The 72,089-nt window shown below is 38.9% G+C and overlaps 1 protein-coding gene and 1 pseudogene across 1 annotated transcript; one reads left to right on the forward strand and one right to left on the reverse strand.

Moving 5' to 3' along the window:
* Nucleotides 1–3,604: 3,604 nt before the first annotated feature.
* Nucleotides 3,605–47,272, forward strand: LOC125924268 (cytochrome P450 1A1-like; annotated as a pseudogene).
* A 10,987-nt stretch (nucleotides 47,273–58,259) lies between these two features.
* LOC125924277 (ATP synthase F(0) complex subunit C2, mitochondrial-like) lies at nucleotides 58,260–58,756 on the reverse strand. Its single transcript, XM_049632708.1, has one exon. The coding sequence runs from the start codon at nucleotides 58,746–58,748 to the stop codon at nucleotides 58,260–58,262; it is 489 nt and encodes a 162-aa protein (XP_049488665.1). The 5' UTR covers nucleotides 58,749–58,756.
* Nucleotides 58,757–72,089: the final 13,333 nt, after the last annotated feature.

Here is a 72,089-nt window from a genome sequence, read left to right on the forward strand (position 1 = left end):
CATTCTCCCTGTCCTGCCCTGCTTTTTTCCAAGATTAATTTCTATCCTACCCTCTTACCGGAACCCATTGTTCCAGATGTGGCCCCTCTCCCATCACTCACTGAACTTTCCAGGCTTCCGAGGCCCAAGTCTGCCTGCAGAGGCCTTCCCATCCCTCCCTCCCTCCAGCTCTCAAACGCCCTAATCCAGCTCTGGACCCCTCTCCACACAGGTCCACTCCTCACTCTCTCTTCCTGGAATGTTCTCCCCCAGCCTTTCCCGAGGCCTGGTGTTGCTGCTGTGACCAGAGTGTTCCTGTTTCCTAGGATACACCGGGTTTTCCTCAAAACCTTCTCTGTCTTTTGATTCCTCTGCCAGATTCCTCACACTGATGGGCAAGATTTCTGGGCATAGGTGAGCCTTCGAAACTACACTGTAATTTGGCTGAATGGATTTGTTGATCTCCTTAGCGGGTTGTTTTCCCCTAAAAGAGGTCCTCAACCTAGAATGTCTTTTAGTCATCTTGAAGAGCTTTTTGGAATGCATCCACCCCAAGATGCATGGGACGTGGACATTGCTAGGGTTTAACAGCTCCTGAGGGAGGGCTCTTCTCTAAGGAGGTAGAGTTCACCTTGAACATTTGATGGTGCAGTAGCCCAGCTTTCGGAGGCTTCACACCCCCTGTCCTCGTCCCTAGTTCACCCCAAAACAATAGGAACAGAATGTGCCTTCAGAGCTTTCCAAGAAAGTTGCAGGGAAAGTTGGCAATGTGTCTGGGCTTGGTAAACTGCTAAAGAGGACTTGATAAAAGAAACTAGAAGGGCCCAAGCTGACAAAGAATTCAGGGTGATCACGGAACAGTTACTTACATTTTTCAATGAACTGTTAACTGCCCTGGAAACCGGCAACATAACATTGCTGGGCAGTTAACCCCGTGCATCACACCTGAACTTCTGCTCCCTCTTCCCTTCTAGCTTTGATTGCTGAAGGTTGGAGCTGGCCTTGGAAGCCTTCCAGTCCAAAGGGACCATTTTACAGATGAGAAAACTGAGGGCAAGAGAGATCATAATTTAACATGAGATTCACAGATCCATAAGGGAAGAAAGAGTGAAGAAACAGTCATCTTTCTGAGGGTCCAACGTTCTTCCAGGCACACCCACTTCTCACCATTTAGGAGTCTGCTTTGGAAATGCTGCTGAAAATTGTCAAGGTAAGAAATTGCATTCGTAAAAAAACCAAGTGCTAGAGGTAATCAGTGATTCACTGTTAAACTAAAAAAAAAAAAATGGGGAATAAATGGGAAAAGTGACTCTACCTCTCCAAGCCTCTATGTAGCAGGATGATACATTACCTCCCAGAGGTACGAATTGGAAAAGACAGTGCACATTTAGTACTTAGTTCCGGACCTGTCACAGGGAAAAGGACAATAAATGGCTGTAGAAACAGGAGAGGTTTTGCAAAGTCAGCCCGTTGCAAAGCAGAAACACAATGAAGATCTCACTGCATTCTTTCTGAATGGAGACAAAAGGGGAGTTTTGCAAATTGTAGCTGTTGCATTGATTAGGGACTCGGTTTTCTCTTCTCAGTTTAAACGCGTATTTGGGTTCTTGTTACCTCACCTCCACCCCCATTAAAAAAGAAGCTGGTCTTGTGACTCCTGGATGGCTCAGTCAGTTAAGCATAGGATTCTTGATTTCAGCTCAGGTCACGATCTCACAGTTTGTGAGTTCGAGCCCCACGCTGGGCTCCACACTGACAGCATGGAGCCTGCTTGAGAGTCTGTCTCTCCCTTTCTCTGCCCCTGCCCTGCTCATGCTCTCTCTCTCTCTCAAAATAAATACATAAAACTTATTAAAAAAATTAAAAAAAAATAAGTTGAAGCACTCCTGGGTTGCTCAATCGGTTGAGAGTCTGTCTTCAGCTCAGGTCATGATCTCCCAATCCGTGAGTTTGAGCCCCGTGTTGGACTCTGTGCTGACAGCTCAGATCCTGGAGCCTGCTTCAGATTCTTTGGCTCCCTCTCTCTCTGCCCCTCCCCCCACTCACGCTCTGTCTCTCTCACTCTCAAAAAGTGGATAAATGTTAAAAAAAAAAATTTTTTTTTTAAAAAGAAGAAATCAAGTGCTGGCTTATTCAAAAATCAAAGAGAAATGGATATTAACACTGGTCAGTGAGTATACTGCCCATCGGTGTTATTTGTCTCAGTAATTTGAGAAGCATGAACAGTTTCACTGCTTTCTTTCCAGGGAAAGGGGGTTTGTATTCTCTAATTACCATAAAATGCAATAGCTAATTAGCCATTAAAAATATTCTGCATGTTGGGACGCCTGAGTGGCTCAGTCGGTTAAGCATCCAACTTCGGCTCAGGTCATGATTTGGTGGTTTGTGGGTTCGAGCCCCGCTTCCGGTGCTGTGCTGACAGCTCAGAGCCTGGAGCCTGCTTCAGCTTCTGTGTTTCCCTCTCTTCTGCCCTTCCCCTCCTCACACTCAGCGCCTCTCTCTGTCTCTCTCTCAAAAATAAATAAACATTAAAACAATATTCTGCATGTGTATGAAACTTTTCTTTTGTTAGGACTCTCTTGGTGGCAAATAACAGAAATCAATCCTAGCTGTTTAAGCAGGAAAGAATTGGACCCAAGGACAAGATCTTATGAAGGTACTAGAGGCAGGCAGTGGGTGCAAGGTCATGAGGACAATTGTGTTTTTAATTTTTCAGACCTGCTTTCACCAGTTTCTCAAAGCCTCCCAGTGGGTGAAAGGTCCCCAAATCTTATCTTTAGACTTGAAGTTTATAGATCTAGCTGCCCAAAGAGAGGGTGATCATTCACAGTCTCAGTTCTAAATTCCTAAGGAAAGTTCATCTTGGGTCGGTGGCCCATCCTTGGATCAATCACCCTTGTCTACGTGGCAGGTCACGGAGCAGAAAGATAGCTTCAGAAAAGCACCTTTACAAGCAGGCTGGGAAGTCCAAGGATGGGCTATCTAACAACCAATTAGATATTCACTACATGGCTTATAATTCACCAAGTACGTTTTAATAATAATTTAATTTGGTTCTCAAATGATGACAGATCGCTCTTTATGAAATTCTCGGTATCACTTTCCACTTCATCATTTTATTTTTGTTGATCTAATGAAATTTGGTTTTATATTTTTAGTGCCTGACCTGGAGTGGGAGAGGTTCAGTAAATGGTTGTTCAAAGAAAGTATGACTAATTCCGCGGGATACTTAGATGAGAAAACTGAGACAGCCTTAGGTTAAGTGACAAGACAAAGGTCCCCCAGTCAATGAGTCAGCTTCTGTAGTCTCCATCCCATTCCCAATGACCGCACTGCCTTGTACATTGAATCGTCCTCTTCTTCTATCGTGTCAGTGACTGACATGGAAAGGTTCAGGCTGGTGGTGAGAAGAGGGACAAAGACGAAGCACATTTTACAAGAATTTGATTTTGCTCTCTTAGTGCATCAGTTAAGAATGTCTTTCAATGAACTGCAAAGAGTCTGTACTCTTCCTTTAAATGTTTCAAGAAAGAAAGACTACTTAGTCTCTGCTTAGGATAGAAAAACTAAGGTTTATGCTCTTAACTCTTTAGTGCTTTCTTTCTGAAAATGATATCCAAGTGACATGGCGATCACTCCTGGGGAGGTGGCTACTTGTACCATAACTTTGGCAATGGTTTTGTTTTTGTAAGAGCGCCAGGGAGCAGGGGGAGAAAGCAGGTGTCTCCTCCTGGATCATGGTCCTTTCCCATCATAGGGAATCTTCTGCAGCATGGAAACTGTCCTTACTTTACATTCATGGAAATGAGAAAGAAATATGGAGATGTCTTTCTCATCAAACTTGGCCTGGTGCCTGTCCTGGTAGTGAATGGGATGAAAATGGTGAGGCAAGCACTACCTCAAGGATGGACCGTGTTTTGCAGACCAACCCATCATGCATGCATGTTCTTTGCTGGCAGAAAGACAGAGTCTTTCATTTTCAAGTATGGAGAGAGTTGGAGGCTTTATTAGAAAGTTGCCCTTAATGCTTTCTGAACTTTTACTAAAACAGAAAAAAAAAAAAAAAGTCCTCCACTGTCTTTGCTTACCCGAGGATCAGGTCATCAAGAAGTTTCTGAGCTGGTAAAAGTCTTTGAAGAATTGACTTCCAAGAATGGCAGCTTTGCCCCCAGAAGTGTTATCACATGTGCGGGGGCCAATGTTCTCCGTGCCCTTTGCTTTGGCAGGAGATGTGACAGCAGTGATGTGATGAGGAGTTTCTCAGAATAGATAAAATGATCACTTACTCAAGATCTGCAGTGAAGTTAATCCTGTTGATTTCGTACGTTTCCATTACCTTCCACTATGAATTATAAATGCACCTCAGGAGGTTTATCAGGCCCTGAATCAGTCTATTGTACCACATGATCATCTTATTACATGTGATAATGTAAGGATTTAAATTCATGCCAGGATGAGGGTTTTGGTGAAAAGTAAATGATAATGGTGAGATACACTGAGTACCCAGAAAGTTGTATGTATTCTTCCTTGGTTCTTCCACTATAATTTTTCTAAAGTGAACCTTACCCAAACTAGGAGTAAATTTGAGGTTTGGTCAGTGAGATCATAGGGGAGTATTACTTGGTTCTCATGTAGGGACCCTAAGAAGAGCTCTGAATTCTTTGAGAACTCAGAAAATTTTCCCAGTTGGGTGTATAAGACAGAGACTTGAATTGTGAATCTATAATTGGCTGATAAATGATGACCAACAATGGAGATGAATTCCTTGGAGAAATGAACGAATGATTTAGTTTCTCCCATTTTACATCTGAAACTATGAGGTCTCAGATATAAAGTTATCAGCATACTATTTCAGAAGGTGATTTAAATAGTCACAAAGATTATTCAACAGGAAGCTTCCAATTTACTCCTAAACCCTACTTGAGTTCCCTGACTATATGCAAACAAATTTTGAGATTGTAATACAGGCAGAAGTGGATCTTTCTTATGAGCCAGTGAAATCTTTGTTGGCCCAATCTGATGGTCCACACAAGAGTAAGACATCTCTTAAAATACGTATGTATTAGAAAGAATCCTAGTTCTCAGGGTCCGATTTGCTAAGATGAGGGCATCAGGGGAAAAAAAAAACATAAAAAGGCAGATAATTGAGTAAATGAAGAAGTGTGAAGAATAAAGTCCCCTCCAGTTAAAAGAAGAGACAGAAAAAAGAAATAACCAGAAAACAATCTGTTTCAAGGTACCAGCCGGAATTCTAGATCAGGTACAGTAAGTAAATGAATTTCTTAAGTTCATACATTTTTCTCTTATTCCCTAATAGGCTTCAGCCCCATGTCTTTCTGTATGGTGATAACAGTTAACTCCTTACAATAAATAGATTTGAAAATCTCTTATTATAATTCATTGTCTAGCAATTTCTCTGAAGTAAGTTAACTTCTAATTTTTATGTGTGCTTCCAAACGTAGTACTTTTTAAAAAACTTTTTAAATGTTTTTATTTATTTTTGAGTGAGAGAGAGAGAGAGACAGACCACGAGCGGGGGAGGAGCAGAGAGAGAGGGAGACACAGAATCCGAAGCAGGCTCCAGGCTCTGAGCTGTCAGCACAGAGCTCGACGCGGGGCTCGAACTCACACACTGCGAGATCATGACCTGAGCCGAAGTCGGATGCTTAACCGACTGAGCCACCCAGGTGCCCCTGTTTTGTTTTTTGTAATGACTGAAATACGCTTCCAGGAGAAAATGGAGTTTGGTAACTTTTCTATTTTATACTCTCAAGATTGAGCGCTACCATTGACCACCAAAATTGGTTGCAGGTTTAAAATGATGTACTTATATTCCTTATATTCCTAAGCTAATTAGGTTCATTCAAGCTCTGTGGTGCTATCACCCTTCATGGGTGATGTGGAATGTAGTTGGAGATAAATAATCATGCTAAGGTTTGACCCCTCAGGACGACATCCAAGCCATTGCCGATGCCCTGGTTAACGCATGCCACAATGACTATGCTACCACCGAAACAGCCATCTTAACTGATGCTGAAATCATAAGCACTGTGAATGAGCTCTTTGGAGCTGGTAGGTAGGAGTATTTGTCAATATGGAAGGCAAATAAAGATTAATTGCGATTTTTTTGTCAACCGCTGTTCACGGTTCAGAGCCCTTTTTCGACACTGGCCATTTCATATAGCTGATCTCACTGTGTAAACCATTTGGTATTATGCCTTTTTCCCAAGTCATTCAGAAAACTACGTGTTCTGCTCAGAGTAGAGACTTGAGTTAACATAATCCCCAGTTCTAGTGCATTATATTGTTCAGGCAAAGCCTGGCTGTGTTTTCTGGTTGGTTATTTCATTTCCTCACCTCCCACTTCCAGGACTTTCCCCAACCCACTGGCATTTAATCTTAATCTGTGTAAAACGTTGTTTTTGTTTGTTTTACGCATTGTTTTATTTTTTGTAACGTTTATTCATTTTTGAGAGACAGATAGAGAGTGCAAGTGGGGGAGGGGCAGAGAGAGACACACACAAAGAGAATCTGAACCAGGCTCCAGGCTCTGAGCTGTCAGACAAAGCCGGACGCGGGGCTTGAACTCGAAGTAGGGGCCAGCGGACTGAGCCACCCAGGTGCCCTGTTTTATGCATTCTTGTAGAATAGGCTTTCTATTGCCATGTATTACCATCTATTCTTATATTATCGTGACCTTTAATTTATATAAGTGCCCTTTTATTTACATCTCAATCTATTTCTAACTTTTTCATGAAGCCCTATATTTCTGAGAGCCAATTATGATTGCCAGGTGTATTTCTCATGTGTTGTTTCTAATGGTTACATAATATTCCGTGGCATGCACCCCCCACATTTTATCCATCTGCTGTTTTGGGGATGGATACCTGCCTTGTTTGCAAATTTCAGCCTGCACAGATAATGCTGATGTTGAATATCTTGCTAATGCTAAAATGACCATCTTTATACATCAGTTTTTGCCTCCTTTTGAATGATAGCCTTATGCTAAGAAGCAAACTTTCTGGCTCATCTAATAAAATGAGTCTTGAGTTTTTTATACAGAGTACCAAAATCCTTTTCAGAAGGATTGTACTAGTCTACACTGTCACCATACTGCTATCATTCCTAAATTTCATAGTTTTTAAAATCATTCTTACCTATCAAATTTCTTATAAGTTCTATTAGGTATTAGACTGCAGGAAGCAAATTCTCTTAACATTACGACAAAGAATACTAAAGATGTTTTAGCCGTTTGATTAAAAAAATTTTTAATGTTTATTTTTGAGAGGGGGGAGAGGGGCAGAGAGAGAGGGAGACACAGAATCTGAAGCAGGCTTCAGGCTCCGAACTGTCAGCACAGAGCCCGATGAGGGGCTCGAACCCACAAACTGTGAGATCATGACCTGAGCCAAAGGGGGATACTTAACCAACTGAGCCACTCAGGCGCCCCTTAGCAGTTTAATTTTAGATGTAATATTCTTCAAATTCATTTCTTCCTTTCTTCTTTCTATCATACTTACTGGCAGTTTGGTTTATTTTTTCCTAGGGTCTACACAATTATGTTCCTGAATATTCTTTGCAAATAGAAGCATTTGTTTTGATATGCATTATTTTTCATCATGCAAAGAGACTAGCTCGTCTTCCCCATACATACATATATATATATATATATATATATATATATATATATATATAATTTTGATCATGATTTAAATTTGATGGATATATATGTATATACATATATATTTGATGGCTATATATATATATATATATATATATACATGTAATCATGCTGTGTTTAGCATTTCTTCCGCTATCTGATGTTAAATATTAATGTTAGCATTTGTGAGTCATAGCAATGCCTTCAATATATTAAATGCTCAATATGTTGCACAGGTACAAGAAAAAGAATAAGTTACTAACTTGACAACAGGTGGAAGATGTATCAATCGATGAAAGAATGAAGATTTATAAAGAAGTCATATTATTATTACAGTAAGAAAAAGACATTAAACATTGTGAGTTGTGGGAGGCAGCTTAGGGGTGGGCTGTTTGAATTTATGGGATGTGTTGCAATGTTGTATTTTGCTTTCCTGTAGTACTAAGTGGATGCTGCTATGAATGGTTACTTCATCCCCAGGAAAACTTGCACCTTTGTCACGTAAATCGTGACGAATAAGTCGCCAAAATTATTTCTTGGGATAAGATTCTTTTGGTTGTGCCTTTCCTAGGTATTAGTCTGGGGACAATGTACATTCTTTCTAATGACACTTCATTCCTTCTGTTTCTCTTGAAAGAAACTGGAAAGAAACTCAGTTTTTTCTCCTCCATCCTAATGGGAAAGATGGAATCTTAATATAAATTCATTCAGGGCAATCTGATTTCAAAACTGGGCTCACTAGGTGAGGTGGGAACCAAAGATGTCATGGGTTCATCCTCTGCATGGATATGACCAGATGATATTTCAAAATGCAGCCTAAATCCCCTCCCCGCCCCAGAACATAGGTCATTATATGCAGGGATTTTTCTCCTCTCAGTTTTTGCTTGCTTTTTGTCTACCCCAGTACCAGGATCGATTCCTGGCACATAGTAGGCACTCAATAAATAGTTGTTAATAAAATGCAGTTGGAGGCTCACCCACATCAACTATTAATGGGCAGGCTGAGCTGAAGGTGCCTCACACAGTGTGAGAATGATGATGGGGTGCATGGACCCCTACTGTGTGCTGGGCACCGAATTGCAAAGTACCTCCTCTGAGTCTCAACAATAACTTTCAACCAAGCTAAACAAATTGCTTCCGATCATGTGTTCAGCAGATAGCAGAAGCAGGACTCACGTCCAACTGCTTAACTCTTGTTTAATGGACGTCAGATGCTCCATTTGGCCTGGGTTTGATGTTTCCAGTAAACTAGTAGAGATTGCCTTCTTATGCATTCAGCGGGCTATCTACACAGTGCCCTGTACAGCTTCTCCTTCTTCATGCAAGATCTCATCTCGCTAAGGTCTCATGCTCAGAGCTGTTAGAGAGGCAGGTGATTTTATCCTGTGTACCTAACTGCATCTTCACAATCTCTGTAACCAGCAAAACAGCAGAATATACATTGCATGGACTGTCCTAATGCAAAACTTATCAGTGAGATTGACACATCCATTCTGCAGACCCAGTGATCATACCGAGTAAAACTAAGGATTTTACAAGTCGGTATAAGAAGACATACAGTCAGTATAAATTTAATGGCATTTATTCTCAGCACAACCTCAAGTATCCCAAGGGTTCTAGTATCCAAGCATTTATGACTATATTGAATATTAAGTAATGTTCAAACAAACTGAGTTAACACACAGGTGCTAATAAAGAAATACTGTTTGCACGGAGGCACTTGTTTAAGCTAAATAAGTATGTAACTTAAGACTTAATATTAAGGGGAAAGTATTCATGTTTAAAGTAAAACAGAGGTCACAAACTCAAGCACCTACTGAGCAGTGGAAAACGCCCCAAATGAGAGATTTGCACTGGTTGAGGCATGGGGAAGAGGCCATCTGTTCTGTCTAATCCAGCCAGTAAATCGTTCCTATATTGCCTGCCCCTTTCATTACAAAACAGAACATGGAAATGCAGATTTTCATGTGGAATCTTCTGATTTTTTAAATGTTAGCAATAATGAATTGCATTTAAAGGATTATCAGAGCAAAAAGAAATTTATTGGAGGACTGAGTACGATTTGTAGGTCTCCAGATCTGTGGCCTCTGGTGCAAAGAGAAAACAATTGTTTTTCTCCTAGACAGAGGGGTGATGTCTATGCAAAAAGAGGCCCATTACTTTGTAAAGTCAGGTGGGTCCCTCATCTATGGCTTAGGATGTATTGGGAAACATGCTAAAATTAGTTGTCATAGACAAGCCAAATATGGTGCCTGGTAAGAAAAGGTCGAGGGAGGAGGGAGAACCGTATACACAACAGTCTGGGAGCTTTGGGGGACCCCCTCACTCAGGGATGCTTGGGAGACCTGACTCCCCTCTGTGATGATGTACGAAGCCCACATCCTACACACGTTTGCACCCCAGTGAGAGAAATGGCTCACGGTCTCATCACTCTGGCTCATTTTTCTGAAAGCAAAGGAGATTGAGTGATAATTACTTTTTATTTATACCACAATTTTGGAATATTCTTGTGAGAATTTTGTGGAAGCCTTGACATAAAATTTTTAAAAATTGAAGTGAATGTTCAAATATTTTATTCACTAAGGACTCAAAAGTCATTTCAGTGAAAATTAAGCATAATTATACTAAATCTTCATGACAACTAAACTTGTCAATATACTAAAAGAAAAAAAAGACATTTATATCCATAATAATTCTATATTATATAATAATTATATATGTATAATTATGTATCTCCATAATTAGATACAAATTACACATGCATATATTATGTACATATACATAGTGTGTATATAGAGAGAGATTATATAGAGAGATTATATACATTATATAAATTATATATAGATAAATTACATACATACATATAGGTTATATATATACATACACACACACACACACACACACATATATATATAATCTATAAAGGATGTGCCAAAACAAAACATTTCATGCAAAACAAAATTATTGTGGAGAAGTTGGCAGCAAAGGTAAAAGTGATAAAATGACTTCCTTTAAAATTTTTTTTTAATGTTTGTTTATTTTTGAGAGAGACAGAGACAGAGTGCAAGTCGGGGAGGGGCACCGAGAGAGGGAGACACAGAATCCGAAACAGGCTCCAGGCTCTGAGCTGTCAGCACAGAGCCCGATCCGGGACTCGAACCCACAAACCGTGAGATCATGACCTGAGCCAAAGTCAGATGCTTAACCGACTGAGCCACCCAGGTGCCCCTAAAATGACTGCCTTTTAAAATTTTACTTTTGTCTATTTTATACAGAACTATTTGGGGTGATCCCAACTTATTTAGACCTCAAAGATTTCTAAAAACAAAAACAAAAACAAAGAATGACAGTCTTAAGGACAAAATGTTGATATTTGGAACAGGACTCTTGAGGCGTCTCAGAGAAAGTATTGCAGGAAATATTCATTTTTATTCATCATTGCAATTTTATTCATCATTCATGCAATTCATCATTGCAGGAGATATTCATTTTTACCACTAAAGTTCTGCAGTGGCTTGAGCTGAAGAAATACCCTGGAGCTGAACTTGACTGGTCACCCAGGTGCGACTTAGCCATGAAGCCAAAACGTACCAACTCTAAACAGAATCTCATTTGGTTTGTGTTCTTAGGTTCTGAGACCGGGTGAAAGATTTCTTGGTGAACTCAGAAAAATTAATGGGGTTCATATTCATTTGACAAACAACTGAAAGATCCTCTCCAGCTAAACCATATGATTAGTTCCTGTTTTTGTCTATTATCCTAATGTAGGAAGTGGTTTTGTAAAGTGTGTGGCACAGCCTTGGTTCTAATAGAAGAGGTTTGTTTCATAAGAATAGGCTAAGAAAATAAGGAAGTGTATGTGATTCAGGGGTTCTTAAGCCCATGTCTCATGCGGTGTCCCACATGTCACCGAGTCACTGAGCAGGAAGGAAGGAAAAGATGAGTGGTGGGTTGAACGAATCTATCTTCTTTTATACCACAGCTTCCAACAGAGAAGTACACTTATATATGTTTTAAATATAAGGTTCGAGTACAGAGGTTCCTCAAAAAGGTAAAAATAGAACTGCCCTATGATCCAGCAATTGCCCTACTAACTATTTACCCAAAGGATACAAAAATACAGGTTCGCAGACGTACATGCGCCCCAATGTTCATAGCAGCATTATCAACAATAGCCAAGCTATGGAGAGAGCCCCAACGTCCACTGATTGATGACTGGATAAAGATGTGGTATATAAACTCAATGGATTATTACTCAGTCATCAAAAAGAATGAAATCGTGCCATTCGCAATGACATGGATGGAGCTAGAGTGTATTATGCTAAGCGAAATAAGTCAGTCAGAGAAAGAAAAATATCATCTGATATTCACATGTGGAATTTAAGAAACAAAACAGATGAACAAAAGGGAGAGGGAAAAAAGCCCTGAGAGACTCTTAAAGATAGAGAACAAACTGAGGGTTGCTGGAGGGGGGGGGGGGGGGGGTTAAATGGGTGGTGGGCATTAAGGAGGGCACTTGTTGTGATGAGCGCTGGGTGCTGTGTGTAAGTGATGATTCACTGAATTCTACTCCTGAAGCCAATATAGGACTATATTTTAGCTAACTAGAATTTAAATGGAAACTTGAAAAATAAATAAATAAATGCAGGGTTCAGAATAAGAACAAGGTTCTGGTATTAAATATATTTCTTTTCAGTGGTCTAGGAAATAGATGCTGAAGAGGTCCAGAGAAGGGAGCTAGAGTCACCTAGAACAGCAAAGAACATTTCATAGTGGTAGCAAATGAGCTGTACTCTCTTTAGAAAGGTAGTTGAGGCACTTGGGAGACTCAGTCAGTTAAGCGTCCAACTTTGGCTCAGGTCATGATCTTCCGGTTTCTGAGTTCGAGCCCCACGTCGGGCTCTGTGCTGACAGCTCGGAGCCCGGAGCCTGCTTTGGATTCTGTGTCTCCCTCTGTCTGCCCCTCCCCCTCTGACACTCGGTCTGTCTCTCTCTCTCTCTCAAAGATAAACAAAAATTTTAAAAATTAAAAAAAAAACGGTAGAGAAAAGGGCATGAGGGCAGATTTCTTCAAAATCTGTTTTTATATTGGCTCTTATGCTTTCTGTATTAAGAACTTAACCTCCGGGCAAATTGGTGTTTTCATAATGTTACCAATTTCTTTTCACACATGCTAAATACACATGTGTATTCGTTTGCCAGATAACAAAATACCATAGCCTGGGTGGCCTCCACAACAGAAGTTTATTTTCTCACAGTTCTGGAAGCTCGAAGTTCAAGATCAAGGTGTTGGTAGGGTTGGTTTCTTCAAAGGCCTCTCTTTCTCCTTGGTTTATAGATAGATAGCTGCCATCTCATTGTTTTCTCACACGGCTGTTTCTCTGTGTGCACACATTCCTGGTGTCTCTCTTTTTTCTTAATAGGACACCGGTCATATTAGATTATAGCTTCCTCCTAAGAGCGTCATTTTAACCGAACTATATCTTTAAGGACGTTATCTTCAAATACACTTCCATTCTGAGATGTGGGGAGTTGAGACTTCAACCTATGAATCAGGTGGGTGGGGGGGACACAACATGTTATGAGAAGAAAAAAAAAAGGATAGCAATTAAAAAAATATTTTTTCAGTGTAGTATCCAGCTCTAAGTATGTGTCCCTTGAATTGAATTCGTTAGTGAGTTAAGGCATATAAGGAACAGAAAACAGATAGTTTGAAAGACCATGTATTTCAGATTGAAGCTTTAAGGAGAGTTGTATTATAAAGGACTTGGAATCAAAGCTGAGAGATAAGAGCATATCTGAGGTCTAATGGAGACGGGGAGGGCCATGGGGAGGGGTGACTCTAGATAATGACCTCTCAGACCAGGACGTAGCAATGGAAGCCCAGAAGTAAACGAATTCAGAGACATTGAGAATTAGTGTCAGGACGGGGGCTTTCTTTCCAAATATACATAAATTCAGCATTATCCTTGGAAATAAACAAATCGGATTGCTTGTCCTATCTTGTAAAAGCTTTTGAAACTATTTATATTATCCCCATGACAGCGTGTCAAACCGAAACTATTCTTACATTTTTTTCTGTTAAAAAACTGTCAAATCTTCCTTATACTCAACAGTAATGGGTCTGACTACAACACTACAGGAATCTGTTTATCTGGCATTTTCATTAAAGAATTGTGTTTTTCTAACCTCATGTCTTTGCTGGTTTTTCTAAGCAGTAAGCAAATACGATTCTATAGGATTCTATACTTTTAACCGTTGTATTGTAAAAGGTTAATTCACTTTTACTGTGCTCCTAAGATGTAAGTAAATACTATTAATACTGTTACACTAAGGTATAATTAATACTATTAAGCTTTTTGTATAATTCAGAAGTTTACATTTTATGTATTTTTAGAAATATACATAAAACGAGAAGAAAGTTTAAAAGCAAGATAAGAACAACTTTTCTTGGTCATTTAATGTAAGGTAAATGAGTTACTTTTAATTATATGTATTTATCTAGAGGTAATAATACTTTTTATGTAATACAATCAGAAGTGACACAGTGTACCAAAATATTATATGAAATAACTTATATTAACATAAATATCTTAAATAATTATCTGGAAACTACACATAGAATTCTTTATGACCATAGAGCAGTTGATAGTATAGGGATGTATTCATCCAAGATGAGTGAGGCCCCAACAGTCATTATACAAGGTAAAAAGGCAGAATTATAAGAATTATATATCCTGCTACACAAAAATATATATAGATAACTTTGTGCCTTTCTTGTAGCCCCTTGGGGCTGTTTGTAACATTACGAAAATGAAGATCAGCCTGGAAACATTATCCACTGCATAATGCAAGGGAGCATAGAATGTGTCTAGTTCCAAGTGGTTTTCAAAGGAGAAATCTTGCACCAAAATTTATAAAGCTATTTATATGTTCCCGCATTACAATTCTTTAATTTTGTCCCCGTTAAGCCCATAATCAAGGTGTAATAGTAATCCACAAAACAAGTTAAGAAATCAGAACCATTTTGAGAGGCAGAGGGTATTTTACTATCTACATAATTCTTTTTTTATTATTTTTAATGTTTATTTATTTTTGAGAGAGAGAGAGAGAGAGAGACAGAGAGTGAGTGGGGGAGGAGCAGAGAGAGAAGGAGACACAGAATCAGAAGCAGGCTCCAGGCTCCGAGCTGTCAGCACAGAGCCGGATGCGGGACTCGAACCCACGAACCGTGAGATCATGACCTGAGCCAAAGTCGGACGCTTAACTGACTGAATCACCCAGGCGCCCCTACTATCTGCATAATTCTTAATTGGGCTGTGAAATCTACAGGTGCTTCTGGGCCTCCAGCTATGTGGATACATGACTTGGTATTTCAAATTCACACAGGACTTCCCCCACAAAACCCAAGATTCCTACCTACGACAAACATAAAAGCACCATACTATATACACCTTAAATCAGAAATGGCTAACGGGAGTTGTTTAATGGCCTAACAGGCCATGAAACAAATTTTCTGTAGGGAGTACACCATTGACTTTCTCTTAAGATAAGAATAAAAATGCAGGATGCAGGCAATTGATTTTCTATCGTATACATTTTTAACACTGAGAGAGCCAAAATAAATAAAAATCATAAAACTTTATAGGTCTTCTTCTTTGCTTCAAGCTGTTTATAGAGAGTAGTTTACCTCAATTCAATATGACTATCTAAAGCCCCACCACACATACATATACAACATCCCATGACCTTTATCCTTTACCCCTGTGGACGAAAGCATGTTGAACAAATGAATTTTCCAGGTAGGTGAGATGACCAAGTTCCAAAAGGTGTCTTTTAATGAATCTTAATAAAAGTCTTTCTGGGTTTCTGATGTCTTAAAATGCATTTACTAAACAGACTTTATGTTTTCCAGACTTTATAGTGACATTTATTTCTATAAGGTACTTACTGCCCCGGGCTGAAATCATTTTATGCTCTCTTGGTCATATTTCCACCCTTGCCCCAATACCCGGTTTTACTCATCATCTAAAACATTTTTTTTCTTAGGTTTATTTTTTTTTTTGAGAGAGAGAGAGAGAGAGAGAGAGAGGGAGACAGAGCGTGAGTGGAAGGGGGGGCGGGAAGAGAGAGGGAGACTCTGAGCTGTCAGCACAGAGCCCGACGTAGGGCCTGAACTCAGGAATGGTGAGATCATGACGTAGGCTGAAGTCGGAGGCTTAACCAATTGATCCACCCAGGTGCCCCTATTCATCATTTTAATGCCAATCTCCCCAGCAAGTTCCACAAAACAAGTCTGCTTGGCTCCCCATTGTATCCACAGTGTCCAGCTCTATTTTAGGCACTTAGTAGACAATCAGTACATGGTTTGCTCGATGAATGGCCCTTGCTAAAGTTCCTTTCAGTGAAAGGAAATGTCTGATATTTTCTACTATGGATATTATTTCTGGCTCCTCTGCTCATAGTTTCACTTCCACCCATAGCCTACGTCTCCTCCGTCTGGAAATCTGTTTTCAACCTTGTCGCACTTGTTTAAGCTCTAAGATGCAGGTCTCATCAATTAAGTCCTTTTTTCCTTACATTTCTATGGCCATAGACTCCAGCTGGAAATTAGCCCCCTATCTCTTTCCCCAGAACCAGTGTCAAAGTATGTCCTACACATTTAGGAAACTCTCCAAGCGTAACAACTCAACTCTGTTCCAAAAAGTCACTGTGTTTCTTTCACTCTAACCTCTTTGTCTTGTCAATGCACATGGGTATCAGCAGCTATGTCACTGACTTACCAGAAACATAGGTTTTCTAATGGCGTCTGTCACATCTCCTGCACACTCTGATGGAGAGAAGCTGTCACTACTTTCTCCCTGGCATGTTTACACCCAAGGATGAGTGTTGGGATTTACCTAATTTTCAATGGCACACCTGAGAGTTACTGGTATTTTTAAAGCTTCCTTGAAGGTTTGGGGATATTGGAAAGGCCTACCCTCCCCCCACCCAAGATCATGTCCTGTCACCTGTTGCCTGAGCCCAGTCTGTGCCCAGGATCTCATCCTGAACCAATTTCCTGTTCTCTTTGCTTACCATGGACAGGTGCCATTCCATTCTCCCTTACCCCCACCCCCTTTAGACTGCTCACTCCAGCTTTTGCACACTCTGAGGCTAGTATAAAAGAAGCAAACTGGCCTTCTCCCGATCCTAGAGAGAGGGGGTCAAACTTCTGAAGCTTGCCCCAGGCATAATTTCTGAATCTACACGTCCTACCCTAGGACTAACCCCTGCCAGGGATGACTAAAGTGACATGTTTATTTCATTCAGGGCCAGTCTTAGGTGCCACAGAAGAAAGCTGGTCATATGATCTCAAGAGATAGTCACATCGCTGCTCTCCAAAACCTGAGGTATTTATTCTCATTTTTGCTACCATGTTTTGCCAAAATTAGTGAAACGAGCATTCATCTGGATTGTTTCTACTTCTCTCAAGCTACTGCTGTTTCACTGCCAAGGCAAATGTTCTAACAGTCTTTGAACATTTGTATTGGGCAATGTAGTAGTCATTTTTAAATTATCAATGTAACACAAACCATGGAATAGGCATTGACGGTATCTTTGTGCAGAAAAGGAGGCTCAGAGAGATGAAGTCATATATTTAAGGTCGTTCTGCTGGTAAGAATTTAATCCAAGATGAAAATCTATACCAAACTCAATTCAAAGCTTGCATAGTTTCCATGGTGGTAGTAGTTTCAAGAGAACACTCCTTAATTCACGTGAAATCTTGGCAGCTCTTAATATATAAAATTATGTTTCTAGTTGAAAAAGGATCACGAGCTTAGAACTTGGCCTCTTTGTCTCCCATCGTACCCCTCTTAGTGCCAGAAATCTAGGGGCGATATATATCAGCAGGATGGATCTAGGGAAATTGTTTAAGTACGTTTGAAATAATTGAAATACATTCCAAAGTTACATCGTTCAGAAAATCCATTTCAGGGAGATCAAAGTCCTAAATGAAAACAAAACAAGCCACACGTTGAAGTGTTTAGAAGAAAGTATTTTTATAAAAATAAGAAAAACATTCTTAAACCAGGTACAGAAAATGCAATCCATAAGAAAATGGTTACTTCATTTACTACATTGAAATTTAGAATTTCTGCTCCACAAAAGGCTCAATAAACAAAAAGCAAAAACAAAACAAACAAACAAACAAAACAAACAAGCCACAGAGTGGGAAATAATATCGGCAACACATATAACAGACAGGCGAGTTGTATCCAGAATCAAAAAGAATGTATTCAAATCAATATGAAAAAGATCATCAGTACCCCCCCACCCCCCAAAAATGAGCAAAGCAAATGAGTAGGAGGAAAAGAAAAATGGAAAAGGAAAAGCCAAGAAGCATGAGAAATCAAGAATCTCCGTAATAATCGGTAAAGTGCACATTAAAGGGCTCTAAACTACCATTTCTCGCTTAGTAGACAGGTCACAATTTACAAGCCTGACAGTATAAAACAGTGGAACTTGGAGAAATGAGGCCTTGCATTCCTTCTTGTGTGGGGGGTGAGGGTACAACCAATATGAAATTTGGAAGTTTTTAATAGACTTGAAGTTGCACTTACTCGGTATTCAGCAATTTCATTAGAGCAACGGTCACGCACACCCACGTACTGTCCACCCCAGCTTGCTTTCTTCTGCTACTGAAAAACTGGAAACAACTTAATGCTTATTTAATGAGATGCTTGACAAATGTACTTAGGTTGTCGTCATATAATAGAAACAATAGTATAAACCTGCATACTCGTGTTCCGTGAATCGGGCGTGGGGATAATGAACACAAAATTCGGTACCTTGTGGATTGTGTGTGTACGTTTTTATTGATTGTGCTGTTTGTTGTTATATGGGGAGAGTAAGATGTGATGTAGATCGAATGCTAAGAAAAATCAGATTTTTTTTTTTCCTATTTCAGCTTAGGCTCATGCTCTGGGTAGAGTATCACATTTATTTGAGATTTTAAATTCTACTTCTGTGAACTCGTGTAGAGAGTGAAGAAAGGTTTAAAGATGGCAGATATGTATCATAAAATTCATGGATTTGCTCTAGAGAGTGGGAGACTTTTCAGACTCTCCGACTAGACAAATGAACTTTGAGTTACAACACGAGATTATAGAAGTTTGGCATTAATTAAATTTAAAAAAATCTGGCAACTGAGAATAAGGAAATAAACAAAACACTGTCCATATAAAACCTTACAAGTCAAGGATCATTCCACTGATGGATTAAGAAGCTCTCCATACCTACAGCACACTTTGGTTTGTTTTTAATGAGTGTTTTCAGGTGCCTATTCTAAGCCAGGCACTTTAGACGCCAGGCATGAAACAGATGACTAAAATACATTCCCGACTTCCCAAAACTCTTTAAGGTAGAGTCAAGTATTGATAATCATGTAGATATGTGTGCACAAGCACACAGTTACATATACATATTTCAATTGTTCTAAGACCGGTCATAAAAATTCAAGCTTCCAATTCTCCCTTCTCATGCAAATAGGTTGGGTGTGTGTTTAAAAATTCCTTTGCAATTTCCTTTTTGTAAAAAGTCCATGACAAGATGAATGTTCTTTTCCGATCAAATGCATTTGTACAGTTCGGTCGATTTACCTCTTTGCACAGCTGGTCACTCTCCTAAGGAGTCTTTACTCTTTCGTACCTCTGCACTAACTTGACCTATTTTCTACTATATTTTCTAGCATCCCAGACTTTGTGGTCCTCACTGGGTCTCAGGGTGTCTCTAAGCGTTCTGCCTCCATTTTGACCTTCATCTGTCTGTTTAGAGTTGCCAAGAAGTTTTGCCATCTCAGAAGAGGTGAGACCAGGCGGTTTAGAATCCAGTACCTCGGGAAGAGAGTTTTGACACCTTTGGAAGGCAGAACTTTGGCTATCATCTTAGCAGTGCTTAGCTTAGTGTCTGGAATATAGTCATTTAGCATGTACTCAGATGAATCGTTCCCAAAGTATTTATTGGCTATCCACTTCATTGGGCCTTCATGGGCTATGGGAAAGTATTGTGTGAGAAGGCTTTCCAAAATTAAAATTGCTCTGGGCAGTGAAGTGATTTATAAGGTGATCTCTCTTTAGTTAACAATAATCTTACTCTACATATTTCAGAAAACTGAGAAATGGAGCCTAGTATATGAAAACTGTTCTTTGGAGCAGGAACAGTAATTGTCTTTAATTTTGAATTAAGAATTGTTTTTCTCAAGCTATTGGGCAAGATGGTGTGAGTCCAATTACTGTACACCTGGGAAGCTCCTGTTTGTGTTTCTGGTTAAAAATGTTTATAGGGCCCGCTGGGTGGCTCAGTCGGTTAAGTGTCCGACTTTGGCTCAGGTCATGATCTCGCGGTCTGTGAGTTCAAGCCCTGCCTCGGGCTCTGTGCTGACAGCTCAGAGCCTGGAACCTGCTTCGGATTCTGTGTCTCCCTCTCTCTCTGCCCCCCACCCCCACCCCCCGCTCATGCTCTGTCTCTCTCTGTCTCTCACTAATAAATAAACACTAAAAAAATTTTTAAAAATGTTATAAACTAGTCCTTCCATTTAAAGAAAGTGCACTCGCTCTGTTCTCTTCCTCCCCGTTTTCTGCTCTATACTACAAACACGAGTTTGCTGGGAAACTTTTTACTAAACTATAACATACATACAGAAAAGCACACTAAGGATAAACTTAAGGTTTGATTAGTGTTTAAAAACTGACCACCACCAGCATCTCAGAGCCCTCCATCATTTCATGCCTCCTCTTACAGGTTCCGATCTCTGTACCCCAATGGTAACCATTATCCCAGCCTCAAACGGGATTGTTTGGTTTGTCTGTTTTTTACTTATAAATAGGGGAATCAAACAGCATGTACTTTTTTGGGCTTGACTTCTTTGTAACACCCTGTGCTTTCAAGACTTACCCAAATAGTGCATAGTTTTATTCTACTCACTCTTATTGTTATAGTGTTCCATTAGGTGAATACACCATACTTGACGAATTTTTTTCTGCTAATAGGAGCCACTTGGGTAGTTTTTAGTTTGACTTTATTATGACCAGTGCTGCTATGAACATTTTAGTGTACATTTTTTGGTGAACATATGTATACCTTTCTGTTCGCCACACAGACATAGAACTGGAATTGCTGAGTCATAAAACCTTCATGTGTTTGCCTCTGGAACTTCCAACCAGGTTTTCGGCTTGATTGTTGTCAATCTGTAGCTCTGCCAGCAAGGTGAAAGAGTTCTCTGATTTTTCCACATCCTCTTCAACAATTGCTGTTTTCTGTATTTTTGTTTTAGCCACAGTGATGGCAAACATACCCTAATTAAAGAGGCAGATGGTCAGAACCATCCCTGGTCTGTTACCTTAAATGAACTTGATTTTGGCAATGTGAGCTGGTCCATTCTCTCTTAATGAAATGAATCTAGGGCAGATTGAGTGCATTCATCCACTGAAGTCCTTCAAAAGTGAATGATCTTCCAACCCTCTGCTACCTCCCCTCAAATACAAATGATCTGGGGTCACCGTTACCATGGCCTCCTGAGAAAGTAGTTTTTGCCAACACTACCTTTTTCTAGTTTCCTTGGAAAGAGATGTTACAGGATTTATGCCACTAATCAAAAAAATCTCTGCCTTCAAAATATATCTCAGCTATTGCAATGTCTGCGTTTTGTTCATAATTCCAGGATAGTGTGGAACCAGTTATTTGTACCTGTCGATCTTGCGGAATAAGTCTTTTATATTTTTCGGACTGCTACTTTTCACCTCAAAAGTTGGGACCGAAAAACCAAATGTTCTCTCTATTGATTCACATTTCTAAAATTCCTTCTTGGTCAAAAGTATAAGTCTGTTGTCCTTCCAAACTTTTTTCTTTCAGAAAGGAAAAGAAAATCAAGGAGAGAACGTTTTCAGATCCTACTAATTATTTTTCATGGCCTCTGTGCTTCTTTTGCTCTATTTCACCCCATATATTTTCCAACTAATACCATTCTGTTTAGCATGCACTTATTTTCAAGTAAAGACTTGGATTAGTTTTCATATTTTTTCTGAAAGTACCATTTCATTAGAAAGGTATTCTTTTGGTGATAGAAGCTTAAGTCTTAACTCAGAAATTCTTCCAATAATTTGTTTGAGAAAGTTTGAAATTTCTCTTTCTGTCGCATAGACAATGAGGGGACCCTATGAATTCCACAGTGAATTTTAAATGCAATGTTCCTTCAGTAACTAGTCTCTGAAGACAATAGAAACTTTTCTACACATGATTTTTAAATAGATCTTTGAATCCTCTCTTCATTTTGTTTATGGTATCTCTTACCATAAAAATATGTCATTTTTAAATAGCCAAATATATCTAACATTTCCTTTATGATTTTTGAGATTCCTGTCATACTTAGGAAAGCCTAAATTCCCCACCTCAAATTTATACAAATAGCCTCCTACAGATCCTCCCAATATTAAAAAAAAAAAAAAAAAAAAAAAAAAAAAAAAAAAGGGCTCTAGTTCTGTTTCTTTCTGGATAATCAATCACATGAGCACCATTTATTAGATTAGCCACTCCTTTCTAAGTTAGATAAAACCACATATATATTCATCTTTCTGAGGATGCTCAACCATATGTGACTAATATATTTATGTATTTCTCTGCCAGTATCATACACTGTTGACTTCAGCGACTTTATAGGTATCCTAGTATCCAGAAGTCTTCCACTTTGCTTTCTTAAATTTTTTTTAACGTTTATTTATTTTTGGGACAGAGAGAGACAGAGAATGAATGGGGGAGGGTCAGAGAGAGAGGGAGACACAGAATCCGAAACAGGCTCCAGGCCCTGAGCACATCAGCGCAGAGCCCAACAGGGAGCTCGAACTCACGGACTCACGGACTGCGAGATCATGACCTGGGCCAAAGTCAGATGCTTCACCGACTGAGCCAGCCAGGCGCCCCCACTTTGCTTTCTTAATTGTTCTTATTCAATATTCATAAATTTGTTGACTACTTTTACAGATCTATTCTTCTACATACATCCCAGAAGTATTCCATGTGATTCCATAGAAAATCTCATTGAGATTCTAATTTGAACTACATAGCATTTATCTATTAATTTCGGAAGTACTGACATTTCTATAGCTCATTGTTATTCAGGTTATTTTATGTATCTCATTTGGATTTCACAATTTAGGTTTTATGTCTTATACTATTCTTGCCATATTTAGGTCTAAGAATGCCATTGTTTTGTCTCCATTGTAAATGGGTATATTTTTTTCCACTTTAGTTTCAAACATTATTGTTAAGACAGAGAAAAAGCTATTGATTTTCATAAAGTGTCCAATTAGAGTCAATCTCAGGAGTCTTTCAGGAGCTACTGGGAAGTGGTCCTCACTTTCCCTCCTGAGCAAGAGATTTTGACAAAACATCTTGTCTTAAGAAACCTGAAAATCAACTCATCATGTGGGCAAACAGAATGTAGAGATGGAGGCATAGTAGATCGTAGGTCTATTATTTGATTTTCTGGAACAAGCAATATCTGAAGCCATTATCCTTGGTCCTTTTCAATTACTCAACCCAATAAACTTCCCCTATTTCCATTTGGTTTTAGCAGGGTTAAGTGGGTCTTATTTACCTTTGCTTATCAAATACAGTGGATACGGAAATTTGAACTTGACCTCTTCCAGAAAACTCTGATGTTGGAATCTTCAGGAAAATGCCAAGCTACACTCTACTGCTACCATGAGAAAAATAACTTAATGGAGTAGAGTCGAACAAAACACAGTTGCTGAAATCTCATTCAAGATGTGTAGGATAAAACCAAAATTGCTTCATTAGAAAGTTGAGTTTTAAGAGATAGAGATACAGTCAAAGGTATGAAGGGCTGCCAAATACAAAACTGTAAAAATAAAGCGAATCGGTTGTATGGAAGGATGATGAAGGGCACTTATATTCTAGTACCTGTGTGATATAAATTTGTATATTAATATTTTGTAATTAATGGAGAGGTGAGAAATTCACTTGACCATAACTACTTCATTCAAGGCAATTTAATTAATTTAAAAAACCAAACACTAATTATAATATGAATAGCATAATTAAGTTCTTTCATTCAAAGAAAATACAGCTTGAACCCACAATGATGTTATGGAGTTTCTTTTACATCCGTCTTGTTTATCCAGCTGACTGGTTTCTTCATTACTGGCCTTCTGACAAATCATTGTACAACTCTGATTTTGTTTGTTGTTTCAGCTTTAAAGGCACATTCAGACCAACCAACGGCTTTCAAATATTTGATCACATTTGAGATTAAATTTTGCTTTGTTTCCTGTTAGAAACGGGTTGAGACTCCAATAGGATTGAAACTGACCATTTATGACTCAGGGTTTCAAAACATAATTTCTGTATCATTTGCTAATTTACCTCTGTGTTATTTCATTTCACTCCACACATTGATTTGAGTGTGATTATGACCCACGCATGGCAGGAGCATCACAGGAAAAAAAAAATCTAGACAAAGATCTTGCTTTCAAGAGTTTCAACTTAGATTTCAAAAAAGAAAGAACAAATCAATAAATATGCAAATAAAATAAATACGTAGATAAGCCATATAAAGTATGTCAAGTAGTGGTGAGCCCTGCAAAGTAATGCAGGGGAAGGAGGATAGAGAAAGGGTGGGGATGCCCTTTCACGTGACAGAGAGGGAAGTCCCCTCTTATGAGGTGACTTTTATGCAGAGGGTTGTAGGGAATTAGGGACTCAATGGATATCTTGGGGATGCACATTCCAGACAAGTAAAGAAACCCTGAGTCAAGAATATGCTCAGATGTATAAAGGAGTAGTGAGAATGCCTGGAGGGAGGGAACAGTGTGAGGATGCCCGAGAGACAGAAGACAGGTGCTAAGGGCTCGATCACGTGGGACACATTTGTTTTTAAAACATTGTTCTGTTTCTGCATGATAAGAGACTGTAGAAGGTGAAGTGTAAAGGGCTATTACATACTTGTGGTGTCTTTCTTCATTGGATCGGGAGCCCCCAAATGTGGGGCGACCATCTGGTGAAAGCCAGTAGCACAGTCAGTGAATTCACCTGAGGCAGGACAAAAGAAATAAAAGCTTATTGAACACATCCCAAGGGAGCGGGAGGGTGGCTGGGCAGTGTAGCAAAGGAGAGACTGTGACAAGAGGCACTGAATGGGAGCTGCATTTAAAGGGGGAAGGTGCGGAGGTATGGCGAGGTATGGAATTTTCCCTTTCTTGGTAATTGTGCCTGGTGGTAAATAGCCCATTGGTCAGTTAGGGTCTGTGGATATTTTGAGGTGGGGCACCTGATGGAGCCGTCTGTATTCAGACGCTCCTGGGTCTGTATTCAGACCCAGGGGGTCGCCGTGGACTCTTCTGCCTTGATCAAGTTTCCATCGCTCAAGCCTGTTGTCTAAAAGCAGACTCTCCAATACTTGCCAGATAGTAAGATGAAAAGTGACATTGAATTTTTGCTGTGTGGAGGTCATTAATTAGATGATTAGATTAGATTAGATTAGATTAGCATAGGCAAAATAAATTTTATGTTTTGACAGAAAATTATGCAATTACCATAGCATGCTCTTCTGGGTTTTCAGATTCTAGGGCAAAACCAGTGAAGTGGCTATTATAACACAGCATAGTTCCTGCGTGGATCAGGGAACTCCAAGTAGAAAGAGGTCAAACTGAATATATTTTGAAAATAGGTGCAGAGAATTCGCTGGATGTGAAACAGAGGGCTCTTATCACTCAGTGTTTCATCAGAAAAGATATGGCACATTAAAGTAAGATCATTAGAAGTGTGTTTAATAAAGGAATTATTTACAAAGGTGTCAGCAGGGTGTAGGCGGACCCAAGGGATAGGTGCGAGCGAATAAAGGAAAGACATGGTTAATCAGTCTTGGAAGTTCAAAGTCCGGTATAAAAACCTATGTTAAGTGGAATTGTAACAAACCAAACAACCGTAAGGACAACACCCGGCCCAGAGCTGCCCCATACCAATATAGAGAAGGGAATCAATGCTTTCACCTAATGCTATTCCCTCCCTTCTATTTTCAGCAAAGGCTCCCCATTGATTGAAACCAATCATGGCAAAACACAGCACAAGACATTGAGCATCTTTTCATGTGCCCATTGGCCATCTGGATGCCTTCTTTAGAAAAGTGTCTATTCATGTTTTCTGCCCATTTCTTCACTGGATTATTTGTTTTTCGGGTGTGGAGTTTGGTGAGTTCTTTATAGATTTTGGATACTAACTCTTTGTCTGATAGGTCATTTGCAAATATCTTTTCCCATTCCGTTGGTTGCCTTTTAGTTTTGTTCATTGTTTACTTTGCAATGCGGAAGCTTTTTATCTTCATAAGGTCCCAATAGTTCATTTTTGCTTTTAATTCCCTTGCCTTTGGGATGTGTCAAGTAAGAAATTGCTGCAGCTGAGGTCAGAGAGGTTTTTTCCTGCTTTCTCCTCTAGGGTTTTGATGGTTTCCTGTTATGTTTTCACTCTTATGTGGATCCTGAGAAACTTAACAGAAGACCATGGGGGAGGGGAAGGAAAAAAAAAAAGTTAGAGAGGGAGAGAGCCAAAGCCATAAGAGACTCCTAAAACCTGAGAATAAACTAAGGGTTGATGGGGGGTGGAGGGGAGGGTGGGTGATGGGCATTGAGGAGGGCACCTGTTGGGATGAGCACTGGGTGTTGTATGGAAACCAACTTGACACACACACACACACACACACACACACAGAGCAAGAGAGAACCTTGATTTAGTTCCTACAGGTCAGCTTTCATTGTCATGAATCAGGGTGTTGAAGGGTGGAGAATGAGCCTGGCGGGCACATGGGAGACACGTGAATGACTGCATACTTGGCTAGAGGGCCTAGAACTGCATGATGATGGTGTGTGTGTGTGTGTGTGTGTGTGTGTGTGTGTTTTGAAAAGGGGTTAGATTAAAAGAAATCAAAGTTCAGTTTCAGTTAACACAGTTTTATTTGGCAATTTGACAGTAGATGTGAATTTTTAAAAATGTATGTCAGGAGTACCCAGGAGTAGATGGGACTGAAGGTATAATATTAGGAATTTTAAGCATATAGTTGGTTTATAAACCCTTGGAACTGGATGAAGTCACCTAGGCAATGAGTATTGATGGAGAAGAGCTTATAAAAGCAAAGGTGACAGCAAAGAAATTTTTTTTCAAAAAGGAGGGACTCATTAGTTATGTCAAAAGCTGTTCACAGTTGAAGTGGGATGATTACTGAACAGTGATATTAAATTTTTCCATGTAGAAGTCATTAATGACCTTGATAAGATTAGTGTAGAAAAAAAATGTGTTTCAATGGAACACTGTGCATTTTATGGCAACATTTCTGGGTGATCAGACCCTAGCTCAGTTCATTCTTTGGGCTATTTTTGTAACTTTCTGTAACCATAGGTAAGTGATAAGGAAATTCTGGCCAGTCTGATAGGGTTCAGTTGACATTTTCTGTCTGGTTTGCTGGGGACTTAATTGGCTGTGGAAAAACCACAGTTTGGTCTCCATTATGCAATTCATTTCAACATTACTTTACTCCATACAAATTTGTGGTGAACTGGTTATAACACCTGCCTGGTTCTCTCCTATTATACGAATAAAAGAAATTCTTTCGTGCATGTTCCTTTTATATCTGTGTGAGAGTCATAAGTTTACCTTCTTCTGAAAATTATCTTGAAACATTAGTTTTGCTGTAGCAATGTGGACCAAAGAAAATGAAAAACAGGGTCAAGATAGTTGGTTTGATATTTAACAAAATCTTCTTTGGTAAAGCACATTGACAATTTTCAACAGAATACACCAATCAGCTTTTTGATGTATGGTAGGAATATAGATACTTAAATAATAAGAAAGCAATCTAGAAGAGGGGTGAATGAGTACTCGGTGTGCCTTGGGACAGGAAACAAAGCAGGGCACCAGAGGTGAATAGGAGGTAGGACCCTGAGGGGGACTGAGGACTCCCCCCAATAATGCTGGGATCCTTCAAAGGGCCAAATCTCAGGGGGAATCTTGCCTTCCCTTAAAAACGGAGATAGTGAAAGTACTTGCCTATTTTGGCTCTAGCTCTAGTTGAGGCAGAATAAAAGAAGAAACGTTACTGGGTGGCTCAGTCAGTTAAGCCTCCGACCTCAGCTCAAGTCATGATCTCACAGTTCATGAGTTCAAACCCCGCTTGGGGCTCTCCGCTGTCAGCATAGAACCTGGTTCAGATCCTCTTGTCCCCCCCTCTCTCTGCCCATCTGCCACTCATTCTCTGTCTCTCAAGATAAATAAATAAACTTAAAAAAAGAAGAAGAAACATTACTCACTGAGAATTCCTCACCACAAGCTAGCACGCATCATGGATATTTGAGGAACTCAAATAAGGCAGATTTGGAGAGAACCTAGTGAGCTAAAGGAGTCAGCCGTGTGACCGAAGACAGATTCCTGTCTGGGTTCTTGCCTGTCACCTCCTTGCTACCCTAACACAAAACATTGCAAAGGATGACTCCTCGATTTCACTGGATAACTCAGCTGTAAGGACGTCTCTCAATTCACCCTGGCTAACAAAAGCCCAGATATGATTGATTTGCTACAGTGCACACAGACAGGTAACAAGGATATTACAACCTACAGATTCTGTCCTTCAGTTCACAAGATTTGGTTTGTTACATAATAATGGTATTTACTTGAATTTTTACTTTGCCATTTGATCCTCAAATTAATCTTTACCCAGGCAAGCACAAACTAGTACCTCAGTTATATTATTTCCCAACTTCTACAAGAGCGCCCTTCCCTCGTAACCTGAAACACCCGATAAAGGAGGGCAAGGTCCGTCACTGACACACCATCCAATTGTGGGTGAGTGATGGGAGTGCCCTAAGCCTCCATCAGTGGCCTGGACTTTATCATCTTATTACAATCATTATTTCATTACTTCATTCCCAAAATCTGAAACCAGAAGGAGGAAGGAAACTTAAATTACAAATGTTGCCACTCATTTATTTAGAAATCACATCATTCTACATATTCGGATGCTTCATGTTCTTTTGCAATCTTCCTAAACCCTTTATACTAGCTGCATCCTTTAGGGAGTTAACGAGATGAAATCCTCTCTTGCCTCTCATGGGCAGGTGAGAATAGGGTGCAAAGATCTTGCCAGGTATAATAAGCAAATGAATGTTGCTTTGATAAGAAACCAATGGAGATATGTTTACTTTTTATAAATGCCTTGTCAAATTATTCATATATGTTTAAATTAAAGATATTGTTGTCCTGAAAATGACAAGTAACCATTCCTCAGCAAGCCGGGAGCATCATGGGTCAGAGACAGATGACACTTTAATGAGCAGGTGTTTGTTGGAGAAGAACCCGGGTCAGGGATGAAATGGCTATTAGTTTATCAGAAACCAAACTTTATTAGTTTCTTGGAAATGTATGACTGTGTTCATTGGTTGACAAATTTTAAAGTTGTTTTTTGTTTGTTTTTTACCTGTCAGGGTATTCTTACTTAACATCATGTTATGGGCATGTGGGAGGCTCAGTCAATTAAACCACTGGCTCTTTCTTGATTTTGGCCCAGGTCATGGTTTCACGGCTTGTGAGTTCGAGCCCCATGTTGGGCTCTGCTCTGACGGTGGAGAGCCTGCTTGCAATTCTCTTTCGCCCTCTTTCTCTGCTGCTCCCTCTCTCCAAATAAATAAACTTAAAAAAATAAAAAATAATAAAATAAAATCTCCTCAAACTGACATTTTATTGTTTTCATTCTCTATTTCAGTCCGAGAAATAAGTTGAGACATAAGCGTTTTTAGCCTCCTTCGCATTGCATTTATTATGTGCAACCGGGAATCTCTAAAGTTGCATTGACTTTGTATTTACAAAGTGGCCACGGGGAAAAAAAAAAACACCGGAGAGGAAGAATACTGAATAGAAAGATTACCAGGCATATTGCATTCTAGCATTTCCTCACAACAGCACTCACCCCATTTCAAACAGTGCCCTTTTTCACGAAATGGTTGAAAATATAATCTAGTTTAAAGCTAGCATCACTAACAAGTACTCAATGCTCGACCCCCGGTATTTGATCAGTCCTGGGTTTTTTTTCCGTTTTGTTTTGTTTTGTTTGGGTAAGCAGGAGGAAGGGGACCCAGCCAACTTTGACGGAGGTTGGAATAAGCATACTCTTGCGCCATCTACTGGCTGTTGGTTTGCAGTACCCCAAATTATAAGAAACTAAAACCCCAAACCTGAATCTTTCCCCAAGCCTTTCATTTACCTTCTTCCCTTTCCTCCCTCCTGTTGCTTTTCCATTCATTTCTCTTTATTTCCCTTTACCTATTAGAAATACTCTGACTTTCTCGGGGCGCCTGGGTGGCTCAGCTGGTTGAGCGTCTGACTCTTGAAGTCTGCTCAGGTGGTGTTCCCTGGTTGTGGGATCCAGCCCCCCATCCGGCTCTGTGCTGAGCATGCTTGAAATTCTTTGTCTTTCCCTCTCTCTCTACCCACCCCTTCACTTGCACTCTCCTCTCTCTCTCTCTAAATAATAAACCTAAAAAAAAAAAAAAAAGGAATATTCTGACTTTCTCAATATAATTCTCATACATGAGAGTCTAAAGCAAGCACTTTTATGACATGTGGGCAGGCTGAAAATGAGGAAAAAAGAGGTCCATGTCAGGTCATATGTCTTCACCTTAAAACTGATGACTCACGGCTAATTGGATTCCGGAGGGAATTATTTTATATATAAAATATTATTAATATTTCATATAAATGTGAAGTATTTCCACACCTGGACCTCAATGAATCCCGACTTGTCCACTAATGAGCTGTGAATCTGCACAGCCTCCCAAGTCCCTCTATTCTCACTTAGAAAAAGGCAGTGCGAATATCATACAACTCACAGTAATGCTCTGAGAACAGATGATACATACGTACCTGAACTCTTTGGCAGAGCACTTTCTCATGCAGTAAATAGATGTGCAATAAATGTTTTCTGATATTATTACACCTCTGAGTACACAGTCTATGTTTTTATTCATCTCTAGAGGCTTAGTGGCTGAGAAGGGGGTTTACACATGGTAGGAACTCAATAAGTGCTTTTTTTAATTAAACATTTAGAAAAAATTAAATTAAAAATTTAGAAAAAATGAAGTTATTAGCAAATAAAGGATTACAATTTCTATTCTTCGAATTCAAATACTTTTTCTTAAAAAAGATATTTGAAAATATTTAATCAGTATTTCCTGTCTCGATAGATGGCAAAAAAAGCATTATGTATATAGTCTAGTAGAAAAAAATCATTATTACCTATGTTTACAGTGTTTTCACCACAGTTCCAAGTTTATGATTTAAGAATAATGGTGATAGGGACACCTAGTTGGCTCAGTTGATTAAGCGTCTGACTTCGGCTCAGGTCATGGGCTCACAGTTGTTCATGAGTTCAAGCCCCACATTGGGCTCTGCACTGACAGAGCAAGGCTTCTTTGGATCCTCTGTCTCCCTCTCTTTCTGCCCCTCCCCTGTGCACATGTGTTCTCTCTCTCTCAAAAATAAATAAACATTTTTAAAAATAATGGTCATAGCTAAAATGTATTGGGCATGCACTCTCAACCAGGCACACCCCTAAAATCTTTCCACTTATCATCTTATGACAATCCTATGATGTAGGTACTCTTTTACCCTCATTCTAACAGGCAAATATTTTAACACACAGAAGTTAATTAACTCGTTCAAAGTCACGGTTAGTTAGGTGGGCTATCTAGCTTTCAAATGCACATTTTAGTTTTTTAAAGTTTATTTATTTTGTAAGAGACAGAGAGAGTGCATGCATATGGGGGTTGGGGAGGGGCTGAGAGAGGAAAGAGAGAATCTCAAGCAGGCTTTGTGCTGTCAGCACATATCCCAGAGCCCATCATGGGGTTCAATCTCACGAATTGTGAGATCATGATGTGAGCTGAAATCAAGAGTCTGACGCTTAACTGACTGAGCCATCCAGGCACCCCCAAATGCACATTTTAGATTCAGTTTGTGTATGTTTTTATTCCTATGGCATTATAATATCAAGATACTTGACAATTGAGATAATTGAAATCAAATTTCAACCACCCATTCATGTGCCCTTGACAATCTTTGAAGATCCTTCCAGTTCAGTTGGATAATCCTGCTTTGATTTCAAGTGTTGTTGGTTTCTTAGTTTTGTTTTCTTTTGTTTTACTTTATTTATTATGATATCTCAGTTTGCCTATTAACTATGTTTCATAGTCATCATAAAGGATAAAAAATAAATATAAGAAGACTTGGTTTTGTCTTTGCCTCAACTTGGATCAAATTTATAAAGTGCAGAAAGAGCCCTTGTGATGATGTTCCAGAGACTGGGAAGGATGGGGTATGCAGGGAGTCATATGGAACAGGTCTGCTGAATGGGGAAGCCAACTTTCTTATCACTTCATTATAGTGGAATCTTTTAGCCTTGGCTAATTTATTTCAGTTGACTTTCCAAAGGGTTAAACAAACTTATAATCTTCTATTGCTGTTTTAATTGGAGTTTTTTTTTTAACCAGGGAGATTAGATCCTGGTAATACAATTTAAGAACATTCTAAAATCAAACATAAATGCTGTCTTTGTGAAATATTTTGTTCAATAATTTATATAATTACTTTCTTTTTTTAATATAGATAATGGAATTTTCTACAAATGCATTCATTTGGGTTTCTGACTTCATATTTTCTCCTTGGGATAAGATGAAATATTTTTCCAATATGATGAAAAAGAAATGGTAACTATGAGAAGTGATGAATGCATTAACTAACTTGGTTATGGTGACCATTTCACAATGAATACATATATTAAATCATCACATATGCATGAAACGTTTCTTTAAAAATAAATGCTAAAAGGAATAAAGACAGTCTTTTCAGCAAGTGGTGCTGGGAAAACTGGACAGTGACATGCAGAAAAATGAACCTGGACCCCTTTCTTCCACCATACACAAAAATAAACTCGAAATGGATAAAAGACCTAAATGTAAGACAGGAAGCCATCAAAATCCTCGAGGAGAAAGCAGGAAGAAACCTCTTTGACCTTGGCTGCAGCAACTTTTTACTCAACACGTCTCCGGAGGCAAGGGAAACAAAAGCAAAGATGAACAACTGGGACCCCATCAAAATAAAAAGCTTCTGCACGGCAAAGGAAACAATCAGCAAAACTAAAAGGCAACCGACAGAATGGGAGAAGATATTTGCAAATGACATATCAGATAAAGGGTTGGTATCCAAAAATCTATGAAGAACTTACCAAACTCAACGCCCAAAAAACAAATAATCCAGTGAAGAAATGGGCAAAAGACATGAATAGACACTTCTCCAAAGAAGACATCCAGATGGCCAACCGACACATGAGAAAAAAGGCTCAAAATCACTCATCATCAGGGAAATACAAATCAAAACCACCATGAGATATCACCTCACACCTGTCAGCATGGTTAACATTAACAGCTCAGGCAACAACGGATGTTGGCGAGGATGTGGAGAAAGAGGATCTCTTTTGCACTGTTGGTGGGAATACAAACTGGTGCAGCTTCTCTGGAAAACAGAATGGAGGTTCTTCAAAAAATTAAAAAGAGAACTACCCTACAACTCAGCAATTGCACTACTAGGTATTTATCCAAGGGATACAAGTATGCCGTTTTGAAGGGACACATGCACCCCAATATTTATAGCAGCACTATCAACAATAGCCAAAGTACGGAAAGAGCCCAAATGTCCATTGATGAATGAATGGATAAAGATGTGGCATATATATATATATATATATATATATACACATATATATATATACACACACACACGCATACACACACAATGGAGTATTACTGGGCAATCAAAAATGAAATTTTACCATTTGCAACTACGTGGATGGAATTAGTGGGTATTTTTTTTTTCAATATATGAAATTTATTGTAAAATTGGTTTCCATACAACACCCAGTGCTCATCCCAAAAGGTGCCCTCCTCAATACCCATCACCCACCCTCCCCTCCCTCCCACCCCCCATCAACCCTCAGTTTGTTCTCAGTTTTTAACAGTCTCCTATGCTTTGGCTCTCTCCCACTCTAACCTCTTTTTTTTTTTTTCCTTCCCCTCCCCCATGGGTTTCTGTTAAGTTTCTCAGGATCCACATAAGAGTGAAACCATATGGTATCTGTCTTTCTCTGTATGGCTTATTTCACTTAGGAATTAGCGGGTATTATGCTAAGCGAAATTAGTCAGAGAAAGACAAATATCACATGACTTCACTCATATGAGAATTTCAAGATACAAAACAGTTGAACATAAGGGAAGAGAAGCAAAAATAACATAAAAACAGGGAGGGGGACAAACATAAGAGACTCTTAAATATGGAGAACAAATAAAGGGTTACTAGAGGGGTTGTGGGAGGGGGGATGGGCTAAATGGGTAGGGGGCATCAAGGAATTACTCCTGAAATCATTGTTGAACTATATGCTAACTAACTTGGATGTATATTTAAAAAAATAAATTAATTAAATTAAATGGTAAAAAATATAAATAAATAAATAAATAAATAAATAAACAAACATTAAAAAATGGTAGAAAGAAAGAAAGAAAGAAAGATCCTTCCCCCCTCAGCATTCAGCACAGGAAGTTACAAAATAGCATTTATTTCAGTGTTGAAGAGTTTGGGTGTTATATTCCAAATATCTAAAATTAACATCTGGCACAGCACTTAGAAACAGATTAATGAAGCATTCCCAAATCTCCACCAAGCTGCAGAATTTACTTGGGATATGTCTCTCGTATCTGATGGCGACTCACCAGACATGCTTTTGAGTTTTATGTATATGCTTAACCCGATGTTATTAACAATTCTGCTTATTACGGACTACACCATCTCATTCTAGTCCAAATTAAGAAGAGTTTGACCTGGTTTACATTTAATATTGAGAGGGGGAGTTCTTTACTGTTTTATCCTTCCAGTTTTCCATTAGCTCCTTTACTGTTTCTTCTGCAGCTTTATGGGCCATCTATTTTGAGTGGTGTCTTTAGATATTTGTCCCATTCTAAAGGAGAACAGGATTAATGTAAGATATATCTAAGAGTATACTTAAACTCATTTAAATAACTTTCAGATGATGACTCAAAAGAAACAAACAAATCCAAAATCAAAGGCATTTAATGTCATAAAAAAAAACCCTGTTATTATAGTCAGTAAATTACTCAGATCCAAAAAATAAGATTTTTTTTCTCAAAGTGGCTATTTTGAAATGATTAAAGTAGACACTCTATAATAGAACAAAAACACATGTGGCATGATCCTTCTAGGGCAATGGAAGTTAAATCTTTCCCTTGTGTGGCAAAATTACTACTTTATTGTGCTCAGAAAAATAAACACTCAAGTGAAGAGAAGTATAGAGATAAAGTCAATAAACTTGAATAAATCCAACGTATTGCCTTGTATGGTAGACTGGATTCTAAAATAACCCCTAAGATACCTGACCCTAAATATATGCCCTGTATAATTTCCTACGCTTGAGTGTAGGCAAGACTGTGAAAATAAGGTATCACTCCCATGATTATGTTACATTTTACAGCAAAAGGAGTTTTCAGATATAATTAAGGTCCATAATCAGGTGACTTTGAGTTGAGTAAGGGGGAGATTATCTTGTGTAAGCCAGCCCTAATGAGATGAACCATCCAAAAGATGGACTGGGGCTCTCCTAGGAATAAGAGAGATTCTTATATTCAGGAATCTCTTCAGGAGATTCCTTCAGGAAGCAGGCTCCATATTGTGAAAGGTCTGTGAGAGGGTCACATGGGAAGAGACCAGCTTCTAGCAGTTGAGCTCAGCTCCCTGATAACAGCTGGCAAGAAAATAAGAACATCAGTCCTACAACCATAAAGAATCCTGATTTCTGCCAATAGCCGCAGGAATTTGGAAGAGGATCCCAAACTCTAGAAAGGACCACATCCTGACCAACATCTTGATTACAACTATATTGGATCCTGGACAGAGATCCAACTAGGTTACACTCATGAATCATAGAAACAGACATTCACCACATGTTGTTTTAAGCCACTGAATTTGTAGTAATTTGTTTTAAAGCAATAGAAAATCAATATACCTTGTATTTCAGTTCAATTTTTAAAAACCCAGGGTCTATGACTCTTCATGTAAATCCAATTAAGTTTGCATGTAAGTTTGATGAGAGAAGAAACCCTATTCTTTTTTCTCACAACGACATTGACCCAGGATTCTACTTGTATGTTTTTATTGAAAAGAAATAAGAACATATATCTATACAAAGATATATTCATAAAAACCACTTTTACATAATAGCCTAACAACAGGTGACTACAGAAACAAATTGTGGCCTATCCATACAACAGAAATACTGAAGGATAGAAAGGAATGACCTGAAATAAAACAAATATGGGTGATTCTTAAAAACATCATGCTGAGTAAAAAAGGGAAAAATTTAAATATAAAATAGGAGCTACTGAATAATTCATTTACATGAAATTCCAGAATAGGCCTATATAACCACAAGATCAATGGTTCTTTAGAGAAGGGAATGGAATGATGAAATGTTTGTATCTTGATCTGGTATTTGTTACACAGCATATACATTTGTTAAAACTCAGTGAACTACACACTTAAAGGGGTCACTTGAATAGAAAAAAAAGTTCATCTTACTGAAGAGTTCATTTTAGTGAAATTATACCACAATAGGGGCACCTGGGTGGCTCGGTCGGTTAAGCGTCCGACTTCAGCTCAGGTCATGATCTCACGGTCCGTGAGTTCGAGCCCCGCGTCAGGCTCTGTGCTGACAGCTCAGAGCCTGGAGCCTGTTTAGATTCTGTGTCTCCCCCTCTCTCTGCCCCTCCCCTGTTCATGCTCTGTCTCTCTGTCTCAAAAATAAATAAACGTTAAAAAAAAAATTAAAAAGAAAAAAAAAGAAATTATACCACAATAAAGCTGATTAACAAATCAGCATCTGGTACGTAGTAAAATATTCAACAAAGTCAGTTTTATTCTTTAAATAACTCACAACTTTAGGAAAAACCTATTTTTCATAAGAGTGCCACATGGGCCAGTTTGTAAACAGAGTCGGAACACATATTACGGTATTGGCTACTGCAGAATGAATACCACAAATCATCTTACCTGTCAGCAATTGTAGGACGCCTGCAATAGGGTGTTTAGGGAATTTGCCATTTTTTTTTTTAAATTTTTTAATTTTTTAAAAAATATTTTTATTTATTTTTGAGACAGAGAGAGACAGAGCATGAGCAGGGGAGGGGCAGAGAGAGAGGGAGACACAGAATCTGAAGCGGGCTCCAGGCTCTGAGCTGTCAGCACAGAGCCCCACGTGGGGCTCGAACTCACAGACTGTGAGATCATGACCTGAGCTAAAGTCAGACGTTAAACCAACTGAGCCACCCAGGCACCCTGGGAGTTTGCTATTTCTAATGTAATCCAGTGTTCATTTCTCTAGGTCTTGAGGAATCAACCGAGTTTTAGTCGTCATAAGATTTCTGAAAAGATGTGCCATGAATTCATCAACAGCACAGTTTAGAAAGTCATAAAGACTCTGAAGATCATAAGAGTACGTTTTCATACTGGAATTAATGCAATCCGAGTAACAGGTAACATCCCATTAAGTGAAACCGCTTTAAAAGTTTGGGGCCCAATTATTCCTTAGAAAATAATACTTTTGCGTCTTTAGATTTATTAGGATAGGGTGTTCCTTTACTAGTCATGAGCGTAAATTGTCAGATTTTTTAAAATCCCAACATTGAGTAAGTTAAGATTCAAAAATAAAATAATAAAATAAAATAAAATAAAATAAAATAAAATAAAATAAAAATAAAGTAAGATAGTTGTAGGAAACTTGGCAAAGCATATTAAAAGGCAGAGGAATATACTTGAGCTCTCACACTATTCGTCCTCTCTTTGCTTTGCTTTCAGATATCTCACGAAATATCTTCTTTATGCAAATGAAAGTCTTCTTTATGCAAATCTCCAGTGAGGTAGGATTTGTTAGAAGCTAGACTCCACATCAAAAGCAATCATTTTATCACCTAGAGAATGATATAAAAAATAAAATTCAAGAATTATGTCTCATAAATTCATAACTCTTCAAAGTGTTTTCCATGATCCACTGGTCCATCCTTACAAAATCCTGATGAAACCAAGTGTTTTTCTACCTGCGAATATCTGTTTTCTTGTGCTAGTATACCTCAGCATCATTTTGTGAGTGGATAACAGATTCTTTGCCGGGCATCTGAGACTTCACAGTATATAACGTGGACCTGCTACAACTGATTAGCTTGTTTTTGACAGAAGATTTGAAATGTCTGCTTAACCACTATTCAAATTCTCTTCCACCATCAGACACATGGATGAAGTTTAAATGGTCATTAGGCTGGGAAGTTATGAGAAGAATTCAAGAGTCAGGGAAATCATTGGATCAGATGTCATTTGAAGTTCACTATGACTCTGAGATTCAAGGCTTCTGTGACATTTTTATTCTCCCAGACCAGTGTGCATGGAACACCGACTATGTTTTATAGTTACGTGACAGTTAAACGTCGGTTTGTAAATTTTACAATAAATTCAAATAAGTGAGCTGGGACCATGTTTGTTTCATGCTACACTCCAGTGTTCACATCTCTCATTGCTGTGGAAACACCAGTTCAGCCCATGTAACTTGAGGGAACTGCGGCGTTTTGTTCTGATTTAGTTATATACCGTTGTAACACAATTTTTATTCTCTGATTTATTTTTTAGCGAATTATTACTTGCATTTTGGAAATAGTCAAGATCATTTCTCAAATTTTATGTTTCCGAGGTATAAGGCTGGAAAAAAGTTTGCAGGCTAAAACTGTCTGCATTTTCTGTTACGATAAGAGTTTTGAAAATACATGTGGACATATGTTTTAACAAAAAATTCCATTGTTTTATTCCAACATATGCCTGCTGTTGAGATTTTTCATTAAATGTTTCATCATGGATGTTTTCTCTATGCTCCAACCATTTATTATTTTTTTAAGTTATTTATTTTGAGAGAGGGAGAGAGCATGCGTGTGTGTGAGTGGGTGAGGGGCAGAAAGACAGAGGGGGACAGAGGATCCAAAGTGGGCTCTGTGCTGACAGCAGAAAGCCCTGATGCAGAGCTCAAACTCACAAACTGTGAGATCGTGTCCTGAGCCAAAGCTGGATGCTTAATGGATTGAGCCACCCAGGAGGCCCCATGCTCCCACCGTTTAAATTATTCAGATTCTAGACCTCACCACTCCTGTATTTAGGTAATCTGAGTAATATACAGTAACGTCTGAGAGCAAACTTCATCACTAACCTGGCACTAACCTGTTCAATTTTAATCTTTAACCACTGGGGCAGGGGGCCGGGGGGAAGGCAGGCACAAAATTCAAAACAGAATCACGACGTTTAAATGTTTATTAAGACACTGATATTAATAGGATCCTTTATACTTTATAGATACAGTTGATAGGGGCCATTATAACTCCACATCTGTTTTCAGTAAGTTGTCAAGATTTAAAGTAACAATCCATCAAAATTTTCTTGCCCTTAGCATTTGAAAGATAATTATCTGCTTTAATTAAAAGCCAGTGAGGGATATACAGCATGCACCCCCCACAGAAACCAAACCCGCGATTATCCCAATGTTCTAATCAACTGTGCTACACACATGAACTACAGCCTTGATGATGGTAAGGAGCACAAGAGAAAGTCTATGTTAAACTGTCACCATGTTACTTTTTACCAGGTACTGAGCATCTTTCAAATAAAGACATTAGCAATGCTTTACTCCTATGAAAGATAAGAAATATTCATATTTGATTCATTTTTTTCTTGCCATAAATTGAATTCAGGTTTGGGAAGGCAAACAGAGGGCTGCCTGCCTGCACATCTGTTAATGTTTCCTTGCAATACCTGTCTGTTCTGAAGAGATGGGCAGAAATAAGAGGTACCTGAAAAGCACCAGATGAGAAGTTCAGGGACTTCAGCTCAGCATTCACTAGCTATAAGTCACATAAACTCCTTGTTCCTAGAACAGAATGAGAGCGTTGTATAAACCGTGCCCTGGAGGGCTAGATTCTCCAGGATTTTCCAATATTTGTCCCTCTAGACTTCCAACTGCCCTATCCCAGCATCCACAAGGCATCTCTGTATTTTCCATCATAATTCTGAGACACTCTTCCACCATATTCTTTCCCTGGACTTTGACTATCCACAAATATCATGAAAGTAAAATACAGGCCACCCCGACCACTAAGTTATCCGCTTGTCTTCTAAAGATAAAATTATTCTCCCATAAAGAAACATAACTAATTATGTTTAATTAATGATCTAAATGTTAGAGAAACATCACTATATCACCATAAATTTTAGTGGCATAAATTCTTAAATGTTCTACAACAGGAAGATTGTCAGCCATTATTTTTGCAGCCAGTGGGGAGTCATATTTTTGTTTATCCTTTAAGTCACAATTTACCTTTACAGTTGATATTTTGTTCCAGTAAGATTAAATGATTTTAGCCAACTGTCTTCATGTTTAATTTGCTATGATGCTTTTGAAACATCAGCGCTTTAAAGAAGTATGGAGTAAGAATATGGGTTTGGGGGGATAAAAGTATGCTAAAATAAAATTCATGTTTATAATTGCATACTTCAATGTAATTCTTGTCCTAAAATTAATTCTCTTCCAAGCTTTGCAAAGTCCAAAGTTAAGCGTTTCTCAGAACATTTTCATGAGTTTCTTGAGCTTTGAATTTAGCTTAGTAACTCTTTCATTTGGAAGCCATATTGAAATATTTCCTATGGAATCCCTGGTAATTCATCAGTCACTAGGAAGTTTAAGAATTAACAAATATTTAATTCATTTCAAGATGCATTTTGGGGATGCTGCATGCATTTTCAGAAATACTATTCGGTTCCAACGTGATTATTTTTCACAATACTTTTTCCTCTCTTTGAGTTATTTTCCTGTTCTCTCTTGTATCAGAGATAAGTACCCACAGTTCTGGGATTGGAAACATTCTTTCTCTGTAACATCCATGACAAATCTCTGCCACACTATTCATTCACTACCACATGAGGTCTTGGGAACCGAACAGTTAAGATCAGGAGGTTGGATACTGTTTACAGACAGGAATCTCGTAAACAATGAAGTAAATCAGAGGTCAGGATGGTAAGACTAAAATAAACATTTGTTACATTGAAGTGAATTTAAAAATGTAAATACAGCAAGGGAATTAATGGCAGTCTGTGAAACAATGAATGATTCTATTGCACCACTGAAAATCAATAAGTAATTAGTAATTGAAGATTGGTTTATAATCCTTATAATTGAGGGAAAAGGTTCTGATGAGGAAAAGATTGCAAGTGAAACGTCCTCCAGTTTTTCTGGACTCTTACAAGATAACCTTGATGCTGGAGGTGACTGTCTCTGGCTTGGCCTGCTCCATCATTCTGACTGTGTCCAGTGCAACCGGAAATAGAAATAATTGTGTGTTTCTTTTTCTTTTCTTTTTTTTTTTAAGGCAAAATGCAGTGTTCTGTTTTTGAACAAGGCATCTTATTAAAATTTAAAAAAGGAGTTTTTTTTAAAGTTTTTTCTTTTTTAAAAAGATCTGTTTGAGCTATATGTTTCTTGCTTACTTGTTTACCAATTTTTTTCTAAATAAAAAAAATGAGAGATGATATCTTTCATGTGAAACATGAACATGTTGTCTTAGTTTTAAAATGTTTTTTTAAATGTTTATTTATTTTTTGAGAGAGAGAGAGAGAGACAGAGTGTGAGCGGGGGAGGGGCAGAGAGAGAGAGGGAGACACAGAATCCGAAGCAGGCTCCAGGCTCCGAGCTGTCAGCACAGAGCCTGATGCCGGGCTTGAACTCACAAGCTGTGAGATCATGACCTGAGCCGAAGTCAGCCGCTTAACTGACTGAGCCACCCAGGCGCCCCATGTTGTCTTACTTTTAGATGCTGTGTTTGTGTGCAAAGGGGGGCATGATGGCTGAGTCTTCATCAAGTATGTCTTATGTACTTGCTGTGTTTGCCTGTAAGCTACCAGCTATGGGAAAGAAAATAAAATCTAAAAAAAATAGTCCTGGGAAATGAAATCCTTATTTCTGCCTAGGAAAGCATGTGTGTTTCTGTGTGTGTGTGTGTGTGTGGGGGTGGGTGTGGGTGTGGGTGTGGGTGTGCGTGTGCGTGGGTGTCAGTGTGTGTGGGATGGGGAACGTGGGCAGGTGTTAGCTCAACCTGTGACAATGCAGCCTGAGGCAGGAGCAGTTTCTTACCCTCAGACAAAGAACATTCTAAGTGTTCTAAGCCAAGTGAGAAGCCAAAACCCAGTAAGAAAGAGGTGACAGGCCTGAAGGCTAAAATTGGCCAACCATGTGTGGAATTGCCTCAGGACTGGGTCTCTTCCAGTAAAAACAAATGTTAAGGACCCAGACATGGAGCCCGAGAGAGGCGAGTAGAGGACTGTAACCTGTGAGTCAGCATCTGAGTGTGGCTTTTGCTATTCATAGTCAGTTATGACAGCCATAACTCAGCATGGGAGGGGGTGTCAGCCATGTCAAAAATCCAAAACAGCATATTATTTATCTATGAACATGCTTATATAAGAGGGGGTGGTTGAGGAGTGAGTATCTATAACACAGTTGTTCCTTAACACACAAAATATAACATATATTATCTATCTATCTATCTATCCATACGTATCACAAATACACACACTATTTTATGTGTGTGTGTAAAATTATTTTAGGTTTCAGAGTTGTTGCTTTTAAAATACTACTCGAAACTCTTATGAATATGATGATAGTCTTGTTGTCTTATTTCTTTTAAAGTCTTTCCCTCTGCAGTTTTACCTTAAGTCGGGCCTAAAGCATTATCACACAAGATGGGGTTTTGTCTAGTTATAACCAATGATTTGGTAGAACTCTAAATTGGAAGATACATGTCTGACTATTTCCCACAAAAGCCAGGGAGAACCGATCTCAGCTTTCAAATGTATGGAGTCACTTATCTTGGGAATGTGCTTTACCTTACAGGTAGAACCTATATCTCAACATGACATTGTGAAGTGATTTTTTAAAGAGCTTTCAGAGGGGAAAAAAATAGACCTGTAAAAGAAAATGGCATGTATGCATTTGTGTATCCATGAAATAAATGCCTTCAAATATATTCCTCATGGATGTCAAGTAACACGATGGTTTCAGTTTTTTAATCTGCCTTCTTGTATTACAAATGCAAATATCAGAAGGATATTTACCCGAAGGGTGACCAGATTAACATAGCTAAAAATGATTTTAGTTATCCTAAAGCCATGAGAAAGGATTACATTTCCAAGCTTGTTTATACTCTCTCATTCTGCTTCTACAAGCAAAATCCCAGGATATTATCTTCCCTGGGGACACTGTTGCATTTGGATGGCCATGTGCAAGTTTCAAATTTTCCTGGACTTTTTCCAGCTCCACTATGATTTCTTGCAGTTCATTGGCAGCTGAAATGAGATGAAGAATATAAGCAATTATCACAAAAATATTCATTATCGCAATGAATATTCCATTAATGAAACATTCTAGAAAAATGCAATGGTGGTAGTGTCTGACCGTTTACATCCTAGTAAGGGGGAAGAGAAGCAAAACACCAAACATATACATTAACGTGGTTAAAGGTCGTAATAAACACCAGTAAAGAAGTAAATAGGGTGCTATGATAATGAATTACTGGGGAGTTATGGTTCAAGAAGGGTGGATTAGGGAAGACTTCTCAGAGGAGGTGTTTTTATTTTAAGTTTGTAAAATTTTATTTTTTTAATGTTTATTTTTGAGAGAGGGAGAGAGAGAGCACAAGCAGGGGACGGGCAGAGAGAGAGGGGGAAACAGAGCATCCGAGCCCGATGCAGGGCTCGAACTCACGAACCTTGAGATTATGACCTGAGCGGGAGTCTGACGCTGAACTGACTGAGTCACCCACGTGCTCCCAGAGGAGAAGGTTTTTGAAGTGAATCTTGAAGAATGAGAAGCTGACCATGTTGAGCATGAGAAGCTTGGAGGTCCTGGTACACAAGGGGCTCCATCACTTTCTGTTCCTTAGTTCACGGTTTTCCTAGTCTGGCTTGGCTGCTCTACTATCCCACAACATGACTCATACTTCTTATGCTCTAGTACTGAGCTCAGGCATCTATGTGCTAGGAAGTTATTCCTGAATCTGTTTTTGTTTTTCTTTTCCAAGATGTGCTAGGTCCCCTTTCTTGGTGCTTCCTTAAAAATCCACAAATACCTTCCTTTTTAAAAATTTTTTTTTTATTGTGCATTTATTCTTGAGACAGAGACAGAGAATGAACAGGGGAGGGGCAGAGAGAGAGGGGGACACAGAATCAGAAGCAGGCTCCAGACTCTGAGCTGTCAGCACAGAGCCCGACGCGGGGCTCGAACCCACGACCTGTGAGATCATGACCTGAGCCGAAGTCGGACGCCCAACCGACTGAGCCACCCAGGCACCCTGACAAATACCTTTCTTAACACACTTCCATTACTGCACTCAAATTATGTGTCCTTATGCCTATATCCTGCCTCATTCCTCTTTATAATCCCAGAAGCTAGCACTTTGCTTCATCAATTGCTGTTGGAAAAATGAGGAGTTATTATTCACTAAAACTGCAAATTAAACTTAAAAAAATGTTTTTAATGTTTTTTTATTTATTTTTGAAGGAGAGAGAGAGAGACAGAGAATGAGCGGGGGAGGAGCAGAAGGAGACGGAGACACAGAATCTGAAGCAGACTCCAGGTTCTGAGCTGTCAGCACAGAGCCCGACATGGGGCTCGAACACACAGACCACGAGATCATGACCTGAGCCAAAGTCAGACGCTCTACCGACTGAGCTACCCAGGCGCCCCTGCAAATTAAACTTTTGAGCAAATTAGACTTTTGAGCCATAGCAAGGAGCCAATATACAAGCTTCTCACTGCAACTCTGCTGGCCTCACACCATGAATAGTAAAGTACGGTTTTTTTTAAACCTACCTTTTCTCTCTCCTATTTCTCTTCTTTGTTTCTTTGTTGTTTGTTTGTTTGTTTGCTTGGGGAAGGGTATTTTTTTTTCTTCCATAAATTAGTCATTTTTGTTCCTCAGAGCCTACTTGCCTTGGAAGAAGGCAAAAGCAGAACAAGGATTTTTCATTGCTCAAACATTTTTGTTGTCTTTGTATATCTATGCAACTGATAGAGAAAGATACTTTAACATCGATTATGGGCTCAGAAATTTAAAATATTTTTAATGTTTATTTATTTCTGAGACAGAGAGAGAGAGAGCACAAGTGGGGCTGGGGCAGAGAGAGGGGGACAGAGGATCCAAAGCAGGCTCTGCACTGACAGCACAGACCCCAGCCCGGGGCTCGAACCCGTGAACTGCGAGATCATCACCTGAGCCGAAGTTGGACGCTCAACCAACTGAGCCACCCAGGGGCCCCATTCTCAGAAATTTTAAAGTGGATTTCTAGGGACTAATATTAATATCATGTCTGCATGCTAGAATATAAATTGAGTGAATTATTAACACAGGGATGAACGATTCAGATATAGCATTTGGTCCAATTAATAGTGACCAAAATGAGCTGTCAAATCACCCCATGATCTGGAGGTGAGGTTGAAGGTTTTAATTCAAGTGTGGCTATGTGGATATATAAACTTACCCTACACTATCAACTTTACATAAGTATTACTCACCCACTATCTCTGTGGTAGGGAGAATAAGGCATCCCAAACATGTTCTCCCACTTGATGTCTTAAACCCCAAAAACCTGTGAATAAGGTAAGGTTACATGGCAAAAGGGGACTGAAATTCCAGGTAGAATTAAGGTTGCTAATCAGCTGATCGTAAATTAAGGGGATTCTTCTGGATTAGGGAGGTGGGTTTCATGTAATCAAAAAGGTCCTTAAAAGTGGAAGAGGGAGACAGAAGACAGTCAGGGACAGGGATGTGACAAGGAAGAGGCGTCGGAAAGATACTATGTTGCTGGCTTCAAAGCTGGAGGGAGAGGTCCACAAACCAAGGCATAGGAGCAGCTCTAGAAGTTGCCAAAGGTAGGACACAGAGTGTTCCCGAAAGCCTCTAGAAAGGATGCCGGTCTACTGACACCTTGATTTGAGCCAGTGAGACCTGTGTGCCTGACCTCCTAATTCTCCCATCAGGTATCTCTGTGGTGAGTTCTTTGTCACACAACATGGGACTGTCTCAGAGTGTGAAGAAGTTTCAGAAGTGAGCTCTGGCTGCAAAGTCTTTGTTTCCTCTTCCAGGAGACCAAACAGCAACACGACACTCGAAGAAATATAGAATTCTATAAATGACCTACAACTGCTGTTTCTGGCTTTTAAAAATACAAGTGCATGATTAAAACAGTAGCTTTCTGCAAACAAGAAAAAAAAACTTGGAATAAAGTCATGGCAGTCACATGAAGTGTAACTCCTTAGCACTAGGGTAAGAATCTTGGAGGCTGAGAAAGTACTAGAATGTATCCACTGCATGTTTTAGTTTGCCTCAAGAGTCTTGCTGCAAACAGTTTTGAACCATTTCTCTTCTCAACTGAGAATGAAAATAGCAGAGGAAGAAGAGAAGAACGTGTAATGGGGTCAAGGCCACCCATTTCTTATTGTGCTGCTGTTGGGAACAGAGGAGCAGCTGAGAGCACTGGTCTCCTGCCTCCCACGTGCTCGGGCGCAGGTGGTGAGTCACCATCTGCCCCAATGGTAATCAACGCCAGCCTCAAACTAAATGGCAACGCAACGGCCAGTTGTGGCCATTTCTGGACTTAATTAATATGCTCACATATCAGCCTCAGAAAGGTAACCTTTCGGCTTCAAAAGTCTAATCTGAGTAGCTTAAAAACAGAGCTTGAACAGAAGGTAACCTTAAACACAAACCCCCACTAGGGTCTGCACACAGGCATTTTTGTTTTGGCGATCTTTCCTGCTCTTTTGAGGATTACGGGGATTTTGCAGATCATGCTTTATTTAGTATTTCTCCGTAACTCCCTGCAAATGAGGAGAATGATAAATTTAGTGATAGAGAGGGCTCAAATACCGGAAGACGGAAAGGATCAAGGTCTTAAAGAAAGAGCAGTTAAGTGCCCTTGCATGGGCATATCTCGCACTGAATTCCATATCACGGGCACCACTGTTTTTTACATTTTTCATATTACAATATCTGATTTTCATAATATTTCTATTAGCACTTTGAACTTACTTAAAAACATCAGCAGGAAACTAGAAATAGAGCTATCAATTTCCTAAGGAGCAGGTCAGCTACAGTGCCTAAGCAGTCATAGAATTAAAACTCACATTTCCAAATTCCCTTAAAGGAACAATTAAAACTCACTTCTACTTGTTTGATATGTTTCATACCTTGAAGACTTCAGAGATCAGTGTGAATTGATGTGAACATTTATTTCTCTCCACTAGAATATAATCTCCACGAAGGAAGAGATTTTGCCTGCTTGAGTCACTGCTGTATCCTTAGTACTCAGCATCCCACTGAATGTCGAAGAGCTCAGTAAATTAAAAAGAGTCTGGAAGAGTTAGAAACCATTAAGAGTATGAAAAAAAAATAGCTGCACTTAAGCTTAATGCAGATGTTTATCCCTGAGTACTTCTTACCTGGTTGAAATTAAAATCTAGGCTTAGTGCTTGACATGTAGATTTACGTGGTTGTTATTTTTTTAATGTTTATTTAGGTTTTTTTTAGAGAGAGAGAGAGAGGCATAGTGTGAGCAGGGGAGGGGCAGAGAGAGAGGGAGACACAGAATTTGAAGCAGGCTCCAGGCTCTGAGCTGTCAGTACAGAGCCCGACGCAGGGCTCGAACTCACAAAGCATGAGACCATGACCTGGCACTCAACTGACTGAGCCACTCAGGCACCCCTATGTGGTTGTTATTAAATTAGTCCACCTGGAGTGCACTCCTGCTTTTCACAGAAAGAGGATGCCTTTCAATGATATCAACTTACCTGCCATATGCTCAGCACTTTTTAAGCCTATATATGTAGGGCAGGAGTGAAGATGTGAGTAAGTGGTGTTTTTGTATGTGTGCATGCATATGTGTGGTGTGTATGTGTATGTATTTGTCTGAATATGCATAGTGTCGCCTACATTTTTGGTCAGTAGGGGGAGCTGTCACCTGTCCCTGCAGCGTGACTTTGTAGGTTCATTTCGTGCAAGGACCTGTACCTCAGTGGTAACTTCTACCAAAAGAAAAACTAGGTTTTGATTGGGAGATATGCCAATCGGCCAATCAGACAAATTGAGATGCATGAATGAGTAACGTAAGACACTTTATAGCACACATTACAATTTTGTAACAGCAAGTCAGTTATAATACTAAGTAATAAGTTGGAATAATGGTAAATCATTAGCATTTATGGACCACAGCATTACTATGGTACATATATACTATGGTATATATAATATGGTATACCATAAACATATATGGTATAATATGTTTATCATTATTTATCTCTTCTTTTCTCATAAACTCCATGTGCTTGGTTATTTGTTTGTATTTATGTTGTATGTGGTACATATCCTTATCATCTGCAGAAATTTGGAGAAACATAGAAAAATTAAAAAGTACAAAGAGAAAAGTCCATATGACATAAAACCAACTTTTCAAAATGTAGCACCCCATTTTCAGTATTTATCTCAAAAATTTTTATCATCTACTATGCATAGGCTCTTATCAGACATTATCTTATTTAATTCTTAAGAATCATGTTCACCCTCAGTTCTATTAACCACATATTCCGGTGAAGTAATCACTACTCAGAGAAGGTAGAAGACTTCTTAAGATTCACATGACTAAGAAGTGCTTAATCTGACATTTCAGCCTTAATCTCTCAACTGCCGTTCCCATGTAATTATTAATTATCTTCTCCTGAATTACTCCCCTATTCAGCTTTTCTCCCTGTCTCTGGCATGTCAAGTATATGAGATTATTCTCTCTTCAGCTAGAAGTTTCCTCTTCCTCATTCCCATGCTCTGCACTTGAGAACAAAATCTTGCTTAATTTCACCATATGCTAAAGGCACTGATGTCACTCAAAGAACCTGTGATCTTTATGTTAAGAAGTCTAAGGAGAGCCTGCTGTTCTGTTCTGCCCTGGCTGGCCTGGCCTCCAGCAGAATGTTCTGGGAATCTGGGGTGGTCAGTGGTCTTGTCACCCAACTAGAACACTGGGAAACTGACAGAGGCTGAGACTCATCAAGAAGCTGAGTAGGGAACAATAAGCCGAATCTGTCTACACTGTGACTTTGTTAATGGCACTGACTCTGCATTTACTGCAACATCTAACACAAAATGCCTTATGATTGCATTTGGAGGTATAAGGAAAGATTCTCTAGATCCAAATCTCTTATTAATCAAGATTACCATCAGTATATGTTACTACAAAAGCTAAGGTGGGTCCTCTATATCAATACTGTTATCAAAATGGAAGTTGAATGATTAAGTAATTTCATTTAATTTTTGGAAACTGCACATGAAATTCATTTTATAAGAAACATGAACCAGAAGCATAAGCTCTGTTTAAATGAAGTTATGATTCATACGTTTTTTTGTTTTGTGTATTTAGATAGTTATTTGACAAAGACTCATTATTTGATAATGAACTTGCCCTAAAGATTCTATTATCTATATTGGCAACTTTTACACTTTGATTCTGCTTTTTATAGGTGGATTCTTGTCTTCATTTAAACATGTTATGTCCAAATTTTTACCATGTTGATTTTGTTCAAGAACTCTTGTTTAATCCGACCCCTGTTGTGTCCAACAGGTTGAATGACTAGCTCCTTAAAAATGGTTAAATATCATTACATTAATTCTATTATTTATTTAAAACTGCACAAACATCTCTAACCACCCTTCCCTCTGGCCCTCCCCATGACTGGATTGTTAGTCTTTCCTTTAAAGGACTGGGACTGTAGGGCGCCTGGGTCATTCATTAGGTTAAGAGAGTGACTCCTAGTTTTGGCTCAGGTCATGATCTCAAGGTTCGTGAGTTCGAGCTGCTCAGCGAGTTTTTTGCTAAAGGTGAGGAGTCTGCTTGGGATTACCTCTCTCTCCCTCTCTCTCTGTCCCTCCCCTGCTTGCACGTGAGCTCTCTCTCTCAAGATAAATAAATAAACTTAAAAATAAATAAGTAAATAAAGGGCTGCAGTGTAATACAGAGTGGGCAGGAATGTGACACTGGGAATTGGAAGCATGAGTATCTAATCTGATATATTGTGTCAATAATGCTTTGAGATCTTGGGTGAGGCTTGAATTCAGATTAGATCATTCCTAAGGTCCCACGAGGCAGTGCAGCACACTGTTTAAGATCACGTTGCTCAGAGGCGGCTGGTTTAAGTTCAAATCCCAGCTCCTACACTTAGCTGTGTAACCTTGGGCACATTGCTTACAGCTTCTGTTTCCTCATCTATCAAATGGGAATAAAAATAGCACCTAATTCACAAGGTTGACAGGTTTAAATGAATTTGTATGAGTGAGGCACCTAAAACCATACCTGGCTCAAAATAAGAACTATATTTGCACTTGTCATTTTTATCTAATTTGAGTAAAATATTTAGAAATTTGTAAGATTCTGAGGAGCTCAGATATTCTTTGAGCACTATTACATGTTGGGTGTTATACCAGATTCAAGGGCTATATCCATGAACAAAACAAAGATTCCTGCCTCACGTTTTTACTTATACCAATATGTTATAAATATAGTCTCCTTCAAATTCCAGCTTATGAAAAAAATTATTTGCTAGTTCAAGGTCTTTGATCTTTAATCTTAGTTACTAATTATAGTGTCTAGTTACAGAAATTGGTTACATCTCTTAACCCAACGCTCTTTACCTCACTTCATACCATTTTGAAGTCCAATGCAGTGTCTGAGACATATCAAAGGCTTAGTTAATGAATGTTTCCTATGTTGTAAAAAATTGCTTATGTCTCACGATGTCTTCTATTCCTTACATTTTTTTTTTTGAAATTTATATTCTGCCACCACTTCTACAATTCTGTGATTCACCTTTGAATACAGTCCTAAAATTCTACTGAAACATAACCTGGTTTTATTTTTATTTTTTTATATATTTTTTATCTTGGACCCAACAACATTGCTAAATACATTTACAAATCATAATAGGTGGCATAGTTAAGGGGGGGGGGAATTTTAGTGTGCACTGTCATGTCAACTGCATTTCATAACGTTTTATCTCTTCCTCTGCGATTTATATGCCTTTCATTTATTTACTTGGGACCTCTGACAATGTTGAATAACGGTGGTGATAGTGGACACCTTTGTTCCATGTCTTGTTCATTTCAGGGAAAACTTTCCATATTTTGCTATTATGTCTGGTTGCTGTCGTGTTTCCTTACATAAACTTTATTATATTAAATAACCTCTCTTCTACTTCTACTTTGTTGAGAGGTTTTCTGTGTCATGGGTGTATGTAAAGTTTATTAAATTACATCTGCATCTATTTGTGAAAATTTTCCTCTCCCATTTTTTTAATTTAGTGAATTAGAGTGTTATGTTGGATTCCTGGAATAACCCCAAATTTGTTATGATAGATATTATCCTTTTTTTTTTATCTCTGCATTCAATTTGTCTGCATTTTGTTTGTGATTTTTGCATACATATTCAGAAAAGAGATGGGCCTATATTCATCTCCTGTAGTCTTTCTTCTTGGGTTTTAATATCAAAATTAGAATAACCTCATAAAATAAGTTGGGACATATATCCTCTTTTTCCAATCCATGCAAGAGTTTTGATAAATTATTGCTCACTATCTCCTCAAATATTGCAGCACCCGCTCTCTCTTCTCTGGAACTCTTATTTCACATATGTTAGACCTCTTCACCATGTCACTTATGTATGTTTTCACACTTTTTTTTCCCATCCATTTTACCCCCTTGGGATATTTTCGTTTGGCCTGTCTCCCAGTTCCTGTCTCTTTTCTTCATTTGTAAAAATCTGTTATTAAAGTACTATTGATTTCTTAATCTTAGCTATTTTTTTTTTTTTTTGTTCTAAGATATTCACTTGATTTTTTTTCTGGTTTCTAGTATTCTATTGAAAATCTCTGCCATCTAATTTCTTAGACTATTATTCTCACCTATTTTAAATTTCAACATCCAAAACTTCTGTCTCTCTCTATTGTCTAGCTTTTTTCTTTTGGTTTTTAGTTACTTGGTCTTGTACCCTAGCATATCTGGTTATTAAAGGCTGGAAATTTAGTATGATACATTTAGGTGACAATTTAAGTCTCTTGATGATATTGCCTCCATGGCGGATTTATTTTGCCATTGGCAGGCTATTAGGGTAGAAGATGACTACCTCGTTCCAACCAAAGATTGACATGATATAAAGCTTCACTTTGGCCTCCATGATCTCTTTCCAGTTCACCTCTATTCCTCAGAAATTGCTCTTGGAAAGAAGAATTCAAGCTAACAGGCAAGGAAGTTTACCAGAGTTCTCTTTCCTAAGAGTCCCCAAACTGTATCTCATCACTCCTCTCCTTCAGCCCCATAAGACAAACAGATAAAATATCTCCTTGGTATCTTGGCCTCTCCATTGCTGCTTGTAAATTTGCAAAGAGGAACTGAATATATCTGTTCTCTCTTCTCTCCAAGGTCTTGGCCCTCGTTTTTTTTGCTATTTATCTGGTTCCTTCAAAGACTCTCCTATTTCTCAGAAGTTGTCCATACTCCTCTATCACACCTTAATGTCACTGTAAGTCCCAGGATGTGGATGCCCTTCTTCAGCTCACTTCAGGTTGTTTAGGTAATCCACCCATTGTGGAGTGCCCTTTTCCAAAACACTAGTCTAAACTTGCAATTGATAATTTATACCTGTGAGCCTTTCACCATTAGGAATCTAGAAGATGATTCACAAGAAACATGACACGAGGGAGAGAGTAAAGGGAAAGGGGCTTTTTTTTTAATTTTGAAACTTTTGCTTTAATTTGAATGTATGAATGAAAATTCCTATTGCTATATTTCTAAAAATAAGATAATTAGCATTTATTTTTGTTCCACTGTCCACATATAAGACAGTGAAAGCACTGTTAAGATAGCTTAAAATGCTTAAATCTTATAAACACTTCACCCTGATAAATATTTTTTCTTTTACTGATGTGTCTCCAAGTCTCTGTCCAGAGAAGTAGAATTACTACTTATTGCTACGAATCAACTATGTGTTGTACAATGAGCTTTTTTTCACTTACCATCCTACTATAAACATTTTTATTTACTGATACATGCTTCACAAATTTTAATTCAAAATATTTCTATTGTAAATAAGGTATATGTATACAAACATACACTGTTTTACTTTTTTTCTTTGAATATATTCTAAAGTTTGAGAAGCAAATAATAATAAAAATAATAGTTAAATAAAGAGTCTTTGAAGTATTAAAAACCTGTGCCCCGTTCCTAGCTTTACAGCATTCAATCAGTTTGACTTCAGGCAAATGATTATTCCTTACAGGGTACGTTTTCCATGTTTGTAAATTGGTGAAAGCAATACCTACTGACTGCTGAGGGTCAGTATGAGGATTAAATGGGCTAATGGAAAATTAAACATATATATATATATATATATATACATATATATATATATGGAACGTTTTGGTGGTTATGGGCATGTTTATGGCATAGATTGTGGTGATACTTCCACAAATATATACTTATCCCCACACGTTGTGGGCATTAACCATATACCATTTTTTGTATGTCAATCATACCTCAATAAAGTAGTTAAAAATTTTTTTAAATAAAATCTATTTGTCACCAAACATTTATTAAGCCATTCATTAAAAAGTAGCTATTGTTATCATTATCAATAATAAATAGATTATGTTCACTTTTTTTGAAAACAGATTATGTTTTGTTGACTAATGTCAGTATAACACCTCTTTGTATGTGATTTATTCCTATTCTTATCACCCTTAGATTATATCAATTATTGCCATCTTTAGATTTTATCAATACAGCAACAAGAGCTGTTATTTGAATACTCCCTGTAATGATAAGGAAATTGAAAACATTCTTTATTGTGCTAGAATTAGTAGAAAGAATAGGCTGTTTGTATGTTATTTATCTTGCTTTGGGGTGTGTTTTATCAAACTTGCTCTACAAGTTAATACAAATATTTGCATGTTGTGTAATAAAAATACCTTTTCCACAGTTGTAGTCTTTTCTTTCTATCCAATGAGCCACCTGAAAAAACTCAGCTTTCTGTTGATGCCAAATGCATTCACCCAGGGTACTCCCAGTTTGTGCACTTCAAAAGAGACAAGTGCACTCAGGTGAAAAACATTCATGGGAAGGTATCTGGAAGTGATCAAGGTCTAACTTCAAACCAACCCTAAATGAGAGATGTGGTAATAAATCCCACACAGTAATGAAGACAAAAATACATACTCCTGCAATGAACACTTCCTTACTATGGCTCAAGACTTCAATGTCTCAGATGAAAGATGCTCATAGCCATTGAGCAGGGACAGATGAAAGCAATTCTACCAGAACAGTGCATAGAAAAAAATGCTGTTGCGTTTAACCTTTTGCATTATTTCAAACATGCCTGAAAGCACATTTAGTTAGTGAGTGGCATGGGTTATGTTGACTTTACTCTGTTTGTTGGAAACACCTCAGGCTTTCGGATCTCCATCATCCGGGTGGAAATACAAAAAGTTTGAGGCATGACCCAAGCTAAACTCAATCTGTGCCTATAGAACTTTCAGCTTTTTTTCCCCCTGTTGTTAAAGATCTCAGAATTATAAAATACACTAGCTACTTCATGCTACCAATAATGTTCTTGAGATACAACTTTCCCCTCTGTTATTCTCCAAGAGGCATTCATTCTGAGAATCAAAGAGCCTGATTTTTTTTAGTAGTGCAAATATAAGCTAAATTGCTTAAATCAGTACTGTTTCGTGAAAAGATTTTTATCTGGGGAGGAGAGTGGATTAAAGGGATAAGTCATGCCTCGGGGCCCAGATATACCCTCTGTTCCCTGACTCTGATTTTGACCTGGCGTTAACGAGGCTAATTGGCAATATCTGAATAGTGAGAATATTGACAGGTAAATCATAAACAGCTAAAAATAGTGCTCTCTCTGGTATATCCCTAGAAATCAAACTTGAAATAGATGATGTTGAACGACACAGAAGCCTTTCTACTGTCTTCTCGAGGCCACTCTACATTCTCTACACCCTCTTTCTTTGTCATAAGCTGTAAGGACCAAGATAATGCTACTCCCATCTCAAGGACCTGCCACTGTAAGGTGTCAGAGACACTCTTCAATCATGAAAGAAAGGGAAGGGCAGTAACAAATGCCAACAGAGGCCCATTTTCAGATCTCTTGTCAAGTGAGAAAATGACCTCTCTATTGCTAAGCTCTTGTTAGGCAAATTTTATCTTCCTCGTACGTGGAAGTGTTCCTCACTGAAACTCATCTCCTGAACCCAGCCTATTATTTTGACAATTTTCATTAATGATTAACCGTGTGGATCCATCACCATTTGGTGTTGTCTTATCAGCTTGGTATAGTGCAATGATGTCTGGTCAACTATATTTTTATAGAAAATTAAAATCTTGTTAAAAGTCAGAAAAGCTGGTAAAGTTGATCACTCTTTGACCCATTTCAGCCTTTTATTACTTTTAGAAAAGTCATTTCTTATGGACAGAGAGATTCTTTAATCTTTACTGAATTCTCTCCAAAAGAAGACTTCCATTCACAACACATAACCAAACATTTCAAACCCTGTTTGCCTACTGGGGCACCTGGGTGGCTCAGTTGGTTAAGCATCTGACTCTTGATTTCAGCTCAGGTTCATGATTTCATGGTTTTGTGGATTTGTGCCCCGTATCAGGCTCCAGGCTAATACTGTGGAGCCTGCTTAGGACTCTCTCTCTCTCTCTCTCTCTCTCTCTCTCTCTCTCTCTTTCTCTCTCTCTCTGTCCCTCTCACTTCTCTGACCCTCCCTCACTGGCACATCCACTCTCTCCAAATAAATAAACTTAAAAACAAAATCTTCCTTGCCTCCCATTCAATTGCTACCGAGAACTACACATCACGGTACAGCAAATTAGTCCCAATCTTCTCCCTCCGCTTCTAAAACCTTCAATCTCTTCTTTCAGCCCAGCACAAACTCTCGCCTCTCTTGTGCCCACCCTTTTATCCTTCCTTTTCAACAAATAACTCCTGGCCCTGAGCAGTGAAAAGTAGTTGAGGTAGGTTTCAGCTTACTATTCTTACCGCTTCATTTCTCATTCATAATTCCAGGCTGCACAACCAAGCCCCACATTATGGAGACAAAGAAAAAGTACCCCTGGCATGTGAGAAATGTAAGAGATGCTGAATATTCACCTGTCATTTTTTTTTTTCCCTGTAGCATCGCAGAGGGTAAGTTTTTCAAAAGACTAATATGTTTAAAAGTAATTATTAAAGAAATATAAACAAGGAGAAAGGTATTTCATTATCACTTTGTAACATAACTATTGTCCACATTCTTCTATAAAAGATGTCTTTAAGTCTTCTCTCTTACGTTGCCTTGGGTGTTGCCTTAGGTTTGTAATAGTCCTATAAATTTATTTATTTATTTAAAAAAAAATTTTTTTAAGTTTATTTATTTTTGAGACAGAGAGAGACAGAGCATGAACGGGGGAGGGTCAGAGAGAGAGAGACACACAGAATCAGAAGCAGGCTCCAGGCTCTGAGCCATCAGCCCAGAGCCTGACGCGGGGCTCGAACCCACAAACTGCGAGATCGTGACCTGAGCCGAAGTCGGATGCTTAACCGACTGAGCCACCCAGGCACCCCTGTAATAGTCCTATAAATTTAAAGTAGCACTCTTCTTTGGCTTAAAAAGGAAAGTATTTGGCAATTTAGCAATTCTCTCTGTTAATACTGTTAATCTAGGTTTAGCTGTAGCTAACCGTCCATTGAATGAATAGGAAAAAGTGGCTTTCTTAGTCATAAGCCAGACTTCATACATCTTGACTAAAACCAAAGCATCCAAAACTCAAAGCAAAATTATAAGTGATTTCTCTGACTGCACATTTCCAGATTATGAGGTTTGACTCTCCTGTAGGCAAGGATGTCTGTCTCCCATTAAGCAATTTCAAATTATGTGCAATTTATGTTTAAACTAAAATCTGTAGTTATTAGAAATAGTTTTACAGCCTTACTTGTCCTGGGAATATCTACATGAATTGTTTCTAATCTTAGAGAGGGTCAGGCCCTTTCTACTTCTAAATATTTGAAAACACATCTAAAGTTAATATATTAAAAAAAATACTAACAATTTTTTTTATATAAGGAGATTAGGAGTCCACAGTTCTATAATCTATATCCTGTTCAATTACAAATACACTTGAACATATTTTTGATGTGTCAGAAAAGGCAATAGGACGACTTATTTTAATAAAAAGACCTGAATGTCTCTTCATTCAGTGTTTTCTATTCTTCTCTGTGAGAAAACAGCCGCTCAGATCTCCTGTGAAAACATCTACCGGCCATCAGTTAAAAACCATGTTACCCAGATTCTTATGGATCCTGAAGGAACAGTGGGGAAAAAAATGATTAGGGGTAAGATAAAAGCTGTTCTTGGAAGAACTACCTTTTTCATTGCATTTAAAATGAATGGCTGCTTCTAAACTGGATAGACATAATTCTAGTCCCATAACATTATCCCTGTTCATGTGATGTTGTGACTTTGAGTTATAGCACTCCTATGTCAACAACAATAGGATTCTAGAAAATAGTTCCACAGAACCCCCTCCATTGGAAGACTTGGTTCTGAAGAGCTTATCTTCCCTGGGGCATCAGTAAAGATAAGCTGGGTTATGTTAGTGGAAACAAACTCCCAATCTCAAGATTTAGCACGTACAACTTTACTTCCTCTCTTGCCCACACAAAGCCATCTATGGGTCTGATAGTTGCCTAGGGCAGTTACCTTCCAATTACTTGAGGATAATGTTCTTTAAAATTTTTTTTTTTTTGTAGTTCTACCATTTGGAACTGCAGTCATACAGCAGAGGGAGAAAAAGCTTGAAGAACCCCATACTGACTCTCACCCCCAATGCTTTATCCCAAAGGTGACACACCATTTTTGCTCATAACCCACTGGCCCAAAGGAGTCTAAATGGAGACTGGGATATGGAGGAAAGCATATGCAATATTTGACAAAGTCTATGGTCTGTGCCTCAGTACACATGCCACTTTGGAGCCTCCCTCCACAGTGAAAGGTCCAGATATTCCCCAGCTCTCTTTTTGTCCTGACACAGCCACCCTGGAAACCAAGGATTTTCAATGGTGGAGCTATAAAATAGAAAAAGCCTGGATATCTGAGGGATCAGTGGATGAACACTGCTCTAGTGAGCTATCAAATTATATATTACTTGGATGACCAAGAAATCAACTATTATATATTAAGCTCGTAAGTTTTCTGGGGTCATTTTCCCCCCTTATTAATACAGTGTTTATTTGTCTTCCTTCTTCAAACCCTGAGCCAACCACTTTCCCCCAGGCTGCCTGGGAACATACGGGGCAGACGAGACATTGGAGAAAGACCCAGAGAGGTGGAGATGACTCTGTCAATGACAAAAAGGATGAGAAAGGCCACCATCAGGCAAAAGAGCCCCATTGTCTCCAAGAGGGCAAAACCCAGAATGGCATAGGAGAAGAGCTTTAGCTTCAGAGAGGGGATCCTGGCATAACCAATGATGAGGCTCCCAAAAATAGTCCCAATTCTAGCCCCAGAGCCAGCCACCCCTACCTTGGAAGCCCCAGCCCCAGTGAACTTGGCTGCTGTGTCCATGTCATTTAAAATGGTGCTGGTTGAGAAGCTATGGCTGGGAATAAGCGAGGTCAGGAGATTTGGGTCTGCCAGGCTGATGAGGCTCTCATTGGTCAGTGTCTCTGGTGATTTTAGCACGGTGCTCCTGACGAAGAAGGGGGTGGAGACAAACTTTGCACAGGTATACATTTTCAGTGCAGAGAAGACAGAGAAGGGTTCAGGGGTTATTTTGTTACAAACTACCATATAGCCTGTCTTATCCCGAATAATTCAATTAGGTTGCAGGTGTCTTCTGTCTTCCTTGGCCAATCCAGATCACCAAATTTGCTACAAATTCTCCCATTTCTATCTTCGAATCACCCCCTCAGTTTTCTCAGAAACTATTTCTACAGCCTTGGCCCTGTACGGATTCTCAGCTTTGTCCTGGCACTTCTGGGTTCAATGGTCTCTGATGTTTTGATTTATACGTAGGAATGTGTTTCTTGCTTTGTTTTGTTTTGTATGCTCAAATGAAGCAAGAAAATATTTTAACCTATCATTCTATATGCAACTCTAAATAAAAATATAGCGGTGTGATTAGATCTCATTAAAACTGTTCATGCTAGATAAATATGACAACCTGGGAAGTTTTATGCCTGATTAATTTAGACTGTTTAATTTCTCTAGAATTATTGCTGTTCATGAGTTGAGAGCTCATGAATGGAAATTTTTAGGAAGGTAATATATTTGAATCGGTGGCTTTGTAGGTGTGTTAAAATAGCAGAGATCCCTTTTTTATAATGAGCATTAAATTTAGGATTCATGTACATTTTGGATTAGTTTCATTGTAGTAAGCAATTAATCATGGCTTACCCTGTCCATATTCTTCATTGCTTTTAATAGCTTTAGTCACACAGGGTGGATGAGATTGCATTTCATCAGGAACATTTCCAGCAAGAGAGTGTCAGGGACAATGACTACCTATGTCATGGCTCTAAAGACTATCTTTTTAGGTAATCTTCGGCATCTGGAGAGATTCACTGGATTTCTTGGAGTCGCCAAGATTCTACCAACAGATTAATTTTTTGTTATGTGTAAAGAAAACCAAATGCTTAAGTTTGGAACTTTTCCAGAAATAGCCAGTCTGATTTTAACTTTATTTTTAATATTTACATTAAATTTAATAAACAGGTATCAAGGGCCTATTTTGTTCAAATCATTACGTCAAGCTCTTTGGGGGATGGGATGGGTAAGGTAATAAATTAGGCCTTTCCTTTCATGTACTCACATTATTTTTTTAATCTATTTTCTTTTTTCTTTCTTTTTTGTTCTTATTTTGTTTTCCATTTTTATCATGTTACCTGTTAACTACATTTAAACACAGAGTTATGAGAGCACATTCTTTAGAGCGATTAAATAAGATAGTAGAAAACATGTCATAAGGAAGGGAAATTTTAAGATAACATAATCCTTATTCAGTTGAATACACAGGTTTTACAATCTGGGTAGTCACTGGGACACCATATAATGAAATAATATTTCCTTTCCCACATTTTCACAATGAGCCAGTCATGTCGTATAACCTTTCGCTTAATCTCCGGTTGCAGGTCAGGGCGGGGGTGCTTTTTCTTTGTTACTCTGGACACTGCTTCAGCTTTAGAGCAACACCTTTGTATGATGACTGGGTCAGGACAGCCTGGGGGGTAGAGGGTGAGACAGTCTAAAACATATCCTGGTTAATTCCTCATTTGAATCGTCCCACTTGTTGGTTTTCTGAGATAGGTGAGTAGGAAACTATTTTTCCAGAACGTACCCAACCAAATAATGTGAGACTCAAGGTCCTGCTAACATCAGAGTGCATTTTCTAACACTTCCCCATATTAAATCAAAATTACACACCAGATTTTCACTTTCATGGAACTGAACCCAGAGATAATGTTTGTGAGGTATAACTTATTCCAATTCATCACTGTATATTTATTTCATACTCTGATAAAATTACTGGATTTTTCTCACACCAATATGCATCAACAATATTTTTACATGTATTATAAGATTCCATGTCCTTAATATTCCTTTATTATCCCTAACTTTTTCTTCAAGTACTTATTTATTTCACCCGGAGTTATGCATTTAAAAAAATTAATAAACTCTGACAAGAACTCATGAAATTACAGGTGGGGCAGAAATATAATAATTAAGGTCAAATAAACAGCTATCTTTGGCACAAAGGTTATTCTTTTCAATTGCTGAAACAACTTGAGTTGTTTTGTAAATATACCAAATAGAAATACCTTTCTTTAGTGAGAAGAACATTAAGCTTTATTGGGCTATGCTTTTGTATGAATAGCATATCAGCCAGGATGCCAGCAGAATAAAGGATAACATACTCAAACTGGAGAGTTGTTTGTTTTTTTTTTAATTTTTTTTTTAACATTTATTTATTTTTGAGACAGAGAGAGACAGAACATGAACAGGGGAGGGTCAGAGAGAGAGGGAGGCACAGCATCGGAAGCAGGCTCCAGGCTCCGAGCTGTCAGCACAGAGCCCGACGCGGGGCTTGAACTCACAGACCATGAGATTGTGAGCTGAGCCGAAGTCAGACGCTTGACCGACTGAGTCACCCAGGCGCCCCTCAAACTGGAGAGTTAATGCAATTTTAATAGAGAAGATTTGGGTTTTTTTTTTAAAGATATAAAAAAAAGGTCATGATCAGCTCAGGTCATGATCTCACGGTTCCTGGTTCGTGGGTTTAAGCCCCGTGTCGGGCTCTGTGCTGACAGCTCGGAGCCTGGAACCTGCTTCGGATACTGTGTCTCTGTCTCTCTCTGCCCCTCCCTCACTTGTGTGCTCCTTCTCTCTCAAAAATAAGTAAACATTAGAAAAATAAAAGGTATAAAAGGTGAGGCTTTAGGAAGACAGTGAGGGATAGTGGTGCTTCCTGGGACTGTTAACAAACAAGGAGCTATTTTTCCCCCTGGGTCAGAGGGACAGGGGAGAGAATAGTTATGAGAACCCAGATAGAACAGCTGTATGGAGAAGACATGCAACAATGACTTCCAAATCTCCTGATAGCGTTTTCCTTCGACCTAACTCTACAGGAGGCTACAGGGAAAGGGAGCCAGTGAGGAAGCCTCTGTGTACCAATTTCCCAGAACACAGAGCAGGATGAAAAAAGATGGAAAGCCAATCTGGGGAAGGAGGCAAAAGATATATCTAGCACAACTAGTTTTCAAAAATAAGTTTAAATGGCAGCCTTGCTTTTCGGGTAAGCTGGACTCCATCTGTCCCTCTTGTCATCAAGTTTTTTATTTTGTCCCTAGGAAAAAAGAAACACATTTTCATAGTTGGCAGGAGGCCCTTAAGGAGTAAAACAAATCAGAGAAGGGGTGAAATAGTGTTTATCTCCTATAGGGCTTGCTGGATTCGTCTTGAGATACCATGGAGAAGTCAGTGAGATAGATGAGAAACCATGGGAATACTAAGACTTCGTAGAGCCCAGGTGACAAAATGAAGAGTGGAGATAGCTTATTCTCCCCATCTTTGCATGGAATCCAAGAGCATTCTGGCAATCCCAAGATTGGAAGATTTTTGAAACATCCAGAAACAATACTCTGGGCACTACTATTGAACTCATAGAAAAGTGACAACGTGGGTGGGAGGGAGGGGTGGGTGGGCGACGGATATTGGGGAGGGCACCTGTTGGGATGAGCACTGGGTGTTGTATGGACACCAATTTGACAATAAATTTCGTATTTAAAAAAATTTTTTAAATAAAAAAATAAATAATAATAGTAAAAAAAAAGGAAAGTGACGGTGATAAACTCTATCTCGTATTTGTTGGGAGGATTAAATGAGAACCCCCCCAAAAGAAAAAAAAAAAGAAAAGAAAAGTGACAACGGTGTGGCTTCTCCAGATGGCTTCATGGGCAGTGAAATAAACCACTAATGAGGACTGGTGGGAAAAAAAGACCAGTGCAAACGTGCTGGTGTGCTTGTAATGGTTAACAACCAGCTCTCCAGGGGTGAGAAAAATGCAAGGCTCGCAGTATTTGCCCCCCATAGCCAATGTCAAGCTACCATCATAAATTCACCGAACACGGATTTGAGAAGAGATATGCACAGTTGACTCTTGTGAGCTCGTGGGAACACACCCTGGCACAACACTGGTCACAGACCCCATATCCCGATTGTAGCTGAAAACTGACTTAAGATGCATGTGAGGCACGTTGGATGACCTTAAACTTTCACGGTCATTATATTCCACCAACCAAGTGGAGGGACTGTTGTCATCGTGATTTAGGATTAGGAAGACAGTATTTCCTACCTTTAGGAATAGTGGAATGTTTCTCGTATTCTTTTCCCTATGGTCTGAGGTCAGTGAAATCTGAGATGCCTGGGCATGTCATAATTAAAACAATTCCTGAAGGCATACTGAAGACCTTTGTGTGTGGAATAAGCAGGAGTACAAGTAGGGTGGAGCGATACCATGTCTAACATGAGGTCATGTGGGTCCTATTCACGCATTTCCTTTGCTGCTGTGCAACTACCAGTGTTTCTTCCAGTTTGGCAGGGTTATTTCCCTTTCAAGCCTGCTTTAGTGATTCTCTCTTCCTGACTTAACATCATTGTTTCCTTGGCTGAGGATTTTCCCAAGGAACCATGTGAGTGCTTATGTCTGCTTTGACTCAGCAGTGACTTCTGAATTTGCATGGGTGAAGCAACATGAATTACTCGAGTCTCATCTTCTATTTCCTGGCCCTGCCATTCCCGACTTCGTACTGACTCTCTCCTGCCTTTGAACTCCCTCCAATGATCTCCAGGTACAGCCACACCTTCCTGTTTCTGCCCCCTGACAGGTTCTTGGAAGTTGCTGGTAGTCAGGCTCACGGTGGGTAAACTATGACACATTCTACTGAGAAACTAGCTTGCTGCCAAATACTAAAACAGGATTATCCATTTAAAAAGTTCAATGTAGGCAAAATGTGTCTTCTGCACCATTTGGTGTCCACCTTCAGGGCCATTTTACCCTTCCTTGTCTCTTACATGTTCTGAAATCTAGCAAGCAATTTTATTCAGCAAGTAGGTGTTTCTTGAAACCTAAACTGACCTAAAGCCATCAAGAAGACTAAGAAAATCAACTCCTAGTGGCTTTCTACCAGTAGGATATTGAGGTTTGGTTGAAAGATAGTTTGAAACAGGGTGGTCTCCATTGTTCTCCGGAAATCATATCACAAATTTTAAGTCAGCACCTCTCTGGTTGAGAAGCCAGCCTTTGTAGTAAAATATTATTCATATTTGATGTTTAACCTGCTGGTTAAATGTATAACCTTCTGGCCTGAATAGCTGAAAAGTTAATTCATTCATTTAACCAACAAATATTTACTCAGTGCGGGTACTTTGGGAATGAAAATATGAACCAGATATGGATTCTTCCCTTAAGGACCTACACTCTACTAGGAAAGATAAAGCAGGTACACAAATAACAATGCTAGAAAGTGAGAGGTAGGAACTGATAAGGACTATAAGGAAAGTAAAAGAAGGGAGAAAATGTGCTTTCAGAGGAGTAGATTATGAGGAAGAGACATTTGGACGATGAGGGCTATGGATGTGGGCCGTTTGGGGATGAGGCATTGAGTGGGTAGAAAGGAAATGTTGAGTCACTTAAGAGAACAGCAAACAAGTTGTTTGCACCAGAATATAGTGTTCAGTAAAAGCATAAGGGAAACTAAAATTAGAAAGGCAAAGTGGGGGCACCTGAGTGGCTCATTTAAGCATCAGACTCTTGATTTCGACTCAGGTCATGATCTCATGGTTCAAGCCCCACATGGGCTCTGCGCTGACAGCACAGAGCCTGCATGGGATTCCTTGTTTCCCTCTCTCTCTCTGACCCTCCTCCCCCTGCACGTGCTCTCAATCTCTCTCTCTCTCTCTAAATTAAATAGATAAACTTTTTTTTTTTTTTTAAAGAAAGGCAAAGTGGGGGCGCCTGGGTGGCTCAGTTGGTTGAGTGACCGACTTTGGCTCAGGTCACGATCTCACAGGTCATGAGTTCAAGCCCCGTGTCGGGCTCTGTGCTGACAGCTCAGAGCCTGGAGCCCGCTTCGGATTTTGTCTCCCTCTCTCTCTGCCCCTCCCCCACTCATGCTCTGTCTCTCTCTGTCTCAGAAATAAATAAACATTAAAAAAATAAAATAAAATAAAGAAAGGCAAAGTGGATTGAGGTGGTGGCAGGTGCTGAATGCCTGATTAAGGTGCAAAATTATTAAAGACATTTGATCAGGAACCCAAATTCCAGAGTTATTAATCAGGATATTTAATCTGGTGGCAAGTCATAACATGTATGGAAGGTGGGGTAGGTTATATTATATATGGAAAAACCTTTTGGGATGCTATTGTAACTATAACAAGGCAAAAAAGTGTTAAGATTCGAAACTACGGTAAGCCCAGTAAGATAGAGAAAGGGATCAGATAAAAAGAGTAGCTAACATTTATTGATCATTTACTATATACTCAGCAGCATACAAAGAATTTTGCACGGATTATCTAATTTTAACATCACAACAAGCTTTTGAGATAAAGCGGAAGAAACAAAGCTTTCCACTGTGTAGAAAGTCAGCAAGCAAAGGCTGACTTTCATACCTGCGTGAGACAAGGGGCTCCTTCTCTCCTCTAAGAGCTCTCAGATTGGTTGGAATTTCAAAGGAAAAGAAAGAAAGAACTCTGAGGTAATTCACAAGCTCAATGATAAATAAAAGACAAAATCTGTGGACATGATTTCACACAATAGATACAGTTATGATTTTAATACCTTTTTTTTTTAAATTAAGGTTTCTGAGATTTGGAGTTAACACAAAATGATGGTCTCCTTAGTAAAATGATTGGATACATTGGAGAGTCTTGACCACATTCACACTGAATGTCAGGAAAGATAGAGAAAGAATCTGCAACCAACGATGAAGAACAGAACACGTTCTAATTTTTTCTGGGGAAATTGCCTCAGTCCAAGCAGTCAGATAACAAGGTTTTTGCTCACTGGATTATCCATAATTCATATACTTCTTTACAATTGATCATGTCAACAGAGGCAATTTGTACCCAAAATCTGAGTAAGTAATGTTTAGTTCCATGAGCTTGATTTCTGTCTACATAAGGCTCTTTGCCCAGTCTAATTGTGAGTTACAATTCTCTTTTAATACAGACTAATTATATATAACATATTATATTATATATAATATATGTAATATTATATAACACACATCTCAAGGAAGGTTATGTACATATGTATGTGTGTATATATGTGTGTGTATACACACACACACAATTTGTAAACAATATTATCATACCCATTTTACAGGTTAAAGAAATAGCTGAGGCTTAGTAGGTTAAATAACTTACTCAAAGTTACACCGTAAAATTCAAGATTTTAAGATCATTAGTTATTTACTTTTTTTTAATTTTATTTTTTGGAGAAAGAGAGCACAAGAGGAGAAAAGGATCAGAAGGAGAGAGACAGAGAGACAGAGAGAGAGCGAGAGCGAGAGAGAGAGAGAGAGAGAGAGAGAATCTTAAGCCCTGTGCTGACCATGGAGACTGATGTGGTGCTCAATCCCATGACCCTGGGATCATGACCTGAGCTGAAATCAAGAGTCAATAGATACATGACCTGAGCTGAAATCAACAAACTGAGTCACCCAGGGACCCCTCATTATTTGCTTTTTAATTTACTTATGTCTATCACACCAATGAAAATATGATGTTGATGAAGACAGGTAAGTGGATTTTTGTTCACACGTATGTCTTCAGTACCCTAATTACTGCCTGGCTGATTGCTATTGGTTGCCTAGATGAGAAGGTAGGTGGATGTCTGTCCTCTGAGTAACTATTCCCAGCCACTGGACTCTGGTTTCGCCCATGGACAACCAGAGATATTGAGGGATGAAGAATAAGGGAGAGGTGCTGCAGGTCAGAGAAAATGAGGATGACGGTAGGTATGAGTGAGAGTAGGCTTAAATGAGATAATATTAGTATACTAATTTGTGTTTTTACAAAATATTTCCACCATCAGTTCATAGCTTGTCCAATTATGTGAGAGTTATGCAATTTTTGTTCCATCTTCCATCACGAACTAATGCCCTGTATGGTATCCAGTTTTAAGAATTTTGTTTAATCCATTATTTCCTATATGTGTTCACTGGAGGTTGGCTGAGTTGAGAAGTTAATATCTTTGTCTATACTCTGTTTCTAGGCTCTGAATACTAACTTAACTTGGCTCCCTGGGAGGAAAATTGTCTCTATATTTGTATTAAAATGTGGAATTCTGCTATTTTAATTAATAGATTTAGAAGTCAATTAACACTGGGTATGAATAAAACATTTGTTAAACTAACATCAAAATAACTATTCATATAGAACATATTGTAAAATGTATTTAGATGTTTATTTTAGCTTTGAAAATACATTGAAGATTATTCTAGCATAGGTTGCGTTATTATAAAATATTTTCCATTAGATGGCTATAAACAATGGGTCTAAATGGATTCATCCTGGCGATAAGCTATAATTTTCTTATACCGCTTATAAAGTCCTATGCAAAAAAGTTTAATTGCTATGATTAAAAATTATACCAAGTGATTTCACATTCATTGTTCTGTTTGACAGAATCAAAAATATAAATGCCCAATTCTGTACACATTTGCTCAAAGTATTCCTAATTTGAAAAAGAACAGCATTATAATATTACATTTACTATTTTGTTCCCTTTTCTGAAAAAGGAACTCAACTTCTATATCTTACTCTCAAAAGTTTGAGAGCTGAATTACCTCTTTAAATGTATAATAAGATACTTAAAATGTAATTTAACTTTGGAGTTACACATCCATAGTAAATCTTTATCGTAGGGAATGAAAATATACAATTATAACCTCAAGTAAAGTTAAAAATTGTGCCAGCAAGAGAGCTATGATTAGAAATGGCTACAGTAAGATCAACTTTGCATTGTCAATATTGTGTTATATAGTAGAATGCCTTTTCAGTGACACACACTAATTAGAGTTGGAAACAAACACATCGAATTCGATTTCACCTAGTAGACCGTAATTTGAGTCTTACAATGAGTCCTTTATGGAAGCAAAGAAGTTCTGTCTTGTGTAATTATTTAGTGTATTCTCCGATCTGTAGATAATAATGCCTCAAATATGGCTACACATTTCCCTCATCCTACACCATTGCTGCATCAACCCATCCATTGTTATCTCCGGGTGAAGAAATATAAGATCCATTTAACTGAATCTCCCAAGAGCCAGATATATGTGTTTATGCCTCCATTATAGAAAAGCAAGCCTTAGTAAATGTCTCAGAGCCCACACTGACAAAGTATGAGTCACACCTTCAGGTTCCATTAGAACCTCTATTATGTCCTTTCTGGAAACCAGAATGTCTAATGGAGCAAAAGCCAAAGTTTTAGGGGCAGGAAGCACACATTGTAGAAATGGCAGTCAGGGCCCCAGGCCAAAGCAGACACCATGGATGCTCTGTCCACATGCACTCAGATTTATCTTCCACTCCATGCACAGTTGCCCACATCGTGCTCTCGCTTCACGACCCTGCACGCACGTGTTTGGCAGCGTGAGTCTGCTAGGGCTGCGCTAACAAAACACCACAGACCAGGAGGCTTAAACAACGGAAATTTACTTTCTCACGGTTCTGGAGGCTGAAGTCCAAGATCAAGGTGCCAGCAGGTTTGGCTTCTTGTGAGTTCCTTTCTCCTTGGCTGGTAGATGGTCACTTTCTTGCTGTGTCTGTTCACACGGCTGTCCCACTGTCCATGTGCAGTCTGTGTACTAATCTCTTCTTATAAGGACACCAGTCATATTGAACTAGGGATGATCTCATTTTACCTTAATTACCTCCTATCTCTAAATACAGTCATATCGTGAGGTCTTGAGGGTTAAGACTTCAACATGTGAGTTTTGGAGGACATAATTCAGCCCATAACAGCTTTCTTCAGCTGTCACAGCTACTTTTCCTATACAAACAAGAATTAAATATGCCTGGAATATTTACATTCTTCCAGCCATAGCTCTGAACGAGTGAGCGATGGGCGCAGGGATGAAAACAGTCTAGTTTCGCCTCTATACTCAGAGCCCGGAACTCCATGACTGGAATGAGCAAAAGTTATCTGCAGAGCTTGATAATGGCTCTTGATTGGTCTTCTTCCCTTCCTCCCTTACCCATTTCCTTACTCCCCCACTATATTTTCTTGTGAATATATGCTAATAAACCACTTGGGCACAAATCTCATCACAAGAATTACCTTTATTTGTCTTTGGGACATCATTAGGGGTTGAAGTGTATCTCCCCCCAAAATATGCTGAAATCCTAATGTGTAAATGTGAACTTACTTGGAAGTAGGGTCTTTGTAGACGTACTCAAGTGAAGATGAGGCCATACTGTCCAACCCTGGCCCTAAACCCAATATGATCGGCATCCTTATAAGAAGAGGGAAACACGGAACACAGAGATAGAGACAGAGGCACACAGGGAGAACCTCCTGTAACTGCAGAGACAAACGGAGAGAGAACCATGTGAAGAGAGTGGAGTGATGTGTCCATAAGGCAGGGGATATCAAAGATCGCCAGGAAATCACCAGAAGCCAGGAAACAGGCACGGGACAAATTCCCTCTGAGCACCCAGGAGGAACCAATCCTAACGCTTTGATTTTGGAATTCTAGCCTCTGCTAGTGTGAGACGAAAAAACTTCTGTTTTGTTTTGTTTTGTTTTGTTTTTCTTTTTCTTCTTCTTTTTTTTTTTTAATGCCACTAATTTTGTGAAATTTTGGTATGGCAGCTCTAGGAAACTAATTCAGAAACCCAGCTGAAAATAGAGAATTTCAGAAGTGGTCTTAAAAAGTACAAGGGAGAAAAACTTCCCTTCTTCCCTTCCAGATTCTTTGGCTGGTCTAATAATTAAATTAACATAAAACAGATTAACAGGAGGGGGAGAAAAAACCCTTTAATTTCATAGGTATGGAAACCGCAAAGACATCAGGCTGTCAGGCAGTCAAGCCACTGAGGCTTGTCTTCCTGAGCCAAGGAGAAGGGACGGGGCTTTGGGATTCAAAGGGAAGGAAGACGGTTCACAGGAAGATGGGAAGAACAAGTATTTGGTAAACAAGTATTTGCCATGCCATCAAGCAGATAAGTCTTTCTGATAAAACGTTATCTCTGGTAATAGTTCTCTTTCTGGTATAGGGCGTCTAAATTCTTTTAGGCAGTTAAGGAAGACGTAAAAGCAAAGAAACAACCTTAAGTCTTTTAGGCCTTGATTGCCTTCAGCTCAAGATGATCCACACCCTGAAGTGGCACGTTTTGGGGTCCCGTATCCTGTCCCCTCTCAGAAGCATACCCTTAGGATGTGATTCTGGAACTGGATTACTTGCCAGCTGGATGGTACCAGGGATCCCACTGTTGTAGATGAATAACTTAAAGAACCTCCCGCTCACCCTGACCTTACAATTGGTAGAACGTTCACCAGTGCCGAGGTGGGGTAGGATACAGGTGGCAGGAGGCACCCTGATACTGAGAATTTCAGAGGAATGGGGGGGGGGGCGGTTAGCAATGAAAAGGACTGTGCTGGCTGTTGCTAAGCGCCTCTGTTATTTTGAAGAAGAAAACTGGCACGCTCAGATGGGTTGATCGCAAACCAGGGGCACCGGGTGCAAGTTAGAAAGCCTCCAGGAAAGCATTTCAAGAAATCTGCAATTTCTGTCACCAGAGGGCAGATGGAGCTGGTGCTTGGATGATGCACAGGACAGGGAAAACCCACCCTTCCTCCCGGGTGTCTCTCTTTCCTTCTCACATGGCCCCTGTACCCACAATGCTCTGACACCAGATGTGTGAGACGTGTGGGCTTTTTCCACACAAACGGATTCCCTTTGACGCTACCTGGATGAAGTGCAATTTAACTCAATTCTGATGCCATCTACCTGGAGATAGCACCAGATCCCACACACTAAATGCTTAGCCCCTCAACACTTTCTCCCCCTCCTTCGGGTGCCAATTAATTGCACGTAGTAGGTCCCCAGGTTGCCCACAACTTCTGTCCACTTTGGCTACAAATCAGAGGTTCCCAGAGCCTCCTCCCCCTTGGATTTTATTATTTGCTAGGTTAGTCCACAGAGTTCAGAGAAATACATGGTCACGTTTAATAGTTTATAAGACAATAAAAGATTTAGTAAAGGACACAGACGAATGTTCAGGTGGAAGAGACGTGTGGGCAAGGTATGTGGGTAGGTACCTTCTCTGGTATACCACTCTCCCAGCCTCTGTGTGTTCACGGACAGGCAAGCTCTCTGAACTCCATCCTGGTGGGATTTTTATGGAGGCCTTATCACATCAGAATGATCTATCATTAACTCCATTTCCAGCCCCTCTGCCCTCTCTGGAGAATGGGGAACGAGGCTGAAAACTCCAAGCTTCTAATCATGGCTGGGTCTTTCTGGTGACCAACCCTATCTAGCAGCTCACCAGGAGTCACCTCATCAGAAGGAAGATACTGCTGTCACCTAGTAAATTCCAAGGGATTTAGGAGCCCCCTGTCAGGAACCGGTTTCAAAGAACAAAGGTTAGAACAAACGATGCTCCTAGTGCTCTTATCACTTAGGAAATCAAAGTTTTAGGAGCTCTGTGTCAGGACCCCACGGCAGAAACCAATTTATGTATATATAATATTATTAAATTATAATTAATTAAATAACATTAAAAATATTTTACAGATAAATACATAAAAATATATATTTATTTTTATTTATGCATTTACATTTCTGTGTAAATATATACTTATATATTTATATTATATATTATAACTATATGTAATATAGTTATATATTTAATATAGTAATATGTAAATAATAATGAAATATATACATATATTAACATATAAAATTGTTTGTATATAAATACATAAAATCCATTTTTTATTTTCTATTTTCTATTATTTCTATTATTTAACATGCACTTTATTGTAAAAATAGGAGTATAATGCACACTGAATTCACAACCTTGGCAAGTCTTTATGCTAAAATCAAAACCCTGATAGGAAAGAAGCATGGCTTAAGGCATTGAATGGAGACATATGGATGGATGTACTCAAGAACGGGGATCCCCAGAGGGTCCCTCTGGGTCTGTAGGTAGGGACTACTTTGTTTTGCTGAAGCAGCCTCCTCTTGCCTGAAGACCATGCCAAAACATCAACTGAGACAGATGCCTTGGAAGATAATAATTGTTCTCTTCAAAATCTGACCCACTTCCTCTCCTGTCTTCTAGTTCTGCAACTAGGATCACATCTCAGCAGGGGCCAGCTGGGGAAATGCTTTCTTGCTGGAGGAAAAAAGGAATTATTCACCAAAGGAATTTCAGTATGTGATTAACCGTAGCAAAAGAAATTATGGGTTGGGAGAGCATGCCAGGAAGTAGATCTTGATAGCATTGGACTGGGGCAGGGGGTGGGGGTGGTGAAAAATAACCTTAATAAAGGAGAATTGGCCAATA

Source organism: Panthera uncia, chromosome D4 (genome assembly GCF_023721935.1).
Source record: "Panthera uncia isolate 11264 chromosome D4, Puncia_PCG_1.0, whole genome shotgun sequence".
In the NCBI taxonomy this organism is placed as follows: Eukaryota; Metazoa; Chordata; class Mammalia; order Carnivora; family Felidae; genus Panthera; species Panthera uncia.

Excerpts from the sequence above, each read along its gene's own strand:
- LOC125924277 (XM_049632708.1), bottom strand. The coding sequence starts at position 58,748 with ATGTATACCTGTGCAAAGTTTGTCTCCACCCCCTTCTTCGTCAGGAGC.